Source organism: Misgurnus anguillicaudatus, chromosome 2 (assembly GCF_027580225.2).
Source record: "Misgurnus anguillicaudatus chromosome 2, ASM2758022v2, whole genome shotgun sequence".
NCBI classification, from domain to species: Eukaryota; Metazoa; Chordata; class Actinopteri; order Cypriniformes; family Cobitidae; genus Misgurnus; species Misgurnus anguillicaudatus.
In genome coordinates, this window is record NC_073338.2 from 9,705,092 (window position 1) to 9,766,039 (window position 60,948).

The 60,948-nt window shown below is 39.2% G+C and overlaps 1 protein-coding gene and 1 long non-coding RNA gene across 2 annotated transcripts; one reads left to right on the top strand and one right to left on the bottom strand.

The window, feature by feature from the left end:
- Positions 1-26,216: 26,216 nt before the first annotated feature.
- LOC129447526 (uncharacterized) lies at positions 26,217-30,899 on the bottom strand. The gene is made up of 6 exons (XR_012370973.1): positions 30,539-30,899; positions 30,327-30,401; positions 29,971-30,062; positions 29,788-29,851; positions 29,623-29,721; positions 26,217-26,369 (listed from the first exon to the last, which is right to left on the bottom strand). It is a non-coding gene; the product is annotated as an uncharacterized lncRNA (long non-coding RNA).
- Positions 30,900-48,123: 17,224 nt separating this feature from the next.
- Positions 48,124-60,731, top strand: LOC141351365 (vimentin A2-like). The gene is made up of 7 exons (XM_073857996.1): positions 48,124-48,150; positions 48,368-48,463; positions 58,546-58,707; positions 58,885-59,010; positions 60,080-60,300; positions 60,510-60,553; positions 60,633-60,731. The coding sequence occupies exons 1-7, from the start codon at positions 48,124-48,126 to the stop codon at positions 60,671-60,673; spliced, it is 717 nt and encodes a 238-aa protein (XP_073714097.1). The 3' UTR covers positions 60,674-60,731.
- The last annotated feature ends 217 nt before the right edge of the window (positions 60,732-60,948 follow it).

Here is a 60,948-nt window from a genome sequence, read left to right on the forward strand (position 1 = left end):
TTTAATGGGTACTGGACTGGTCCCTTATTATGAAATAATTATACTTTTAATGCTTAATTGTAATTTACTTCAATAATATATTTGTTTTAAATTGAAAACCGATAAAAGCAAATCATCTCAGTTCGGTAAATATCAGATTTCAGCATAAATATTCAACAGTTCATTCATCTGTAACATCACAAAACATGAAGGAGGTGCAATATGAGAAATCAAATTAAAAAACTGTAAAGGTTCAATATATCAAAATACTTTATTGTCAATTTATAACAATACAATGCTAAAATAATCATGAACATTTAAAAACTGCTAAGGCAGGTAATGACTAACAATTTAACATAACACTTAAAATAAGCATTGAAAGAAGTCAAACTCTTAAAATACTTCGAACTCAAAAACAACACAAACATTGCTCACTCTTCTGGAGATGGTCTTCTGATCTTCAATTAATCTTTGCTCAAACGTTTTATGAAGAACTTCCAAAGCATCCACAGCCAAACTCATTAAATGTCCTTGCACGTTTGCTTTGATTCATCCCTGTGCAGTCCATGAACTTGTACCGTAGTATTACATTTTCTAAAAACACAACTCAGGATAAATTACAAGTGTAACAGTTGTGAGAGACTCCTGCTGCTCCGATAGAAACCGTATCCTTGTGCCTGAGCGGAAATTCTTGTAGTTTAAATGTTTATCATCTTTATAGTTGTAATTTTAAAAGTCTGCCTATTTTAGCAAAGATTATTTAAAATATGATAATATATTATGTGATAAAAATCACAATTAAAAACATTTGAAGCAGGACTACTTTGTCAAGCGTAATGTGTCGTTGCAGTGAGCAGATCGTAATGAGGTCTCCTTATATGAAACACCTGACTCCACTAATCAGACTCCTTTCAGAATGTTTGAAACATTTCTTTAATTAACACACTTATCAAACTGATGAACTTTCTGACATTTCTTATTCACTCATGCATATTAAAATTAATAATTGGCAGGTAAACATTACAAATATCACAAATAAATGTTAACAATAATGCATTTTTATTTAAAATGTTTTATACTGATCATATCCTATCTGTGATATTATTTGCTCTTTGTATAAAAGTGACTATAAACCAAAAGTAATAATTTTAAGAGTTTAAATGTATATAAAATGTATTTTAAGGATAAAATGTTTTGCCCACATAGGTGCCATGAGGGCCCCACATTATTATCCCACATGGGCATACCTATATGGGGCCCACATAGTCAACCCACATGGGACCCATATATATTGCCCATGTTAAGCCCATGCCCACGTGAAACCCATGATGCCCAAATGGGCCCCATGTGGGGCCCCCATATCAATGTTAATTAAATGTAAAAAAAAATGCATTTTTATTTAAAATGTTTTATACTGATCAAATCATATCTGTGTTATTATTTGATATTTGTTTAAAAGTGACAATCAACCAAAAGTTATTATTTTAAGATTGTAAATGTATAAAGATATATTTCAAGCATACATTTCTTTTGCCCACATAGGTGCCATGAGGGCCCCACAATAATATCCCCCATGGGCAAACCTATATTGGGCCCACATAGGGAAACCCACATGGGACCCACATAGTCAACCCACATGGGACCCATATATATTGCCCATGATAAGCCCATGGCCACATGAAACCCATGTTGCCCATATGGGACCCATGTGGGGCCCACATATCAATGTTAATTAAATGTAAAAAATAATGCATTTTTATTTAAAATGTTTTATACTGATCAAATCATATCTGTTATATTCTTTTCTATTTGTTTAAAAGTGACAATCAACCAAAAGTTATTATTTTAAGATTGTAAATGTATAAAGATGTATTTCAAGCATAAAAATGTTTTGCCCACATTATTATCCCACATGGGCAAACCCATATGGGGCCCACATAGGAAACCCACATGGGACCCACATATATTGCCCATGTGAAGCCCATGCCCACATGTAACCCATGCTGCCCAGATGGGACCCACGTGGGGCCCACATGTCAATGTTGGCTGGGTAGTTTTTGGTTCTCAAAACGTTCCCCTAACGTTAGTTTTTGGTTCCCATAACGTTATTTTCCAAGGTTTGTTTTTGGTTAGCCAGGAAAGTTTTCTTTACAGAAATAGAACGTTATTTTTAGGTTATTTTAACGTTTTCCTAACGTTAGGAGAAACGTTCTCCTAACGTTAGGAAAACGTTAAAATAACCTAAAAATAACGTTCTATTTCTGTAAAGAAAACTTTCCTGGCTAACCAAAAACAAACCTTGGAAAATGCACAGCTGACATGGAGTGAAAAATGATCTCACCAGGGCGCGAGGGCGCGTTGCCGCGGCTCCGTGCACGCACTGACAGAGCGCGCAAGACTCCAGCCTCAGTGAAGAAGTGAAGGCTTACAAAAGTACGGCACGTCTATTAGTACATCCCATGCTGTGTTTTTATCTATCATATCTATCTAAAATAAATAAAACACATTTCCGTATAAGGAGGAATAAAATAATTTATTTAATATATAATGGTATAATATTTTAATAGACATTTTTTCCAGTAATAGCATAATTTAATTATTATAGATTTTGTAACACAGGTTATTTTATATAAAAATACCTCAACACATCACATATTATGTATTTAGATAACATTATATTTTATCAAATATATAATAGTGACTTCAACACAATAAAGAAGAGTTAAAACAGATATTTATTGAAAATATATAAACATGTAATTCACTTTAGTTTAACAGACCTTACAGCAGCCGCCTCTCCATTATTAAGTAACAACAATCAGCATCTCTCTCTCAGTTTTTACAATAATCAAAAGCTTCTAACTTCATATTCTCTTCATGGAAATAATTAAAATATATTTTCGTTTTCACATATTTAAGCTACTGATGAAGAAACAAAAAAGAAATCGCTAGAATGATATACTCTGAAGTTAAAACGTAATGAGAAATAAATCAGTCACTTAGGTTAAAAGATCTTACCACAGTTAGTCGGCTATCCGTTTTTACAACAATAAAAAGTTTCTAACATTATATTCTCCTCAAATTCTCCTCAAATCGATTGGAAATCACGCGTATATATATTTCTTCTCACATATTTAAGTTACTAAATCAAGAAAGAGACAAAAGAACCGCTAAAATAATGTTAGTCTCTGAGGTAAAAACGAATGGACCGTTATTTTTTAAATTAACGACTTTTCCTGAGCACAAGATAAAGCGGGTACTCGTGAAGAAGGCGGTAAGCTCGTGCAGACAAGCACGCGCATATTAGACGTGCACACTAAAGGAATAATGGGTTTAATTATGCATTCACTAGTTCATTTCCTAAAAAAAAAACATAACCAAAAAATAACCATTAGAGAACGTTATGTATAAGTTATTTTTAGGTTATTTTATGGTTCCAGAAAACCAAAAAATAACCAAAAAATAACGTTCTGTATAAGTTATTTTTAGGTTATTTAAAAATAACCACCCTGCAACGTTATGAGAACGTTATTTTATGGTTTCAAAAAAATAACCAAAAAAGAACCAAAAAATAACGTTCTGTTTAAGTTATTTTTAGGTTATTTTAAAAATAACCACCCTGCAACGTTATGGGAACGTTATTTTATGGTTCCAAAAAAATAACCAAAAAATAACGTTCTGTATAAGTTATTTTTAGGTTATTTTAAAAATAACCACCCTGCAACGTTATGGGAACGTTATTTTATGGTTCCAAAAAAATAACCAAAAAATAACCAAAAAATAACGTTCTGTATAAGTTATTTTTAGGTTATTTTAAAAATAACCACCCTGCAACGTTATGGGAACGTTATTTTATGGTTCCAAAAAAAGAACCAAAAAATAACGTTCTGTATAAGTTATTTTTAGGTTATTTTCAAAATAACCACCCTGCAACGTTATGGGAACGTTATTTTATGGTTCCAAAAAAAGAACCAAAAAAGAACCAAAAAATAACGTTCTGTATAAGTTATTTTTAGGTTATTTAAAAAAAACCACCCTACAACGTTATGGGAACGTTATTTTTAGGTTTTATTTTTTGCAACCATAAAATAACGTTCCCATAACGTTGTAGGGTTCCCAAAAAAATAACCAAAATATAATCAAAAACTAACGTTAGGGGAACGTTCTGTGTTTGCTGGGAAGCTCGTTTTGCTGGTGTAGCAAGCTGGTCTAGCTGTGTTTTGGTCACTTTTTAAGCTGGTCTAGCTGACCCACCAGCATGACCAGCTTTGCCAGACTGGGAGGACCAGCTTAAACCAGCTGGTTCCACCTTAAACCAGCTAAAACCAGCTGGTCTTAGCTGGATTTTTCAGTAGGGTACAAGTCAAGTGAACTGTAAATTGGTGAAACTGTAAAAATATTTACAATGTGTGAATTCAGTTTGGCCACAGTTTGATTTGTTTAAAGGGACAGTAAGTAAGATTTTAATTATTTATCAAAATCAATGTCTTTATTCTAGGGCCGGGACTCGATTAAAAAATTACTCTAATTAATTAGAGGCTTTTTAATTAATTAATCTAAATTAATCGCATTTTAATCACATATAAATATTTGACCTGAGAACATTAAGAAGTAATTTTTTTTACATGGATTTTTAGTATACACTCTTAGAAAGGATGTGTTAATTTTTTACACATCATTGTGCGGTAAGTTTTTAACACATTATGTGTAATTTTAACACATTATGTATCATTTTGTGTTGATTTAGTGTTCAAGTATAACACATGTTGTGTTAAAAGTAACACAAAATGTGTTGTTTCAATAATAACACAGAGATGGGTGAATTCCAGGACGACGTAGTTAGTGTGTCGTCTCAGAATCAACACTAATGTGTTGTTTTTAACACATTCGTTCTAAGAGTGTACCATGAATAATGACTGAATACATAAGCTTAAGCAACAAAATATTGTTTATTTTTGTTCAACCAAGTCGTTGTAGTCGGAGTCGGGCTAATGTCCACACTAGCTGCTATATGTTTTGCATTGAGATGATCTTTGAGGCTTGATGTGCTGCAGTGATATGTGAATTCCTTGTTGCATAGCTTACACACAACCATGCTCTTATCGATGCTTACATCCGTTCGTTTTTTATAAAAAAATTCCCATCCACGGGGCCAACCAAAGCGATCTCATCAGCCTCTTCGTTCGTGTTCACTCACTGAGGGTTGTTGTTGTCTGCAGTCATGAACGCTAGTTGGTGCTCCAGTATAATCGGTCCGCCGAAACTCATCCAATGAGAAATGTTCCGCGGTGCAAAAATAAGTGCGATTAAAATGCGTTAAAAATGTTTAACGCATTATTTTTTATAATTAATTAATCTTAAATAACGCGTTAAAGTCCCTGCCCTACTTTATTAATAAATACGACCTCTTGGTGTCAAATGACCTCTGCCAATGATCTGACCTTTCTTTGTAAGTTTAGAAATTCTTCTCTTCACTTACATTGAATGGGTAAATCCAAGGAGGCTTCATTGATGCATTGACGTCACTTTTCCACGTGACCACGCGGAGCTCACCCTGTTGAGTGGCAAACGTTTAACAAAATGGCTGGTTCCCTTTCAGTCGGTTACTATGACGTCACATCTACTTCGAGAAACTATTAAAACGCCAATGAACTTGGCATGCAGGTATTTGCATAATGCCGGAGCCGCCTCGCCAGGTGCGTATATAAGCCGCAGGTGCACAATACCAAATTAACTTTTATTGCTTTGAAGCCGGCAGATATCTGCTCACGAGAAGCTAAACTGATCTTCGTAGATCCTGTGATTTAAAGAGGAAAAAGATCTCAGCTTGCCGAAGTTGGTTAAACCAAGACACCTCAGCGGAGGCTCTCAGTGTTTTTTCTCCACCCTTTCTCTCTCTCTCTCTCTCTCTCTCTCTCTCTCTCTCTCTCTCTCTCTTATTTAGGATTTGAGTTCGAGTGAGTGCATTGCCTCTCCCTGTGGGTTTCACCAGCTTGCACAAAGAGTGATTTCCCCAAAAGAGCAGCACGTTTGAGCTTTGTGTCTTTTTAAAGACAGCCACTCATTCGTGTCACGGTCGGGTTCGTCTTTTTAAAGATGGAATTCCGTCCGTGCTCCGTTGCTGGATGTGGTGTGTTCATCGCCCCCCGGGATGGCCAAGAGTGTTGTCTTTCGTGTCTGGGGCTCCAGCACGCTGAGGCTGTGCTTCGTGATAGACATGCCCTCACAGACAGAGCATGAACTATGGCAGATTTGCGGAGACGGGTGTCGTAACTCCGGCAACGGCCCCCGGCCTTCCAAGCCTAGTGCTGCTAAGGCGCAGTTACTAGGCTTGCGAAGGATGATCTCTGTATAACGGTGCTGGGTCGGTCCGTTGGTTCATCCAGTGACTCCCAGCGCCCTGATCTGTTGCCAGCGGAGGTCCCGATGGAGACGAGCGGCCTGTGTTCTACGGTGTCTCCTGGCGCTCTGTCGAGCCTCCACCGGAGACGATGTCCACCGTAACGTGGGAGGAGGGGTTGTCAGCCTCGGACGTCGATCCAGACCAGCTCCCTCCTTCGGGTAGGGTTTCGGCACCCTGCGTTCGATCCCGAGAGAGCAGCCATCTTCGCTCGGGCGGCGGCGGCGGTCGGCTTGGAGTGGACTGAACCTCCCCCACCCGAACTGTCCCGCCTCAATGATTGGTACTTCGGCGTGCCAGGGCTTCTCAGTCCTCGGCCCTGTGCCCTTCTTCCCTGAGGTGCATGAAGAGCTGACGCGGTCGTGGAAAACCCAATTTTCCGCCCGGAACCGGCCGTATCAGCCTTCACCCCTCACCTCTCTTGATCCCGTCAGTGGAGCGGCCGTTCGCGATGCAGTTGTGTCCGGCCGGTGTCGCTTCCTCCAAGCGGGACCAGCCTACACTCTCCTCACGGGCCTGTAAGCAGTCTTCCGCGCTAACTGGTGCTGCTTACAAAGCCTGTGGGGAGGCAGCTTCAGCCCTGCATGCCATGGCATTGCTGCAGGTTCACCAGGCTAAGGCTCTGAGGGACCTGCACGCGGGAGGTCACAATTCGTCTGAGTTCTCCGAGCTCCGTGCGGCTACTGATCTGGTGCTTCGCGCGACCAAAGTCACCACATGTGCCGTCGGTCGTACAATGTCTACCTTGGTAGTCCAGGAACGCCATCTCTGGCTGTGCCTGGCGGACATGAGGATGCTGATAAGACCCGGCTCCTGAATGCTCCGGTTTCCCAGGCTGGCCTGTTCGGCGAGATGGTCGAGGAGTTTGCGCAGCAATTCTTCGCGGCCAAGAAGCAGACTGAGGCCATTGCTCAGATCATGCCACGTCGGAAGCGTCCTGCGCCTGCCCCGTCCACGTCGGCGCATCAGTCTGCCCCTCGCCAAGGGCGTCCTGCGGCGGCCACCCCCGTTCCTCCCCGGGGCTCTTCTAAGAAGCGAGAAACCGGTCGTCAGCAGTCCGCCCCGCCCGCTCAACCCACTTCAAAGAGTGGAAAAAGGAAGTCGAAGCGGCCCTGAGACAGGCGACCTAGAGATGGAGGGGATCGCTCTTTGGGAGATGGTGAAGGTACCACTCCCCCCACCGGAGGAGGGCCGGTTGGGGAATCCTTTGTTTCGTTTTTCTGTTCCGCCGACTTTTCAGTCGGCACCCACACAGTCACAGAAAGAGCGAATTCCACTTTCATCTCTAGGTCTTCAGATGAGTTCCGGAGGCACGAGCGGGCCCATAACCCCCCTCGTTCTCCGACTCGTCAGAGGAGAGTGACGCAGGGGCTTATAACCCCTTCCCGCTCTCCGACTTCTCAGTACGTAGGAGACACTTACGGGCTCATAACCCATCGTCTTCCTCCTCCTCCTTCCCCAGAGGGTGCATCGAGTGGCTTGAGGTGTCTTCAGCCGAGCCTCTCCTGCTCACCCACCCAGCAGTGGTCTCAGGTGAGTGTTACCACACACAACACTGCTGTCGGTGCGGCCGAAACGCACACACCGGCGATCACCTCCGCTGCGCACGCCGCGGGTACACCGATCGTGCCATTAGTCCACGTCGCACGGTGTCTTGGGGCTTGGGAACAGCTTCCCAGCCCATCGCATTGGCTTTTACACACGATTCATCTCGGCTATGTGATCCAATTTTCCCTGCGTCCCCACAAATTCTCCGTCGTTCGTTTCACTGCGGTGAGAGATGCCGATGCGCACGTCCTCCGTGCGGATATCGCATGTTCTATTGCCGAAGGACACGATCGAGCCGCTCCCTCCAGCCAAGATGAGATCGGGGTTTTACAGCCCTTACTTTATTGTACCTAAGAAGAGCGGCGGCTTGCGACCGATCCTGGACCTGCGTTCGCTGAAACGTGCACTTCACAGAATGCCGTTCAAGATGTTTACGCCCAAACGCATATTTCCATGCATTTGTCCAAACGATTGGTTCGCATCTATCGACCTGAAGGACGCATACTTCCACGTATCAATTCTCCCCCGGCACAGGCCGTTTCTTTGCTTTGCGTTCGAGGGGTGAGCATACCAGTACAAAGTCCTCCCATTCGGTCTCTCTCTGTCGCCCCATGTATTCACCAAAATAGTGGAGGGGGCTTTAAAACCCCTGAGAGAGAAAGGTGTGCGCATTCTTGCGTATCTAGATGATTGGCTCATAATAGCTCAAACACGTCAGACGCTGTGCGATCACAGAGATTTAACTCTAAAACACCTTGCTCGTTTGGGTCTTCGGGTCAACTGGGAAAAGAGCAAGCTTTGCCCCGTGCAGAGAATCTCTTTTCTCGGGATGGAACTAGACTCGGTCGATTTGACAGCTCGTGTAACAGAAGCACGTGTACAGTCGATACTGACTTGCCTGAATACATTCAAGAGCAAGAGCGCGGTCCCGCTGAAACAATTTCAGAAGCTCCTGGGGCATATGGCAGCAACTGCGGCTGTGACACCGCTCGTGCTGCTTCGTATGCGACCGCTTTAGCATTGGCTTCACGACCGTGTCCCGATGAGAGCGTGGCTGCGCAGCATTTGGCGAGTTATCATTACACCTACGTGTCGTCGCACTTTCGCCCCATGGTCGGACCGTGCGTTTCTCCGAGCCGGTGTGCCTCTGAGACAGGTCTCCAGGCATGCAATAGTGTGCACAAATGCCTCGGACACAGGGTGGGGGGCCACGTACGACGGGCTTGCTGCTTCGGGGGTCTGGACGGCACCCCAGCTGCATTGGCACATAACTGCCGAGAAATGTGGGCTGTATATCTTGCGCTCGTCCGTTTCAGCAACGAGTTACGGGGCAAAGACGTATTAGTTCGCACAGACAATACCGTTCCCCCCGGTCAGCCTCATTGCGTAAACCCTGTGCAAGATCTGGGAGGACGAGGAGAGCATGCTGTTAGTTGCACCATATTGGACAACCAGGAGTTGGTTTCCAGAACTCTCTCTCCTCGCGACAGCCCCTTCTTGGAAGATTCCCCTGAGGAAGGACCTTCTTTCTCAACAAGGGAGCACATTATGGCACCCGCGCCCTGACCTTTGGAACCTCCATGTGTGGTCTCTGGACGGGGCACGGAGGTTTTGAGTGATTTACCGCAAGAGCTATATAACACCATTGCTGCAGCATGAGCGCCGTCTACGAGACAATCTTACGCGTTTAAATGGAACCTGTTTGTCGTCTGGTGTTCTTCCCAACGTGAGAACCCCCGAGAATGCCCAGAATGTAAATGGCACGAAGTGTTGTGCTTTTGTATCTCCAGCATCGTTTGGAGAATAGGCTGTCACCATCCACTATTAAGGTTGATATCGCTGCGATATCAGCTCACCATTCACCCATAAACGGTAGGACAGTGGGTCAGCACGACCTGGTCATTAGATTTCTCAGAGGCGCTCGAAGGCTTAATCCTTCACGTCCTCCCTCTATTCCTCCTTGGGATGTGTCCTTGGTGCTGAAATCACTCCAGGAAGCCCCATTTGAGCCTCTGCATAGTGTGAGTGTTAAATTTTTTACTATGAAGACTTTAACTCTCCTTGCTTTGGCTTCTGTTAAGATGATAGGGGATATTCATGCATTTTCGGTCGATGATTCGTGCCTCCAGTTTGGGACAGCTGCATCCAGCGTAACACTGAGACCCCAGCCCGGCTTCATGCCCAAAGTTCCCACCACTCCTTTCAAGGATCAGGTGGTGAACCTGCAAGCGCTGCCTTTGAAGGAGGCAGACCCAGCCATGGCTTTGTTGTGCCCTGTTCGTGCACTACGTGTGTATATAGACAGAACGCAAAGCTTTAGGACCTCAGACCAGCTCTTTGTCTGTTACGGTGGTTAGCAGAAAGGGAAAGCTGTCACCAAGCAGAGGATGTCCCATTGGATTGTGGATACTATAGCCCTTGCATATCAAAAGCAAGACATGCCTTGTCCATTTAATTTATGTACTCACTCTACACGTAGTGTGGCATCATCTTGGGCACTGGCTCGCGGTTCCTCGCTAACGGACATTATAGAGCTGCAGGCTGGGTGGCACCTAATACGTTCACGAGATTCTATAGTGTTTGTGTCGAGCCGGTATCCACTCGGGTTCTTTCTTTTAACTAGTTAAGAACACAGAGGGTCGGCTCGTGTGTCGGCTTGGAGCCTCTATTTTTGTGCTGCTCATTTGCACGATTATGGAAGGTCATTGAGGCAAAAACGTCTCAAAAACTGTTTTTGCTCTCCTCCACTGCCCTGATAGCTGATGTTGCGGAGCATCCGCTGTCAGCCTATCACTGATGTATTCTCTGTAAACCTGTGTAGGCTAGGCGCCCACATTTGTCCCCTACGTATTTGTGTGTATAGTCCGTGGGTTCGCTGGTTCACTATCGTGGGTTATGGAACAGGTAGTGACCGGCCTTCTGCATTTCGCCTCAGGTTCCACCCTCTATGTGGAGGGCGAAGGGCTTTTGCAGGCACTGGAAGAGTTCAGCTGCAGTGGCGTTTTGGTAGGGATTAACAATTCGTCGGTCACGACGTGACGTCATAGTGACCGACTGAAAGGGAATGTCTCCGTTACGTATGTAACCCTCGTTCCCTGAAGGAAGGGAACGGAGATGTCCCATCGCCACAGTTTGCTGTTCCATTGCTGTTTTTCAGGCCGGGCACTGCTGCTCAGCTTTCTCAGCAATAATATAGCTAATTTGGTATTGTGCACCTGCGGCTTATATACACACCTGGCGAGGCGGCGCCGGCATTATGCAAATACCTGCATGCCAAGTTCATTGGCGTTTTTATAGTTTCTCGAAGTAGATAGGTCGCCGCGGAGCAGTTCCCAATTTGTCGGTCAAGACGTGATGTCTCCGTTCCCTTCCTTCAGGGAACGAGGGTTACATACGTAACCGAGACGTTTTCATAGCGACCTTGTGAAAATGCCAGTAAAACTGACTATTATCAGCTTAAATTTAATTTAGTTGGACTTGATAGCAGAGGTGGAATATACTTAGTTACATATGTAGTTGTGCTTTATTAGGGTGTTTGTATTGGGAAACATTTTACTTCACTACATTCTAAAGAATAGAATCATACGGTGTATTCTTTAAGCATATAATACCTAATTACATTAAAATTTTATTTGAGTAAAGTATTTTAATGTACTTAAATATTAAATGTAAAACAAAAACTTGTATTTATGAAATGTAATAGAGTAAAATAAAAAAAAATTGAAAATATTCTTTGGAATGTATGTTTTCCAAAGAAAAACACGAATAAAATACAAATTCTTCAAAAATACTTTTAAAGGGATAGTTCGGCCAAAAATGATATTAAACCCATGATAAACTGATAAACTGAAATATAAAATATCTGAAGTGTTCGTCTGAAAAACGATGGACATATGCAACTCGAACAGCTTGGGGGTGACTAAATCATGGGTTTAATATCATTGTTGGCCGAACTATCCCTTTAAGTAGAAAGTGAAACCTCTGCTTGATAGTGACCCTATCAACCCACCTGTGGTCTGTGGACATTGCAATGAACGATCTATTTACTTCTCCTTTCTGTGTTTTTATGGCAGTCTGTACAATTTCACCACTAGATGGGGGTAAATCCTACTTACTGTCCATTCAAGACTCTTTTGTATTGTTAAACTAATAGAAAAGTTTCAGCATTAATTAAAGTAATATAAGTCTTTCTTTCATTTACAGACTGGAAGCTCAAATTTTCCAATACGAGAAAGCTGAGAAGTACACAAGACAGGTGAAACATATAACTGTGACCAAACTTGATCCATTTCATTTAGATCACAGTCCGTGTAAAGTTATTTCAGATTGAAAATTGTTTCTAAACACATTATTAATGTTAGAAATGTATTGCTGAAGCATGTTAGAAAGACTATGTAGTACTGAATTGTATAATTACACCATTTGTGTTCAGAATTATTTAGGCGTGGCAAAAACGATGCACTTGAGCCACCAAGCATGGCTCCCCCCAAAACAATCACAAGTATTCATTCAATAAGTGTATTTGAAGTTGAAAGAGATTTTCATCGAGTGGGCGTGGTTTCAGCGCATACAGCAGACATATGCCCCCAGCGTTTGAGAGCAAAGAACACTGTAATTTTTTCAAGATTTTGATTAATTATTTAATAGTTTTTATTATTTAAATTTGTCTGGTTGGTTAATTACACATTTTTCTGTTTCTGTGACAAACTCGGAACACATATTTAATATCACATTACAGATTTTAAAATGATATTAAAGTGAATCAAACAATCAATTTTAACTTGATAATTTGTTATTTAAGAGGTCTTCAAACTTAAATGAACACCCTCTAAGTTTCAGAACTAAAAACGTCCTTGTTACTGAAATATAACATTTTTTGGCACCAAGACAAGAAAACCGTCGGTTCAGGAATGTGCCGAAATGTGACGTCAGATTAGAATTTAAACACCTCCTCCAAACCCAAAAGGCAATGACCACTTTTGTAGCCCTGCCCACAGCTTCGCGTGACACGTGTGGGCTAGGGGCAAAGCAAACCATGCAGTGTCTCAACATTCAGTAAACATGTCTTTAAAGATTGTTAATTGTAGCCAAAATGACTTTTAAATATATTTTTCCAGAGAGACTTTTATTTTGACGTGGTGATCTGTTATGAGTACCCATGGAAATGGACCGTGTGTCTCAATCAGCTCCCTTGTTCAGTAGTCAGGGCACTGTCGGCCATTTTAAGGGCTGTCTCAATCGCAAAATCCGTTCAGTGCACTGGAACGTTCGTTCCCTAAAAATTCCCACAATGCAACGCAAAAACCAGTGAGCATCGATGATCCCTATGTTCTCTAACCGGAAATCAAGTGACCTTTTCTTAAGCTCGCCAACCGAACATCACGTGATCCAACTCAATAAACTTTATGAAATGTTACAGAACTTTTATAAAGACAAACGTTTGTTTTAGTTGTAAATATAAACACACATTGCTACACAGTAAGGGAGCACAATCTACTCAATATTTAAAAGAATAATATTTATTTAAAATTGTAAATATATTTATTACATTTAAAATGTAATTATATGCCTCCAATTTTATGCACAGATATGTAAGAGAATAATGACAGCATTTTTCACAATGTACTGTTTTTAAAATTAAGTCAGAAAGATGTTGGTTTTGCCGGTTGTTGATGAGTAACAGCTGTGAGTGATTACAACGCGCTTAAGCAGCCGTGACAGAAAAATAAGTGAACATCGTCCCAATGTGAAGTGAGCTAGGGTCCTTACCAGTGCCCGAACCTGTGTACACGATATACTGATTCACGACCTTGGGAGCTAGGGAACGAATTGAGACACACAGGGAGTGTTAGGTTGTGGAAGAACACAGTAGCTGTATAACCTTACCTCGAAGGCTCAGAACATAACATTAGGAATATGTGGTTTAAGTTTGTTTATAAAGTTCCAGCTCACGTGGGGAGTGTTTTGTTTACTTTGTGTTCCGCGGATTAATTTAAAGAAGCCACAAGTCGATGCTGGATTTGCAGAGAGACTGTGATTAAAAACACCATTAATATTGGATCTGACAGGAATGGCACAGCTGTATTATGTGAGCTACTACGTTTCACTATTGCTTCTTTAGAGATTGCTTGATGTGTCCTGTTGTAACATTCGTTTTAATTTACTAAAAACATTAAATTATTAATAAAGGTGTAACACTTAACAATACAACTGTAATTTAACGATAGAAATATACAAAGTTAGTGATAAGGAAGGACTTACCATCCGCGATTTAGATTTTGATGTCTGCTTAATTTAGTTGCTTTTGAAAGGTCCAACATTCAACAAAGCTTATTTTTTATCATATAACTGTGGTATGTAACGTTACTTTTATGTAAGAGCAACCTCACAAGCACAATATAAATATACAAAGATAGTGAAAAGGAATTATCAGCCACGGTTTAGATTTTGATGCGCACTTACTGTGTTGTAATTTAGTCGCATAAAGTTTAAAGTTTTGTTTCTACTTTACTATATGTATTGTCATTTATGTGCATCATATTTAGCACCCAGAATCTTTTTGTGGCTCAAACATATATGTGTTTGGCTGCTTTTTTACACCTTAAGGTTTTTAAAACAATTCTCCACACGTAATGACGGGGAATGAAGCTATCCAATCGTAGCAGTGGGCGTTTACGTCCAGGTCTTCAATGCGACCCGCCCCTTCAAGTGAACCATTTCTCTTGACAGCATCAGAACCATGTTACAAAATAGACTATTACTTATTGCTTTTGATGTTTTTTAATGTAAAAACCACGCAAACATCATAAGTAGACCTCAGACAACAGTATAAAACAATAAAATCGACAGGTTCGTGGCCCCTTTAAATTACTTTAAGGGTCAAACTGACAATAATGGTCAGGAGAGACAGTTTTATAAACTCATACACACTGATTGTATACTGTTAGAAAAAATGCTCAAAATATGGTATAGGCCAACCCCAACTGTTATTGGGGCAGTACCCTTTAAAAAGGTCGATAAAGCAATAGGTAGCCCTACAGATATACACTCACCTAAAGGATTATTAGGAACACCATACTAATACTGTGTTTGACCCCTTTTCGCCTTCCGAACTGCCTTATTTCTATGTGGCATTGATTCAACAAGGTGCTGAAAGCATTCTTTAGAAATGTTGGCCTATATTGATAGGATAGCATCTTGCAGTTGATGGAGATTTGTGGTATTCACATCCAGGGCAGGAGCTCCCGTTCCACCACATCCCAAAGATGCTCTATTGGGTTGAGATCTGGTGCCCAAATAGCAATAAGGGGCCTAATGTGTGCCAAGAAAACATCCCCCACACCATTACACCACCACCAGCCTGAACAGTGTAACAAGGCATGATGGATCCATGTTCTCATTCTGTTTACGGCAAATTCTGACTCTACCATCTGAATGTCTCAACAGAAATCGAGACTCATCAGACCAGGCAACATTTTTACAGTCTCCAACTGTTCAATTTTGGTGAGCTCGGGCAAATTGTAGCCTCTTTTTCCTATTTGTAGTGGAGATGAGTAATACCCGGTGGGGTCTTCTGCTGTTGTAGCCCATCCCCCTCAAGGCTGTGCGTTGTGGCTTCACAAATGCTTTGCTGCATACCTCAGTCAAAGTTGCTCTTCTATCAGCTTGAATCAGTCGGGCCATTCTCCTCTGACCTATAGCATCAACAAGGCATTTTCGCCCACAGGACTGCCGCATACAGGATGTTTTTCCCTATTCACACCATTCATTGTAAACCTAAAAATGGTTGTGCGTGAAAATCCCAGTAACTGAGCAGATTGTGAAATACTCAGACCGGCCCGTCTGGCACCAACAACCATGCCACGCTCAAAATTGCTTAAATCACCTTTCTTTCCCATTCTGACATTCTGGGGGTTTTTACACCTGGTCACTTCATGCGCTTTCTCTGATCGGATAGCTATCTGATCGTAAAAATACCAGGTGTAAATGCCCTCTGAAACGTTTTCGAGACGGATTTAAATCCGATCGCTCAAACCACTTCAGGAGGTGGTCTGGGACCAGAGGTGGAAAGAGTAATAAAATATTGTACTCAAGTAAAAGTAAAGTTACTTTAATAATATTTTACTTAAGTAAAATTAAAGTTACTAGTCTAAAAATCTACTCAAGTAAAAAGTAAGTCATTTTAAGTTTACTCAGAGTAAAAGTTACTTTTTTTACACCGGGGAGAGGTGGAGGATTCTAGTATAGTTCAAAAACGACAAGGGAATATAAATCTTAAACTAATTGTTTTTAATTATAGGAACATCTTTACAATTAAAGTGCAATAACAAAAAGTTAATAAAATAAAAAGCCTTTTTAAACTAAGAAACATTTATGGAATTGTTTAATGATTTTTACATGTGAGTTATGCACTTTTGAAGGTGGTCAGCAGCTAGTAAATACAATCATTATAGTAAGGTTGTAATTGATTTATTCCTGGTAACATACATTATTTTATTAAACTATATATAGTGTAAAGTTTAGAAGGAACCCTCATGTTACATATAGTTTAAATGAGCATATAATGAGATGAGTGCCATGGCTATATACTTTTGACACGTTTATTGTCTTCTAGCTTCCCTGACCTGGGTACCTGATGTCAGACCTTTGTTATCTCTCTCTCTCTCTCTCTCTCTCTCTCTCTCTCTCTCTCTCTCTCTCTCTCTCTCTCTGCAATGTCTAATGACCGGCGCATTCTCGAGGATGTTCTGTAGTTGTGTTTGACTTGAGCTGCTAGACCTCGGAAGATAATGTACATGGTATTAAAAACGCGTTGTGCAATTGAGCGGTAAAAACCTGGTCGGCAATTTCATACTCAAGAAAGTATGAATCCTACCTTTCATAGGAATGAAACACTCGCTTCGCGTCAGTGGAAAGTGGTCGCTTAAATATGACCAGGGGTTTCTTTCATAAGATTTGAACTGAGGCGGGTCTGCATTAGCGCGCGCCTGTCTCGTCAATCTCCATAGTTCTTTTTGCGCGTTCCCCCGCCCATCAATCATCCGTTGCGTGTCTTCATCACCTTGCTTTTTTATTTTTATTTTACTCAGTAACGGATATGATTTAAAATGTAGCGAAGTACAATACTTTAAACAAAACATACTTAAGTAAAAGTAAAAGTACAGATTTATTACAGTAATGTGAATAAATGTAATTCGTTACTTTCCACCTCTGTCTGGGACGCATTTCAGACGAAACTAGAGAAGTGTAAATGCATCTGGTTGATGAAACGACATACGTCAGCGCTTTACTCCTCCCAAACATAAGCACGTCACTTGCAAGTAACTATATTTTATGGCGTAATAGCACTTTTGGGAGTACTTCGACTCGCCTGAAAAGTCCGCTCCCCTTCTCACTCTCATAATGGGAGAGGGACGGTGTTACTGCGCCAAGTAGAAGTACTCCCAAAAGTGCTATTACGCCATAAAATATAGTTACTCTTTTAAATCCGCTTAGAAAAGCGCTATGTTTTATTTTGTACCACCAAACTTGCTCGTATAACTACTCGTCTTAAATAGGAAAAACGTTGATGTGTTTGGTCACTTCTTACTTTATCTCTAAATGGCAGCATTGAATGAATGGGGCTAAGCTAAATGCTATCGTAGCGTCGCAGCGCGCTCCAGCGCTTACGTGCACACACACAGATGATAGAGGGATGATTCAACAGTTCTTAGTTAAGGTAATAACATATTTTAATATTGAAAATGAGTAGACTATTCCTTTAAGGCACCCAAAATGCCCAAAAGGGTTGAAAAAAATAAAAATAATAATAAATATAGCTGCAAGCAGCGATGGCGGGCCCTCGCACGTTTTTTACCCCTACACGGTGCCTCCGAGAAAACGATGCACGGTGGGCATGTGCATCAAGTGGGTAAATATCAGTGGACTATTTCATGTTGCCACTGACCCATTTAGGTACTGTATGTAAAAGAAACCCCACATTTTAGACAAACGGGGGCGCTAGTGAGCCACTAAATAGACACGCCTTTATCTGACATTTTTGTCAACACTTAACAACCAACAACTCTGATGTGTGTGCCAAATTTATAGTTAATCTACGCATGCCAAGAGCATTATGCCTGAAACAAAAGTAAAGTTTGACGCGTTGCCATGGGAACAGCATTCGAGATGTCAAAAATTCCTATACACGGAGTATTTAAAAGTTCACAGCATGTAACTGTCAGTTTTAAATATATGTAAACATGAAAGTAAAGTTTGACATGTTGCCATGGGAACAGCGTTCGAGATATCAAAAATCCCTTTGCAATTTAGCATCTACAATGTCTCGGCATTATGTTGACCACTTCTGGTGTCAATCACATTATTTCCCTAGAAGGAGTATGGAAAAGTCCACTGCATGCAACTGAAAGGCTTAAATATGCCTTTAAAATGAAAGTAAAGTTTGACGCGTTGCCATGGGAACAGCATTCAAGATATCAAAAATCCCTTCGCAATTTATCATCTACTATGTCTCGGCATCTTGTTGACCACTTTTGGTGTCAATTGCATGATTTTTCTAGAAGGAGTATTTAAAAGAACATCGCATGGAACTGTCAAAACAATCCACCTTTGTGACTGACACACTTCCTGGCGCCTGGTGGTGGCGCTATACCCGGGAGTTACAATAGGCACATCGATAGGAATCTTCAGACGAACAAACACCCCGCGTGTCATCACAATAAGACATTTTTTGCCTTAGATATTAGACACTTCCTGTTTCTCTGATTTCGCCATGAATTTGTCACCTCGCCATGACAGAACCGTTCGAGATATCAAAAATCCCTTCACAATTTAGCAAGTCCAATGTCTCGACATCATGATCACCACGTTTGGTGTCAATCCCATGAATCCCCTAGAAGGTATATTTAAAAGTTCAATGCATGCGTTGTTAAACAATCCAAAATAGACGACTTCCTGTTGGGCGGAGCTTAAATGTTAGAGGGCAAAAGTTGTTCGGGTCGATGAGATCTATATGCGTACCAACTTTCGTACATGTGCGTACATTTTTGCCCGATCTGTGCCCCAATGTTTGTTTTTGCATTACAGGGGGCGCTACAGAGCTCCCTTGCCACGCCCGTGGTCCAGCCTTTGCCCGGACCTGATGGCCGACAACTCTGACATATGTGCCAAATTTCAAGAGTTTTCGAGTATGTTAAGGCACCCAAAGTGGCCAAAAGTGTTAAAAATATATATATATATACTGTATATATATATATATATATATATATATATATATATATATATATATATATATATATATATATATATATATATATATATATAGCTGCAAGCAGCGATGGCGGGCCCTCGCACGTTTTTTTACCGCTACATGGTGCCTCCGAGAAAACGATGCACGGTGGGCAAGGGCATCAAGTGGGTAAATATCAGTGGGCTATTTAATGTTGTTACTGACCCATTTGGGAACTGTAGGTAAAAGTAACCCCACATTTTAGACAAACGGAGGCGCTAGTTAGCCACTAAATAGACACGCCTTTATCTGACGTTTTTGCCAAAACTTAACCGCCGACAACTCTGATGTGTGTGCCAAATTTAAAGTTAATCTAAGCACACCAAGAGCGTTAAATATGCCTGAAATAAAAATAAAGTTTGATGCATTGCCATGAGAACAGCGTTCGATATGTCAAAAATCCCTTCACAATTTATCACCTTTAATGTCTCGACATTGTGTTGAACTCATTGGGTGTCAATCGCATGAATTCTCTAGGAGGAGTATTTAAATGTTCACAGCATGTAACTGTCAGTCTTAAATATGCTGGAAAATGAAAGCAAAGTTTGACGTGTTACCATGGAAACAACGTTCGAGATATCAAAAATCTCTTCACAATTTATCATCTACTATGTCTCGGTATCAAGATCACCAGGTTTGGTGTCAATCGCATGAATATCCTAGAAGAAGTATTTAAAAGTTCACTGCTTGCAACTAAAAGGCTTTAATATGCCTTTAAAATGAAAGTAAAGTTTGACGCGTTGCCATGGGAACAGCGTTCAAGATATCAAAAATCCCTTCGCAATTTGTCATCTACAATGTCTCAGCATCATGTTGACCACTTTTGGTGTCAATCGCATGAAAATCCTAGAAGGAGTATTTAAAAGTTCACCACATGCAACTGTCAAGAAATCCACCTTTTGTGCCTGCCACACTTCCTGGTGCCTGTTGGTGGCGCTATACCCGAGACTCACAATAGGCACATTGATGCGACTGGAATCTTCAGACAAACAAACACCCTGCTTGGCATCACAATAAGACATTTTTTGCTTTAGATATTAGACACTTCCTGTTTCTCTGAATTCGCCATAAATGTGTTGCCTCACCATGGCAACACCGTTCGAGATATCAAAAATCCCTTCACAATTTAGCAAGTCCAATGTCTCGGCATCATGTCCATCACGTTTGGTGTCAATCGTATGAACTCCCTAGGGAAGTATTTAAAAGTTCATGACTGAAACACTTCCTGGCGCCTGGTGGTGGCGCTATACCCGGGAGTCACAATAGGCACATCGATTCGATCGGAATCTTCAGACGAACAAACAGCCCGCATGGCATCACAATAAGACATTTTTTGCTATAGATATTAGATACTTCCTGTTTCTCTGATTTCGCTATGAATTTGTCGCCTCGCCATGGCAACACCGTTCGAGATATCAAAAATCGCTTCGCAATTTAGCAAGTACATTGTCTCGACATCATGATTACCACGTTTGGTGTCATTTGCTCGAATCCCCTAGGAGGAGTATTTAAAAGTTCACCGCATGCATTTTTGAAACAATCTAAAATGGCCGACTTCCGGTTGGGCGGAGCTTAAATGTTAGAGGGAGAAAGTCAGAGTCCTGCACGGGTCCATTTTTGGAGACCCGTGTCCGTCCGTACCCGCAAAGTTCAGCACCAGATCCGACCCGTCACCCGTGATAATATCAAAATTAAATCCGCACCCGCCCGGACCCGTTAATATTTGGCCCGTTACCCGTACCCGCATAAATCACACACGCTAAAATCATTCCAATTAAAGTGCTTTATTTTTTATCTCGTAAGTTACCTCTCTCAACATCACAACAGCCTCATGAATAGGCTAATGAAACAGGCTAATGAAACAGGCTAAAGTGCGCTCTGTTTTGTGCCATTTAAGTAGCCTATCGGCACAAATGGAACCTGATAACTATACAGAAATAGACATATTAATAAAAAAGCAAGAAAAAGAACAACCTACCTACACAACCCCTGCTGTGCTCCTAAGTCTCGTCTCGAAATGCTTTCTAAGAGAAGACGTTCAGCTTCCGGCTATCAACAGCAAAACTTTATGCCAGAGTCCTGCAACGCTCGCTCCAACTAGGCTACGAGAAGAATCAACAAACTGGTCGCGCACTGTTGTAGTGGTGGTGACATGATGGGTCAAATGTCATATGTTCCGCGTGTAATGGTAATTAAGCCGGCGGTCAGTGTTTTTTCCGCGCTCGGCGCTGAGCAGGCACGTGCAGAGGGGGGGGGGCGGTGGGTGCCCAAGCACCTGCCCCTTGACCCCTGGATGATCAAAGTGCCCTTTTTGTCAAGGCATTTTTTTTGTAATTAAATGCCCTTTTGTGAAGGCCTGCCCAATCTAACTATTAGTAAAATTTATAAAAAAATAATTTAGATGCAAATAAAATTAGTCACATGATGACGTATTGACCTTTCATTGGACAATCTCTTTAGGGACGATCACTAGCTAGCTCACAGCGTTAACAGCGCCCACACGTGCACGACACGGTGCGCAGTAGAGGGAGGATCCCCCTCGAGCCGGCATTGACCCTGGTGAAAAAATAGTATGCTAAATATATTTAATTTTGATATACTTAAGTATACTTGCAGTCACACTAATGACCAGTATACTTAAAGTGTGCTATTGATTAGTTTATTTAAAGAGTGCTATTTTGGAACAATTAATTTTGTACTTAATATATTTTAGTTGTATATTAATTGTAACAAAGTACAACTTTAAGTGTATTTAGTGTACTTTTGTGTGCTAAAGTGGAACAACTTTAAGTGTATTTAGTACAATTTAAGTACATGACTGTTTTTGTGCTAAATTCTTGCTTGATAAGTGGATTTAGAGTGTGTTTTATTTATGTTAGGAGTACATTACAAATGTATTATGAGTGTCTTGCAAACATACAATCAGTATACCTTAAATAGACTGTTTGCATACATTCTATATATTTTTGGCCAATCCAAAATTCTAAAAACTGCCCTGGTGAAAAATGAATATGCCAAGTACATTACATTTTGTAAACTTTTACATACCTGCAGCTAGATTAGTAATGAGTATACTTCAAGTGCGTTAATAATTAGTTAACTTAAAGAGTGCTATTTTGGGAATAGATTACTTGCTGGTAACATAACCAAAATATTTTTTTCCAAATAAATAAAAGCTGATTAAAACAGTCAAAAACAATTCATTTTAAATATATTTAAAATATAGTTTTATTCACAGCATTCAAAGTGTACAGTATTTGCCTAAAAATTGAACAATTACTCATTGAAGAATGTCAAGATGATTAAGTTTACAACGTCTTTCTCTCCCAAATCAACTTTAGTCTGGCAGGTTTTGGTTCAACCTTAGGAAATCTGAAAAAGATAGACAATAAGCTCAATTAAAAAGTGTTTAATATTAAAACATTACATTTATTTAAGACTTACTGTATTAAATCTATAGTGTACTGGCAGAGATTGTATAGCAGATATATTTTTACCTAAACTAGAGCTTGACTAAAATGTCATCATATATATTAAGGGGCGGTTTCCCAGACAGGAATTAGACTAGTCCTAGACTAAAATAAATGTAAGAGCTGTCCAAACTGAAAACAACTTGCTCTGACATATCTTAAAATACATCAGTGCCCTTTGTTTTACATCGTAATGCACATAAGTAATGTTTTTAGTAAGGCATGTTTGTTAAAACTATCCTAATTAAACTAAGGTCTAGTGCCGGATAAAGCTAATCCCTGTCCGGGAAACCACTCCTAAGAGTTTTCATTATAATGACTTGCCTATATGGGCTGCAAAATCCTCCTTACATAAAATACTTTAGCACCTAAAGAAAGATTTTATTGTATTAAATTTAAATGTAAAACTTGTCAGAAAGAAAATGCAACAAGCAGACAATTGGGTGGTTTCCTGTAAAGGGATTAGCTTAAAACAGGACTAGGCCTTAGTTTAATTAAGAAATATAACTAGTTTCAAAAAACATGCCTTAATAAAAACATTACCTGTGTGCATTTTGAGGCAAAACAAAGGACACTGCTCTTACATTTATTTTAGTCTAGGACTAGTCTAATCCCTGTCCGGGAAACCGCCTCAATATGTATATAACGTTATCTAAACTGACGCTTGATTTACTAATACGAATGAATTATTATATCTTAAGAGTTTAAAATGACTTACCATTAGCTGAAAAGTCATCCCTACAAATGTCTTTGAAAAACTTTAGCTTCTGAGGAAAGAATGCAGCATCATTAATACTAAATACAGTTAAGTTAGGTAAAAGCCTTACAACCTCTAAACAGTCAATAAATGGTTAACTTTCACGCTACATTAAAAAAACAGATTTTCTGACGCTACCGTTTTTCATTAACATATACATACACACCAATACATATATTTATCAAAACAATCGGGTGTACTAATTCGATATAACAGGCTAACAGTGCTATCTTTCAAACCTTTAACATTAGCTATAAGCTAAGCTAAGCTACACAGCAGCTTATCACTAAGCGAGTTAGACACCGCGTTATTGACAACATTTCGCATTCGAAATATGATAGTCTACTGATAAACTTCAGAATGGTCAAACGATAATCAAATATATTAATTTTAAGATATTTTAACGTACCTTGGGACTGAATCCGTCTGTCTTCAACGACTGGTAAAAATCAAAATACGTGCGTCGTGACGTCATCCCACACGTCAGATGCATTATTCAAATCTCAGAATTCACTTTTCTCTGAAATGCATTTACGAAAACTGTTTAAGTTAATTAATGTGTACAGCTAAAAGCGGTATGCAATTGACTCAAAAACTACAAAAAAACAAATACTCATATTCATACTCATAGTATCCATGTTTTTTTTGTGTGTATTGATTATTATTAGCAAAACCATGGTTATTTTGTGGTAAAACACAGTTCATTGGTTTATCCAATGCTTGACTATAGTGAAGTTAAAGTGTACCTTATTATGTTAATAGTATATTACAAATGTATACATCTACAATATAAAATGTAACAGAACATACTGCTCTCTCGTAATTTTAAGCCCACGTTATTTCTCCATAAAATAATATACATTTGTACACCCCATATACTTTCAAAATGTGCTTAAAATATACTGTTTCTAAAGAATACTAAATAATGTATTTTAGAAATATACTGTCAGTGCATTATTATAATGATAACTTTAAGCATACCGATAAAGTATACCTAAAATACATTTTAAAATAAGTTTAAATTTAGTATACTTTAAAAATTGCACAAAACTTTAACTTTAAGTATATTTTTCTAAAGTATACTTTTAGAAAATATACTAAAGTATAATTATTTTGAAGTATGTTAAAAGTTTAATTGTAAAAAATACGCCCAAATATGTTGTAAGCATACTTTAAATATGTTTAAAGAAAGTACATTCCTTTGTAAGTATATTTGTAATGTACTATTGCAAAGTTAAATATACTTGAAATACAATAAAGTATATTTGTTTTTCACCAGGGGAACCGAAGCGATGCTTGTTATATTGTTATTATTTTACAAGAACAACGTGAGGAGAGCATGCACAGCTTTTGTTTATTGCTGTCTGTGTGTATTAACATCTCTAGAACTTTAGATGCAAACAGGGCTCTCAAGTCTCACGCATTCGGCGGGAGACACATGCATTTCAGCCAGTTTACTCGCCACACCTTGCATTTCTCACGCTGAAAATAAAACATTCTTCCCATAAAAAAACAATGGATGAAGCAAAGGCAGGGACGTTCTCTGCCAGGAGTTCATACAGGTAGCTGTCTCGAGTTTTTAGGTGTGCTCAACTTCACGCAGCAATGCAAGAACCGAAACGCACATGACATCAAAGTACCGCGAGAAATATTCGGGAGATCATACGGAGGAGTTTGATTTCAAATTGCTCTCGAGCTGTCATCCACCTGTCACGCGGAGGTTGTTGGAAGAGCATGATCCGATGAATACGGTAAAAAACTCGTTTAATTTTTGTATCATATTGAATTTACGATTCCTGGACTCGCCTTTGATAAAAGACAATGTGAGGTAATGTTGGGTAATATAGCCATACTCGTGCTAAATTATTAACTCAGTCAAAAACTCTCCAGCTTTGCAACCAGTTTTAGTTTACCTGAAAATAAATAAAGTAGTAGAGGCTTCATGAAATGAATGAAAGGAGAGATGAATGTCATTATTTTATTGCCCTGTCATCAAGGCATCAAAGTGTGCAAAAACACAAACACGATTCAAAACTAAAATATGTAGACTACTCTCTTTGTATACAAATTTCGAACAGGATTAGAATAGAATTATATTTTAAATATGACAACAAAAACACAAGCCTGTAAACGTGATAATATCTTAATGTCACAATGCAATAATCATATAATTTTAAAACTGCATACTGTTGACACACACAAACACAAAATGAAATGCACTGTAAGTCGTTTTGGATAAAAGTGGCTGCCAACCCAGTCGGCATTTCAACGTTGATTCAACGTTGAATCAACGTCAGGTACCAACGTTGAATCAACGTTGGATTACCTTTTGGTTTTGCAAAGTGAATCAACGTTGATTCCACAACGTTGTTTTATCATCACACTTTCAACATGGGTGAATTAAGGTTGATATCGCAACCCAGTTTCAACTTTCTATTTTTAACACTAAATATAGATTTTTACTTTACACTGCAATTCTCACCAAATGATTTACTGTAAACATGTTATTTTTAAAGCAATTATCATATGAATACAACTTGCTGCGCATAACTTACAGTACAACCCCATTCATAAAACTAAACACCTAAAGAAGGTAAAGTTTAAATGTGGACAAATAAGATGGCAGGTGCCTACCCTTTACAAATATGAAAAGCAGCTGTTTAAAATATTTTTAAGGACAAAAATACATTCTTTCAAACAGTTAGGTTTCCAGTTAGTAGTGCAGAAGTGTAATATTCTAAATATAGAATAAAATCATAAAATATGAAAACAAAATCATGTTTAAAAGTCATTTTATTCATCTGAATAGAAAAACTTTATTCAAGAAAAACTGCAAATATGAATTTTGTTGATTTAGTTGACAGTCTTCTTATGGCCACCACCACCCATCTATTCTGGCTCATGCTGTACTTAATACGATGACAGCATCTAAAGAGAGAAAAAACACAATATATTTAATTTTCAAAAAATGCTGCATTTTAGCCCATGTACAAAAAAAATCTTGTTATTGCACATCAGGACAAGATGCGTTTTCTTTGATAGTCTGACTTGAAACATTGCATAGCCATCTGATGAAGGAAGAAAGCTGTTGTGTTTACGAAGATAACAATGGGGTTTAATTAAGATCATCTACAGTGCATTCAGAAATTATCATACACCTTTCACTTTCAAATGTTATGTTGTTGCATGATACTGTAATTGTTTAGATATTTTCTTCAAAGTAAAAACAGAATTTTAGAAACTTTTGCAAATGTATGAAAAAAGAAAACATATATTTTCATTATACATATTCAGACCCTTTGCAACAACATCTGCAATTTAGCTCAGTTGCCTCCAATTTCTCTTGAGGTTGCTGAGATGTTTCTACACCTTAAAGGAGCATTTCACCCGTAGAAACATTAATCTTTATTGAAAGTTGTATCATATTTGTAGTCGGAATGTAACATACATTTAGAATTTGGTGCCTATTTGACCGAGAAAAGGGGTGTCTGTAGTCTCACCCCCTCAACAAAGATATTGGACTTCCTTCTTTCAATGATGCAAAATGATGATTTTTACATCATTGAAAGAAGGAAGTGCAACACTGAAATCTGTATTTCTCCTGTCTCAGCGGCAACTGAGGAAATGATGCACGACCATTCAAAACAGGGTTTATACAGAAATCCTTGAGTTAAATTTACTACTTTTTACTACCTTTTTTACTACCTTCAGAAAATTTTTTAAAACCATCACGACACTGAATTGCAAGTGTTAATCAGCGACCTTTCTATTATTTACACAGATTTTGACATATATAACATACAAAAAAGAATTAAAGTGAAAAAAATTCTTTTATGTAGGCGACCCCCCCAAATTTCTTTATGTAGGCGAGACCAATAGCATTTTAAGGGGAGATTTTTTTGCCATAAATTCCATATTGGAGTCTCATGTGGCATATAGCTAGCTGTAGTTTGCAGGGCATTTCAGATTAAGGCGAAACAGCTAAATAACTCACTATACTGTATAAAAAGAAAACATGAATATCACCACCTTTAATGAATCTTTTATTAATTATTTATTAATTGTAAATGTATTTATTTTAGCATTTACTAATAATTTTTTAATCAAAGTTGAAACTGTTAACATTAGTGAATGCACCATGAACCACCGTCAATTACTGTAATGACATAAACAAGAATTAATTGATGATTATATACTCTATATTTTTCATTGTTTGTTTATGTTATATAATGCATTTACTAATGTGAACAAATACAACTTTTTCATATCATATTATTCAGTACACATAAACAAATAATCCAGGGTCTGTTCTGTTCACACAACAGCTTACAGTCACAGCTCTAATACAGTAACGTTATGTGTATGAATATAAACCCTGAACGAGTAACTTGAGTCAATGGTTATGTCTGTAACCATAGTGACAGTCGTAAATTGAATGACTGTACTTTATCAACAAATTATTATGTTACAATAGAGGCAGCGCTGATGTGCTAGTTTGTGCGCAATGTTTCTGCTGTTTACTTTCTCTTAAGACCTAAATGGTCGTGATTATATGAGGATATTTGCAAAGACGGGATTTTTGAGGCATATGTGTTATTTAAGGCCAATAAAGCGGCAAAAATACGTACAACACAAGCTCAATGAGAAACGAATGCGCGGCTAGCGTGCTCCTCTGACACAGAAACAGCGGACGCACTGTTGTTTGTGTTTGAATGGCTTAAAATCACCTGTTTTTAAACTGCTGTGCTTAAATATATGTACAAATGTTACGTTTTTGTGACCACACGCAAATGCAACTGCAAGAACCGACAGGTGGATGACATCAAAGTCGCGCGAGAGCATTTCGGAAGCAGTCTCCTCTTATGATTCCTCGTCAATCGCTCTCAAGGGATTTGGATGTCATCTGCCTTTTGGTTGTTGTGGCGCCACATGAAGTTTACCCACGAGTTAAACAAACCCGTTGTACCAGCCACTGGCTAGATCAGCATAGCATTAAAAAGCGTGCCGCGGATGATCAGTAACGTGAGAAAAAATTTACCCCCAAAATACAGGACCCCTTACGTTAGTCATACTGTGCAAAGACACGCAATTACCTGTTTGGTTTTCTTAGCCCACGAACTGAAAGGCTTGCCAATCTTCATCATTTCGCTAAGCCTTTTACACCTTTATCGATCTTCAAAACATCGGAGCCTTCCTGCATTATAAGTTTGACCATGCTAGCTGAAATAAACTTTTACCTCAGCATAACGTGATACAGTCAGAAAACCCGGAGTGGATCCGGTCCGTAGTGATTACAGAACGCTTACTGCGGAGAGAGGAACGTGATTTGGCTCCACTCCAGGCTTTGATCACATCCCAGAGACGAAAGATCTTTGATTATTTGCCCAGATATGCGGGTGATTTGAACTAATTTCCAGGCATCATAACATTACCAAAGGCAATCGAAAATTTACTACCTCGTCAGATGACGTTTACTACTTTTTACTACTTTTTACTGGCCTTAATTTGGCATAATTTAATTTACTACCTTTTACTACCTTTTACTACCGCGCGGACACCCTGCAAAAACATGACTGGGGTTCTAACTATATAAAGCTTAATGCAAATGGGTGAAGTGTCCCTTTAAAGCATCCTGATGAACCTGAAGATTTTTAAAGGAATGTCTGCAACCAAACTGACCAGAAGCACCATTGACTAACATAGTAGCATAAAAGAATACTATGGTAGTGAATGGTGCTTCTGATCGATTTGGTTACAAATAAATCCTATACTGAATGCTTAAGTGATATCAACTTTATATTTTCAACACCCCCCAAATTATATGATTAAAGGGACACGCCCAGATTTTGGGAATTTAGCTTATTCACCGTATCCCCCAGAGTTAGATAAGTCCATACATACCTTTCTCATCTCCGTGTGTGCTGTAACTCTGTCTGACGCAGTCCCCGCTAGCTTAGCTGAAGCTATTTACTTCCAGTCTTTGTGCTAAGCTAAGCTAGCGGGGACTGCGTCAGACAGAGTTACAGCATGCTCGGAGATGAGAAAGGTATGTATGGACTTATCTAACTCTGGGGGATACAGTGAATAAGCTAAATTCCCAAAATCTGGGCGTGTTCCTTTAACAAAGCTTTTTTAGGTTGCTTTACGTGTGGGTCAAACAGCCTTTTGTGTAGTCCCTTACCAATGAAATCGAAGATGGACTTCAGAACCTCTGGACTGTCTGTGTAAGACTTTAAACTCGCCCAGACCAGCAAGGCATCATGTTAGCAGACATCCCGACCTGATCAAAAACTCTTGATTAGGAGATGTTCTAATCCTATTTTTAATATACGTATTACAAACTTACCACAGGTGATCTGGCAAAGCGACTTATGAAACAGCATCTTCCCAAATCTCCACTTCAGGCTCATCTTAGCGATCATTGCATTTGATTAAGTTTGGAAAAAGAAAAACATATTTCATTAGTATAGAAACATAAATGTAATGTTTTAGTTTGAAATACATTTTTTGTCATAACACTATTCATTACCTTTTAACGGGGATGATTTGGGCATCTGGAAAGACACACGACTTCACCTCTCTGTATTTTATCACACGTCTTCAAATTGCATGTTGATCTGCCTACAATTTAAAACACATAATAAAATAAAAAACAAGTCATAGCCCCTTTTAAAAAGAAAACAAAACACTGCATCTTAATTAATAGGATTAGTAGAATTTGATTTGATTACAAAACAAATATTAAATGCATTGTAAGGTTTTACGGGAGACGCTTCACAAAAAAAGCATCCTAAATTAGCTTCTTATATTTTCCTAATGACAATGATAAACCAGTCTTGAGAAACAAGTAGCAGGTGTTTTTAAAAAGCCACTCTCACTTCTCACCTGTGAAGTTTCTTGTGTTTGTGTGTCGTTCTGTTTCTGACCTGACAACCCTTGCTGTCTGTTTCTAGTTCAATCCTGACAAAATATAAAAAAGTAAAATTAGTGCAATATTGGAAGAGAATTCTATAATGACCTTTATCAGAATGTATGCATACACTTGCATACTGTATTTAAGTAAATATTGTAGAATAGCAGGGTTAACACTACATTACCTGATCCAGACAGATGTAATGGCTGTTGATGCATGAAAATCTCAGCATTGACAAGATCATCATCACTTTTCTAATTTGAAGGGCTCCGATAAAGAAGACATTACAAAAGAGTTATAAAAATATACTGAAAATAAGAGCACATTTGTCTAGATAACCAATATTTTCTATTTCCATGAAAACTTGCTAACTACTCAACAAGAGAACTAAGCAAAATTACACCATTACAATTTATTTAAATTCGAATAGAACATGCCAACTTACACGACATGACATTTTCGTACAAAGGAGTTAACTTAAGTGTTTCATGCCGCTTAAAAACCATGGATACTGCGCGAATGACCGCAGCATAAACGTAACATGTGATTGACTGATTGACATGGACACATGAAGGTCACGTCGACTATCTTGTCCCTTTTAATTTTATAACTGCATTTATACACAGTACCCCGTCGTGAAAACCTCAGCATGATTCGACGCCCATGTTATAACGTCATCAATAAGTTTAGATTAATGTCAATTACACGAACTGCTAAACGTATCCGTTATTGCGAATTCGTGAGCCATAAAACACCAACATCTCATCTAAGTTTTAAGACTTAATCAGTAATATGAATTTGAGAAATAGAGCAGCTTAACTGACCGCACCTCACTCGAGCTGCTGCTGCTCCTTATCAAAGGCTGATAGGTGTCTGTGGCGCCTGAAAGACCTCTCGGATATACACTGACTGAACTACGATATCAACACTTTTTCACCAAAGTTGTCCAAAAAAGCCCTTACATTTATAACTAGTTGCTTTTCTGAAGCAAAAACAACCAAGTGGTTAAGTTGATAACAACACATATCATATTAATTTATTAATATTCATAATAACGAAGTCCAATTTCGGCGGGAACATCCCGTGAACTAGCAAATTAACTAACTATGACGGATACATTCGCAACTAACAGAAAAAAAACGAATTGGCATCGTGCTTTTTTGTCATACCACTTTAAATATGTGAATAAAATGACGTTATGCGTTAAAAACATTTACTTATTGACTTTATATTTCCTTACCTCTTCTTTCTCCGAAGCATTTTCTCGTGTGATACGCAAGATCTCGCAGACAGCCGTTGTCCAGTCTCGTGTTATCTCGCGAGATTACATAGCTACCTGTATATTCAATTTTTTGTTACATCTTTAAATATTTCCATCAATTTCATAAAATGAGTTTTTACTTTTTTCCCTGAATGATTCACAAATGATAAAACATTATTTTATTGTCTCTTTGCAACCGTTTACTTCACTGTTGTTTCAACGTTGTTTCAACGTTGAATCAACGTTGAACAAACAACTGACGTTATTTCAACCAAATTTCAACGTTGATTTTTAAGCATTTTTTTAACCTTTTTCAACCGTTTACAATTCACCGTTGTTTCAACGTTGTTTCAACGTTGAACAAACAACTGACCTTATTTCAACCAAATTTCAACGTTGAAGGTCGGTCATATGCCCGCTGGGAAATGCATAAATATATAGATTTAAAACTCAGTCTATATATTTTTCTGTCTCACTCTATTTGCAAGGAAAATAAAGAAAAACGTTAGACTTAAAATCATCTTTCTATTCTGTATTACTTTATTATTTGTTTCAGTTGTGTGCTTGCGTATCAGCGAGCAAAGTGCCCTTTTTATTCTTTGAGCACCTGCCCCTCCAATTGTCTCTGCACGGCCCTGGCGCTGAGCGTCGAGAGTTGAAAGAGATTAAAGTTTGGGTGAAATGCTCCGCTCGTCAATGTCAGTTGTCAGTTGTCACACGGCCGTCCAATCACAGTGGAGGAAGGGCGGGACAAGTATCACAACAACCAACCAGCTCACAGCTTAAGTATCACAGCTAAAAAGCGCTTGGCTGAAAAAACAGCCGTGTTTCAAAGTTTGGTGTGCACATCCTTAGACATACAAATTTTGCACATATTTTCATTTGCACTACTACCCGCCCGCGCGGAGTTAATTATCCGCCCGCCGCCCCGCCCGTGAATTTTAGGAATGTCACAATCCACCCGTTGGAGACACTTTTATGTGGGTCCCCCCGTCAGTGGTGTAGTCTACGTGATACGCAGGACTACGCCGTATACCCACTAGAAATTGTCAAGGATTTGCGTATACCCACTAAAAATAGCGTGAGGATGCGTAACAGCATGGTTTTGTCACCAATAGGTCTGCTTAGCGCCAAATGAAGTCGAACCTGCAGTGTAGCTGCTCACGTGACACTGTAAACACAGTCCGTGGAGAAGTAAACGAGAGTTATCCGGAGAGTTAACAACGCACATGTGAGTAAACAACATTTAAATCTTCAGTCCAGTTTAATACTTTATCTCTAGGTAAGGTTTCAAGTGCAATAAAATAAGCCCGTTTATGTCCTGATGGTTTTTAGCCTCTTTCAGCATGTTTGCTTGTGCTTCACAGTGTTAAACTTCCCTTCTCTGTGTTCATATATATCTACGTTCAAGATATGATCTTATATATCTTAAACTTCTGTGAGGAAATTCATGTCTGCGTTGATGTTCAGTTCAGACTTGCAAATTAAAGAGATAATTTTCTTCACTTGGTTTTGGTGTCTAGGCTACATGATGGTCTTGTAATAATAATTAAGTAAAAGCCTATTTTCATTTTTAGACAATGCTTGTATTATATACAAAAAATAAGTTTTTTATATCAATGACTATGCAAATTTAATTATTAGAATTTGCTGTATTAGAGTTAATTCATGGTCATCTTAAATGTGTATTAATTAAAAACATTTACACCATTAAATTACACATGGTAATGTTATCAATAGTTATGCATGTGTTAGCCACTGATTGAAGATTGTAAACAGTTTATTTAATTTTAATTAACAGTTGAGAAACTTTTGTCCCTGACATAGATGTTGATTAACACTAAACCAGTCTAAAAATCAGTCCAGTTTCCCCAGCTGTAATCTCATTGGCTGTTAAAGTATTTTATTTTTCTTATAATAAACTGACATGTTGATAACACATTCAGTTTATGTGTTTATGAGTACACTTTCAGAATGCTCTCAGTTACATGAAGATCCATACTGTATGCATCTGTGAGTGTGGTGGTGCGTTGCGCTGGGACAAGTGAGCATAAGGGTGAGAGGGGAAAATCTGAGTATACTCACTACAAAAATCTAGACTACACCACTGACCCGCGGGTACCCGACCCATTGCAGGACTCTGGAGAAAGTTGTTCGGGTTGATGAGATCTATATGCATACCAACTTTCATACATGTGTGTACATGTTTGTCTGATCTGTGCACCAATGTTTTTTTATGCATCACAGGGGGCGCTACAGAGCTTCCGTGCCACGCCCGTGTTCCAGCCTTTGCCAGTTCTCAATGGTGGACGACCCTGACGTCTGTGCCAAATTTCAAGAGTTTTCAAGTATGCTAAGGGACTCAAAATGCCCAAGTAAAAAAAAATATATATAGCTGCAAGCCGCGATAGCGGGCCCTCGCACGTTTTTTTACCGCTACACGGTGCCTCCGAGAAAACGATGCACGGTGGGCATGTGCATCAAGTGGGTAAATATCAGTGGACTATTTCATGTTGCTACTGACCCATTTAGGTACAGTAGGTAAAAGAAACCCCATATTTTAGAAAAAGGGGGGCGCTAGTTAGCCACTAAATAGACACGCCTTTATCTGACATTTTTGTCAACACTTAACAGCCGAAAACTCTGATGTGTGTGCCAAATTTAAAGTTCAACTAAGCACGCCAAGAGCCTTAAACATGCCTGAAATTAAAGTAAAGTTTGACGCGTTGCCATGGGAACAGCGTTCGAGATGTCAAAAATTCCTTAGCAATTTATCATCTACAATGTCTCGGCATCATGTTGACCACTTTTGGTGTCAATCGCATGAAAATCCTAGAAGGAGTATTTAAAAGAACATCGCATGGAACTTAAAAAAAATCCAGCTTTGTGACTGACACACTTCCTGGCGCCTAGGTGGTGGCGCTATACCCGAGACTTACAATAGGCACATTGATGCGATCGGAATATTCAGACGAACAAACACCCTGCGTGTCATCACTATAAGACATTTTTTGCCTTAGATATTAGACACTTCCTGTTTCTCTGAATTTGCCATGACTTTGCCGCTACGCCATGGCAACACCGTTCGAGATATCAAAGATCCCTTTGCAATTTAGCAAGTCCAATGTCTCGACATCATGATCACCACGTTTGGTGTCATTTGCATGAATCCCCTAGGAGGAGTATTTAAAAGTTCACCGCATGCATTTTTTAAACAATCCAAAATGGCCGACTTCCTGTTGGGCGGAGCTAAAATTGTTCGGGTCGATGAGATCTATATGTGTACCAACTTTCGTACATGTGCGTACAAGTTTGCCCGATCTGCGTACTCCTGTTTGTTTTTGCATTACAGGGGGCGCTACAGAGCCCCCGTGCCACGCCCGTGTTCCAGCCTTTGGCCTTCTGTGAAGAGGGACAACTCTGACGTCTGTGCCAAATTTCAAGAGTTTTCGAGTATGTTAAGGCACCCAAAATGTCCAAAAGTTTTGAAAAAAATTATAATAATAAATATAGCTGCAAGCAGCAATGGCGGGCCCTCGCACGTTTTTTTACCACTACACGGTGCCTCTGAGAAAACGATGCACGGTGGGCAAGTGCATCAAGTGGGTAAGTATCGGTGGACTATTTATGTTGTTACTGACCCATTTGGGGACTGTAGGTAAAAGAAACCCCACATTTTAGACAAACGGGGGCACTAGTGAGCCACTAAATAGACACGCCTTTATCTGACCTTTTTGTCAACACTTAACAGCCGACAACTCTGATGTGTGTGCCAAATTTAAAGTTAATCTAAGCACGCCATGAGCCTTAAATATGCCTGAAATTAAAGTAAAGTTTGAAGCGTTGCCATGGCAACAGCGTTCGAGATGTCAAAAATTCCTTCACAATTTAGCATCTACAATGTCTCAGCATCATGTTGACCACTTTTAGTGTCAATCGCATAAACATTCTAGGAGGAGTATTTAAAAGAACATCACATGGAACTGTCAAAAAAATCAACCTTTGTGACTGCAACACTTCTTGGCGCCTGGTGGTGGCGCTATACCCAAGACTCACAATAGGCACATCGATGCGATCAGAATCTTCAGACGAACAAACACCCCGCGTGTCATCACTATAAGACATTTTTTACCTTAGATATTAGACACTTCTTGTTTCTCTGATTTCGCCATGAATTTGTCGCCTCGCCATGACAGAACCGTTCGAGATATCAAAAATCCCTTCGCAAATTAGCAAGAACAATGTCTCGGCATCATGTTCACCACGTTTGGTGTCAATCTCATGAATCCCCTAGAAGGAGTATTCAAAAGTTCACCGTATGCATTTTTGAAACCATCCAAAATGGCCGACTTCCTGTTGGGCGGAGCTAATAGGTTTGATTGTGAAAGCTGTTCGGGTCGATGGGATCTATATACGTACCAACTCTCGTACATGTGCGTACTTGTTTGCCCGATTTGTGCACCAATAATTTTTTTGCATTATAGGGGGCGCTACAGAGCCCTACTGCCACGCCCGTGTTCCAGCGTTTGCCCGGTCCTAATGGCCAATGACTTTGAGGTCTGTGCCAAATTCCCGGTGTTTTCGAGCATGTTAAGGCACCCAAAGTGCATGCCAAGTGCTTAAATATGCCTGAAAATGAAAGTAAAATTTTACGTGTTGCCATGGGAGCAGCATTCGAGATATCAAAAATCCCTTCGCAATTTATCATCTACAATGCCTCAGCATCATGTTGACCACTTTTGGTGTCAATCGCATGAAAATCCTAGGAGTATTTAAAAGTTAACTGTATAAAACTGAAAGGCTTAAATATGCCTGAAAATGAAAGTAAAATTTTACGTGTTGCCATGGGAGCAGCATTCGAGATATCAAAAATCCCTTCGCAATTTATCATCTACAATGCCTCAGCATCATGTTGACCACTTTTGGTGTCAATCGCATGAAAATCCTAGGAGGAGTATTTAAAAGTTCACCGCATGCAACTGTCAAAAAATCCACCTTTTGTGACTGCCACACTTCCTGGTGCCTGTTGGTGGCGCTATACCCGAAACTCACAATAGGCACATCGATGCGATCGGAATCCTTGGCCGAACATACACACTGCGTTTCATCCAAATAAGACATTTTTTGCTTTAGATATTAGACACTTCCTGTTTCTCTGAATTCGCCATAAATTTGTCGCCTCGCCATGGCAACACCGTTCGAGATATCAAAAATCCCTTCACAATTTAGCAAGTCCAATGTCTCAGCATCATGTTCACCACGTTTGGTGTCAATCGTATGAATTCCCTAGGAGAAGTATTTAAAAGTTCATGACTGACACACTTCCTGGTGCCTGGTGGTGGCGCTATACCCGGGAGTCACAATAGGCACATCGATGCGATCGGAATCTTCAGAAAAACAAACACACCGCATGGCATCACAATAAGACTTTTTTTGCCTTAGATATTAGACACTTCCTGTTTTTCTGAATTCGCCATGACTTTGTCGCCTCGCCATGGCAGAACCGTTCGAGGTATCAAAAATCCCTTCGCAATTTAGCAAGTCCAATGTCTTGACATCATGATCACCACGTTTGGTGTCAATCCCATGAATCCCCTAGAAGGAGTATTTAAAAGTTCACTGCATGCATTTTTTAAACAATCCAAAATGGCTGACTTCCTGTTGGGCGGAGCTAAAATGTTAGAGGGCGAAAGTTGTTCGGATCGATGAGATCTATATGCGTACCAACTCTCGTACATGTGCGTACATGTTTGCACGATCTGTGCACCAATGTTTTTTCTTGCATTACAGGGGGCGCTACAGAGCCCCTGTGCCACGCCCGTGTATCAAAAATCCCTTCGCAATTTATTATCTACAATGTCTCAGTATCATGTTGACCACTTTTGGTGTCAATTGCATGAAAATCCTAGGAGGAGTATTTAAAAGTTCACCACATGCAACTGTCAAAAAATCCACCTTTTGTGACTGCAACACTTCCTGGTGCCTGTTGGTGGCGCTATACCCGAGACTTACAATAGGCACATTGATGCGATCGGAATCCTTGGCCGAACATACACACTGCGTTTCATCCCAATAAGACATTTTTTGCTCTAGATATTAGACACTTCCTGTTTCTCTGAATTTGCCATAAATTTGACGGCTCGCCATGGCAACACCGTTTGAGATATCAAAAATCCCTTCGCAATTTAGCAAGTCCAATGTCTCAGCATCATGTTCACCATGTTTGGTGTCAATCGTATGAATTTTCTAGGAGAAGTATTTAAAAGTTCATGACTGACACACTTCCTGGCGCCTGGTGGTGGCGCTATAGCCGAGCCTCACAATAGGCACATTGATGCGATCGGAATCTTCAGACGAACAAACAGCCCACATGGCATCACAATAAGACATTTTTTGCCTTAGATATTAGACACTTCCCGTTTCTCTGATTTCGCCACAACTTTGTCGGCTCGCCATGGCAGAACCGTTCGAGATATCAAAAATCCCTTCGCAATTTAGCAAGTCCAATGTCTCGTCATCATGTTCACCACTTTTGGTGTCAATTGCATGCATCCTCTAGGAGGAGTATTTAAAAGTTCAACGCATGCATTTTTTAAACAATCCAAAATGGCCGACTTCCTGTTGGGCGAAGCTTAAATGTTAGAGGGCGAAAGTTGTTCGGGTCGATGAGATCTATATGTGTACCAACTCTCGTACATGTGCGTACATGTTTGCACGATCTGTGCGTCAATGTTTTTTTTGCATTACAGGGGGCGCTACAGAGCCCCCATGCCACGCCCGTGTTCCAGCCTTTGCCCGTTCGCAATGATGGACGACTCTGACGTCTGTGCCAAATTTCAAGAGTTTTCGAGTATGTTAAGGCACCCAAAATGCCCAAAAGTGTAAAAAAAATAAATAATAAATATAGCTGCAAGCAGCAATGGCGGGCCCTCGCACGTTTTTTTACCGCTACACGGTGCGTCCGAGAAAACGATGCACGGTGGGCAAGGGCATCAAGTGGGTAAAATATCAGTGGGCTATTTAATGTTGTTTCTGAGCCATTTGGGGACTGTAGGTAAAAGAAACCCCACATTTTAGACAAACAGGTGCACTAGTGAGCCACTTAAGAGACACGCCTATGTCTGACCTTTTTGTCAACACTTAACAGCCGAAAACTCTGATGTGTGCAGAGATGTATAGTAACGAAGTAGAACTACTTCACTACTGTACTTAAGTACTAAAAGGCAGAATCTGTACTCTACTGAAGTATTATTTTTTTCTCCTACTTCCACTTTTACTTCAGTACATATTTTCGATGAGTTTAATACTTTTACTCCAATACATTTTTTATGTGCTGCATAGTTACTCGTTACACTCAAATGTTACGAATCATTCCAAACCTACATTATCACTGCCGGAGCGGTGATACACATTAGAAACACACACAGATTGTGGTCTAAACTAATAGGAGATAGTGAAGAGCGGACCCCTCCCTCCCTCTCACTCACAAATATGAACCGCGGTTGTGGACAAATGTGAAGTGAAGAGAGAACCAAAGTGCACGAGAGAGACAGATAGAGAGAGAGAATTCGCGAGAAAGGGCGAGTGTGCGCGAAAGAAGGAAACCTAAATACATTGAAACATCTTGTACCTTTACCTATTACCATTACATCGACTAATATTTTATTAATTCTGAATTCTCTATTGCCATATTAGTTAAATTAATCTGAACATTCCTGTCCTTGTACTCCTGCTACAGCCAAAGCAATTGTGAGTGTCCTTTAGCTTAAACATTTAAAATAATATAAACAATATTATATTCAAACTTTTGACTGTTTTCTTTAATAACTACATTACACAATACTTGTACTTTTACTTTCAGTACTTGAGTAGTATATTTTAAAATAAACTACTTGCAATACTTAAGTACAAAACATGTTTAATACTTCAGTACTTCCACTTAAGTGGTGTGCTCACTTTTTTGATAGAGCACTTGTACTTTTACTCAAGTCTGGGTCCCTAGTACTTTATACATCTCTGGATGTGTGTGCCAAATTTAAAGTTCAACTAAGCACGCCAAGAGCCTTAAACATGCCTGAAATTAAAGTAAAGTTTGACGCGTTGCCATGGGAACAGCGTTCGAGATGTCTAAAATTCCTTCGCAATTTATCATCTACAATGTCTCGGCATCATGTTGACCACTTCTCGTATCAATCGCATGAAAATCCTAGAAGGAGTATTTAAAAGTTAACTGTATGCAACTGAAAGGCTTAAATATGCCTCTAAAATGAAAGTAAAGTTTGACAGGTTGCCATGGGAACAGCGTTTGAGATATCAAAAATCCCTTCGCAATTTATCATCTACAGTGTCTCGGCATCATGTTGACCACTTCTCGTGTCAATCGCATGAAAATCCTAGAAGGAGTATTTAAAAGAACATTGCATGGAACTTTCAAAAAAATCCAGCTTTGTGACTGACACACTTCCTGGCGCCTGCTGGTGGCGCTATACCCGGGAGTCACAATAGGCACATCGATGCGATCGGAATCTTCAGATGAACAAACACCCCGCGTGTCATTACAATAAGACATTTTTTGCCTTAGATATTAGACACTTCCTGTTTCTCTGATTTCGCCACAACTTTGTCGGCTCGCCACGGCAGAACCGTTCGAGATATCAAAAATCCCTTCGCAATTTAGCAAGTCCAATGTCTCGTCATCATGTTCACCACTTTTGGTGTCAATTGCATGCATCCTCTAGGAGGAGTATTTAAAAGTTCAACGCATGCATTTTTTAAACAATCCAAAATGGCCGACTTCCTGTTGGGCGAAGCTTAAATGTTAGAGGGCGAAAGTTGTTCGGGTCGATGAGATCTATATGTGTACCAACTCTCGTACATGTGCGTACATGTTTGCACGATCTGTGCGTCAATGTTTTTTTTGCATTACAGGGGGCGCTACAGAGCCCCCATGCCACGCCCGTGTTCCAGCCTTTGCCCGTTCGCAATGATGGACGACTCTGACGTCTGTGCCAAATTTCAAGAGTTTTCGAGTATGTTAAGGCACCCAAAATGCCCAAAAGTGTAAAAAAAATAAATAATAAATATAGCTGCAAGCAGCAATGGCGGGCCCTCGCACGTTTTTTTACCGCTACACGGTGCGTCCGAGAAAACGATGCACGGTGGGCAAGGGCATCAAGTGGGTAAAATATCAGTGGGCTATTTAATGTTGTTTCTGAGCCATTTGGGGACTGTAGGTAAAAGAAACCCCACATTTTAGACAAACAGGTGCACTAGTGAGCCACTTAAGAGACACGCCTATGTCTGACCTTTTTGTCAACACTTAACAGCCGAAAACTCTGATGTGTGCAGAGATGTATAGTAACGAAGTAGAACTACTTCACTACTGTACTTAAGTACTAAAAGGCAGAATCTGTACTCTACTGAAGTATTATTTTTTTCTCCTACTTCCACTTTTACTTCAGTACATATTTTCGATGAGTTTAATACTTTTACTCCAATACATTTTTTATGTGCTGCATAGTTACTCGTTACACTCAAATGTTACGAATCATTCCAAACCTACATTATCACTGCCGGAGCGGTGATACACATTAGAAACACACACAGATTGTGGTCTAAACTAATAGGAGATAGTGAAGAGCGGACCCCTCCCTCCCTCTCACTCACAAATATGAACCGCGGTTGTGGACAAATGTGAAGTGAAGAGAGAACCAAAGTGCACGAGAGAGACAGATAGAGAGAGAGAATTCGCGAGAAAGGGCGAGTGTGCGCGAAAGAAGGAAACCTAAATACATTGAAACATCTTGTACCTTTACCTATTACCATTACATCGACTAATATTTTATTAATTCTGAATTCTCTATTGCCATATTAGTTAAATTAATCTGAACATTCCTGTCCTTGTACTCCTGCTACAGCCAAAGCAATTGTGAGTGTCCTTTAGCTTAAACATTTAAAATAATATAAACAATATTATATTCAAACTTTTGACTGTTTTCTTTAATAACTACATTACACAATACTTGTACTTTTACTTTCAGTACTTGAGTAGTATATTTTAAAATAAACTACTTGCAATACTTAAGTACAAAACATGTTTAATACTTCAGTACTTCCACTTAAGTGGTGTGCTCACTTTTTTGATAGAGCACTTGTACTTTTACTCAAGTCTGGGTCCCTAGTACTTTATACATCTCTGGATGTGTGTGCCAAATTTAAAGTTCAACTAAGCACGCCAAGAGCCTTAAACATGCCTGAAATTAAAGTAAAGTTTGACGCGTTGCCATGGGAACAGCGTTCGAGATGTCTAAAATTCCTTCGCAATTTATCATCTACAATGTCTCGGCATCATGTTGACCACTTCTCGTATCAATCGCATGAAAATCCTAGAAGGAGTATTTAAAAGTTAACTGTATGCAACTGAAAGGCTTAAATATGCCTCTAAAATGAAAGTAAAGTTTGACAGGTTGCCATGGGAACAGCGTTTGAGATATCAAAAATCCCTTCGCAATTTATCATCTACAGTGTCTCGGCATCATGTTGACCACTTCTCGTGTCAATCGCATGAAAATCCTAGAAGGAGTATTTAAAAGAACATTGCATGGAACTTTCAAAAAAATCCAGCTTTGTGACTGACACACTTCCTGGCGCCTGCTGGTGGCGCTATACCCGGGAGTCACAATAGGCACATCGATGCGATCGGAATCTTCAGATGAACAAACACCCCGCGTGTCATTACAATAAGACATTTTTTGCCTTAGATATTAGACACTTCCTGTTTCTCTGATTTCGCCACAACTTTGTCGGCTCGCCACGGCAGAACCGTTCGAGATATCAAAAATCCCTTCGCAATTTAGCAAGTCCAATGTCTGGACATCATGTTCACCACTTTTGGTGTCAATCGCATGATTCCTCTAGGAGGAGTATTCAAAAGTTCAACGCATGCATTTTTTAAACAATCCAAAATAGCTGACTTCCTGTTGGGCGGAGCTTAAATGTTAGAGGGCGAAAGTTGTTCGAGTCGATGAGATCTATATGTGTACCAACTCTCGTACATGTGCGTAAATTTTTGCCCGATCTGTGCCCCAATGTTTGTTTTTGAATTACAGGGGGCGCTACAGAGCCCCCGTGCCACGCCCGTGTTCCAGCCTTTGGATTTCTGCAATGACGGACGACTCTGACGTCTGTGCCAAATTTCAAGAGTTTTCGAGTATGTTAAGGCACCCAAAATGCCCAAAAGTGTTAAAAAAAAAAAAATAAAAAAAAAATAAATAAATAAATATAGCTGCAAGCAGCGATGGCGGGCCCTCGCACGTATTTTTACCGCTACACAGTGCCTCCGAGAAAACGATGCACGGTGGGCAAGTGCATCAAGTGGGTAAATATTGGTGGACTATTTATGTTGTTACTGACCCAATTGGGGACTGTAGGTAAAAGAAACCCCACATTTTGGACAAACGGGGGCGCTAGTGAGCGACTTAAGAGGCACACCTATGTCTGACCTGTTTGTCAACACTTAACATTTGACAACTCTGATGTGTGTGCCAAATTTGTAGTTCATCTAAGCATGCCAAGAGGCTTAAATATTTCTGAAATAATAGTAAACTTTGATGCGTTGCCATGGCAACAGCGTTCAAGATGTCAAAAATCCTTTCGCATTTTATCATCTCCAATGTCTCAGCATCATGTTGACCACGTTTGGTGTCAATCGCATGAATATCCTAGAAGGAGTATTTAAAAGTTCACTGCATGGAACTGAAGGGCTTAAATATGCCTTTAAAATGAAAGTAAAGTTTGACGCGTTGTCATGAGAACAACGTTCGAGATATCAAAAATCCATTCGCAATTTATCATCTACTATGTCTTGGCATCATGTTGACCACTTTTGGTGTCAATCGCATAAACATTCTAGGAGGAGTATTTAAAAGAACATCACATGGAACTGTCAAAAAAATCAACCTTTGTGACTGCAACACTTCCTGGCGCCTGGTGGTGGCGCTATACCCGAGACTCACAATAGGCACATCGATGCGATCGGAATCTTCAGACGAACAAACACCCCGCGTGTCATCACTATAAGACATTTTTTGCCTTAGATATTAGACACTTTCTGTTTCTCTGATTTCGCCATTACTTTGCCGCTTCGCCATTGCAACACCGTTCGAGATATCAAAAATCCCTTCGCAATTTAGCAAGTCCAATGTCTTGACATCATGATCACCACGTTTGGTGTCATTTGCTTGAATCCCCTAGGAGGAGTATTCAAAAGTTCACCGCATGCATTTTTTAAACAATCCAAAATGGCGGACTTCCTGTTGGGCGGAGCTAAAATGTTAGAGGGCGAAAGTTGTTCGGGTCGATGAGATCTATACGTGTACCAACTTTCGTAAATGTGCGTACATGTTTGCCCGATCTGCGCACTACTGTTTGCTACAGAGCTCCCCTGCAACGCCCGTGTTTCAGCCTTTGCCCGGTCCTAATGGCCGACGACTCTGATATCTGTGCCAAATTTCAAGAGTTTTCGAGTATGTTAAGGCACCCAAATTGCTCCAAAATGTAAAAAAAAAAATAAAAATAATAATAATAATAATAATAATAATAATAATAATAATAATAATAATAATAATAATAAAAATAATAATCCGAGCAAAAACAATAGGGCTTCGCACCTTTTGGTGCAGGCCATTCTAATAATAATAAAATATAGCTGCAAGCAGCAATGCGGGCCCTTGCACGTTTTTTTACCGCTACATGGTGCCTCCGAGAAAACGATGCACGGTGGGAAAGTGCATCAGGTGGGTAAATATCAGTGGACTATTTAATGTTGTACTGATCATTTTGGGGACTGTAGGTAAAAGAAACCCCACATTTTAGACAAACGGGGGCACTAGTGGCTGACTTAAGAGGCACACCTATGTCTGACCTGTTTGTCCACACTTAACAGTCAAAAACTCTGATGTGTGACAAATTTGAAGATAATCTAAGCACGCCAAGAGCTTTAAATAATGTAAGTGTCAGCCTTAAATATGCCGGAAAATGAAAGCAAAGTTTGACACGTTGCCATGGGAACAGCGTTTGAGAAATCAAAAATCCCTTCGCAATTTAGCATCTACAATGTCTCGGCATCAAAGTTGCATTAGTTGCATAGTTGCATTTTTCTACCGAATCTGTAGTTACTGTAGTTAATGTAGTGATTACTTTTATTTCTGGCGCTATATTATGTTATTATATCTCTAATAAGATCGTTCACAAACATGATTCCTGCACGATCTAATGTGTTGCATGTTATGAACTTACTGTCATGCAGTGTTGTTTTCGTCAACGATGACGATAACGAAATGATTTCGTTGACGCACATGTTTTTTTATGACGCTAACGCGACGATGACTAGCTAAAAATGTCTCTAAGGTGACGAAAACATGACGAGACGCTTTCGAGTTTTCGTTGACGAAACGAGACGGAACGAAAATGATTATAAGTCTGACGTTCATAATGCATGTCATTTCTGCCTATTTTGCGTGAAATCAGTCTGTTTTTAGCTCAAAAGTATCAGCAATGCTGCCGCTTTCTATCCTTGTTTCGGGTCAACACAGTCTCACTCACGCTCACGCCCACCACCCGGCTGCCGCCATGCCGCGCACGTGCACAAGATTTCAAACAACAACAACAACAACACACCTGCGGCTGTGGCGAGTTCGAAGGACCGTAGCGGTGACGCCAATAACGACGAGATGATTTATGGACATACTTTCAGTATAATCCATCAGACAGAAAAACGGAATGCATATTGGGAGACGACGGTAAATGTGGCCACAAACTAGGTGGGAAGAATACCACCAATCTCAAGCGGCACCTGAAGGCTCATCACACTAATATTTTTTAAAGGTAACTAACAAGTCACGCTGTTAACATATCATATACATTCAATTTTACTCGACAATCGGCTTGTGACACATTTCATGGTAAGCTTAAGGTTTTACATGTATCTGCTTGTCAAACCTAAGTCCATTTCCAATACTTTTTGTGGTGTATTTAAATAAGGCAAGGCACACGTTTCTCAACTTTATAAGCGAGGTCTCAGCGTAACACACAAACTCAACATGATGGTATATTAGGCTAAACTTTTTTCTTCATAACTTTTTCTTATGACATGCGCAGAAGGCACACCGACTAAAACAACGGCAAGCCCTCAGGGACAACCTTAATGCACATTTTAATTGTATTAAATACACCACACTTTTTAACCTAAATTCATTGGTGAAAAAATACTTACTAAAATTGACTTAAACTTGACTAAAACCTTTTTGCGTTTTCGTTGACTAAAACTTGACTAAAACTATAAATTTAACAAGTGACTAAAATGTGACTAAAACTAAAAGCATTTTCGTCCAAAAGACTAAGACTAAAACGAAAACTAAAAGGGCTGCCAAAAACAACACTGCTGTCATGCATTGTGTGCAACATTTTTTGTCTCTTTTTGCATTAAGATTCTTTATGAATACGGGCCCATTTCTCAATGTCAAGGGTACTTCATACTCCAACAGGCAAGGTCAAACGACAGCAAACACAGCAATGTAGGGCAGGCAAATCTCGTAGTCATGAAAGAGGCAAAAGGGTCAGGGCTAGTGATGTTAGGGTCATGAACGAATCGTTCTTTTGAGTCGGTTCTCAGGAAGTAACCGGTCGAGCCGGTTCACAAATCGAACTGAATAGAACTTTAGTTTCGGGCATAGGTTCCGGGTTGATGAGGCAGAACGCAGAGCCGAAATAGCACGTCAAACTCAAAAAGAACCAAATGAAGTTTGTCGATGATTGCCGAAGCGATGATTGCAGACGATTCTGACAGATGAGTAGCTGACACTGTGTGTGAATCACTGAGGATTTGAACGAACCTGATGCCCGAACTTTCTTGTTTTATTAGTTTCTTGATATGCTTGTTTTATTAAAAAGCTTTAGTTTTGGTATGATTCATTGTGCATGCAAATCATATTAGTTGTTTAAGGATGACCAATGAGTTTAAAAGACAAGTTTATTTATTTTTATACTTACACATCCGCAATTGTGCATCAATGTCTTTTAGGAATCTTATTCAAGTTGTATGCTAGTCAAAACTGGTCAGTTGTATCTAGCATTTACAATCCGCGATTGAAACTTTGACCACAAAAATTACTAACTTGTGAATGAAAGGCAATAAATCAGCTATTCCTTCACAAAAACAACTTTTTTATTCGAATGTTTTAATGTGTTGACACAAACTACTTTATTTGAATGTTTCATTGATAAAACTAGTTAGAAAATAAGATGTCATTTCTTGATGATGTCAGGAACCGGTGAATCTGCTTTTTGAACCGGTTCAATGAGCCGAACTGTCCAAAAAGAGCCGGTTCGTGGAAATGAATCGGACTTTGCATCACTAGTCAGGGCAGGCAACAAATATACTCATAAACCAGGTAAAACAGATAAAGATCAAAAAATACAGATAGATATGCAGGCAGGCAAACCGCTCAGCAATGACAGCCGGTACAAATCAAGACTTTGCACTGACTGAATGTTTCCAGAGAGTTTATATAGGCTGTCCAATGAGTTTCAGGTGGCAGAGTAATCAGTCCAAGTATGCGGGATTATATATATATATATATATATATATATATATATATATATATATATATATATATATATATCCTCAAATCAGAAAAAGTGCACCAAATGTTTTCTGTGGGTGACAGATCTGGTTTATGAGATTTGTAAATTATTCCATTCCTTTTTTACTCACAATTTTTGTCCCACTGTAGAAGTATATATATATAAAATACTTGTCAGTAAACAAGTATAGGCCAAATATACTTCGACATTTCGGTCAGTATAGGTCAAGTATACTTTAGTACAATTTAAGAACATTTCTGAGAAGTACCTAAAGTACATTTTAGAGAAGTACATAAAAAGTAAACTGAAAGTATACTTTCTTATTTTTAAAGTTTAAAAGAAGTGTACTTATAGCACACTTGAATAAACTTCTTTTTCGTAAAGGAAGTCACTTCCTTCAGAGGCAAGGCGAGGCTCCTTTTAAGCATTCAGAGAACACGTTAAATGGAACAGGCTAGAAAGTGCACGTCATTGCGTCATTGAAAGGTGTGCTTTCGGTGCTTCGCGCATAGGATTGTGGGTGATTTCAGCTTGTGAAGAGCGCAAAGGATACACATATGCATCCTTTCCTGTATATGGGATATTTCTCTAACGAAGGACTCATTCCTTGAGTTGGAACAGTCCGATGACGTAGCATCCTCGAAATTCTGGCTTCCGAGGATCCTTCCTTGACATTGAGAAACAGCTCTTGTCTTGGCCAGGACCACACCCCTAAATGCATTGAAGCAACTGACATGTGATTGGTTGATTAGATAACTGCATTAATAAGAAATTGAACAGGTGTTCCTAATAATCCTTAAAGTGAGTGTATATAGCATAGATTTGGTACCTTTGAGATATCAGTATGTTCTGAGGTAGTTACTAATATGAACTGGGGTACAGCCCCAGTGACAGTAGGACGATTTTGAGAGTGTTTTGTAATGCACTGGTTAGTCAGGTTTTTATGCTGGATGTGATAATCCTATTAGCAGAAAGGTAAATGTTGCCACATAGACCACAGGGCATCATGCTTGGTCCAGATCCTTATTAAAACACAAAGAGCTCTTCACTGTGAGATTGCGGTTTACACAGTACTGCTTTGTCACATTATGCTGTTCATGTTTCATGCAGGAGTTGAAGAATGCGGCTTTTGGTCGCATAGTTCTGGAAAGAAAGGTGATATCAAAAGAAGAGGAGATCGTCTTCCTGAAAGAACTTCATGCAAAGGTGAGGAACCTTTCCTTTCAATTGTAAAGGAAAGGTTCAATCCATAATAAAAAATCTCTTATCATTTACTAATTTATTAATTTCTTATATCTTATTAATTATCTGTAATAATTATGATTTGATATTAAAAATATTCATTTTCTGTATTTTAAAAGAAAAGAAATGCACATTCGATATATATAGTCAACATTCGAAGTGGATCAAAACTTGTAAAAAAAGTTTACATAAAACCATTCTAATACCCATTCTTGTCCCAGGACAACTTTGATAAACTTTTTTGATTCACTTTAAATGTTGACTAGTATACACACACACACACATTCTGGTTTTCATGTTTTGTGGGGACATTCCATGGACGTAATGCATTTTATACCGTACAAACTGTATATTCTATTCCCCTAACCTACCCCATTCCCTAACCCCAACCATCACAGAAACCCTTCTACTACTTCACATTTTCAAGATACATCATTTTGCTTCATTTATAAGCTTGTTTCCTCATAGGGACATCAAAATGTCCCCACAAGGTCACAAAAATACTGGTATTCCTATCTTTGTGGGGACAATTGGTCCCCACAACGTGATGATTACCAGGAACACACACACGCGCACACATACGCATGCACGCACACACACACGCACACACACACACACACACACACACACACACACACACACACACACACACACACACACACACACACACACACACACACACACACACACACACACGTCAACATTTAAAGATGGTTCAGGACAGCTTTTATTAACTTTTTTTGACCAAATTCAAATGTTGTATATATGCTTTAGCCTACTGTAAAATTTTACTTAAGGGGATTTTTTGTCTTGCCTTGTTGGCTTACTGGGAGAGTGCTAGCATTAGCTAAGCTTAGCATTTTGTACATTCTGTAAATATAGCGTTATTTGTAATGGTCTGGCTACAATCTTAAAGACACCACTGCTGTTTCAATTTTGTTTGTGTGGTGCTGGGGTGCAGGCACGTGCACAGATAGGGCTCAACCTGTGCAGAACACATGCCCTTTTTTCCTTACCCTCCGAAGTGCCCTTTTTTGAAGGGGTTTAATAATAAAAAAATATTTAATTTTGTTTAATAAATCAATGCTATTGGTAAACATTTACGTCTGTCTGTCTGTCAAATATATTTATCAAATAAAAGGTATTAAAAAAACAAAATATTTTTGGATCCGCTCAAACTGTCAGTCAGACCTCTTAACTATGCCACCTGAGTGCCTCGAGCTAAAGTTCCACAGCAGAGCAGCTAAACGTCTTGCAACGGTAAATAAATATCTTGATGTTTGAGTACAGCGTTGTCTCTTTACAAAAGAAACGCTAGTATGTCTATAACGGCGCATGTTTTATACATTTGAGTCGAGCTGGATTATCCATAGACGGGATTGGGCGAGTGGGCAATCAGGGGGCATCAAATGGAGTTTTTGACACTGCGCGATCAGTTTTTTTAACAAGTGTTCACCAGAGATGTTCACAAGTCTCTGAGCTCGAGTCCGAGTCAAGTCTGAAGTCTTTGAGCTCGAGTCCGAGTCAAGTCTGAAGTCTTTGAGCTTGAGTCCAAGTCAAGTCTGAAGTCTCTGGGCTCAAATCCAAGTCAAGTCTCAAGTCTCGTTGTAACAAATAAAACTCTAATAACAAATAAAGAAATGACAAACATTTATAAAAAAAGAACAAAGTTGCACATTAAGTAAGGTCTAAAATTAGCATTAGGTACAGAAATTAAATTAAATGGATAATAACACTGTCTTGTAAAAATTAAATATTATTATTATTATTATTATTATTTTTTGAGCAATAGACGTGATTTTCTGTTTGTCTTGGGTTGTTTGATTAACATAAATGACACAGACTTAAGTAGGTTAATTGAAGTTATTGTCTCTTTATTAAGAACAAATAAGCCCAGATTGGTTTCTGACTGGTTTCTTAAGACAAAAACAAAAATGTTTTTATTAGAAAAAGAATACTGTGAGATCATTTTGTGTGTATGTGCCGGGCCCTGTCAAGAAAAGAAAGATTTTATGTTGGCTTTACTTTTGAAACACTTCTCTCTGTATGTGCACTACTGAGGGGAATTAAACGCGTGTTCAAACACAGGCGGAGCGCTTCAAGAAGAAGATGCAGCAGTCGCTTCACATAAAAACGTTACATTGTTTTTCATTGCTCTATCCAGCAAATGTATGTTAATGGACTACAGTATGACACAAAGTAGCGCAACTCTGGACCTGACTGGAGCTGGACCGGACACACTTAACCGCATGTGCGTACAGAAATCTGCTCAATTGAGCGCCTTTTTGCGGTTAAATTGTTTAACCATTTAAACAATTGCAAGCCTTAGAAACAAGTTAATGATAAACTTACTCTATTTAAATTGCATATTAATCCGCGAATCGCATGCGAGCCGAACCGCGGATCCGTCACAGCAATACCCAAAGCTTCAGATGAGTGGGACAGCATCAGCCGGTGTATTCGATATGTATGTTCGCGGCCGCGCGCGCGGAGCAGATACGTCACGTGTCACATCGTGGGCAGGTTGTAGGTAACGGAGGGAGGGGTATGACAGCGAGTTCATCAGACGTTTCCTAAAAATAAACATTGTTCACGAGTCGCGCGGCTCGAGTCCGAGTCGAGTCTGAAGTCTTTGAGGGTCGAGTCTCAAGTCGAGTCTAAAGTCACTGTGTGTGCGACTTAAGTCGCACTCGAGTCCGAGTCTCAAACTCGAGTCCCCATCTCTGGTGTTCACGCATGTGAAGGGCACCTGTGACAACAATACGGAATGCAGGGTCAGGTTTTACCGCTTATTTGCATGACGCGTCTCAATCGTTTAACTACACAGGTAAAGTCAACACATCACACTCAGAACCGCGAGAAGACTCGCCAGTGCGGGTTTAAATTAGGCATTGCAGAGATGAGAGATAGAGAGAACTTCTAGCCTACATTAACACCATTAGAAAGGTCTTAGACATCTGATGCCCAGTTAAGGAAAACTGGATAGAAGACAAGAAACATGTAAAGCAGGGGTCTCCAACCTTTTTTCATTGGAGAGCTACTTTCTAAAAAATAAAAGTGGTCGAGAGCTACTTGTGTCACGTAATACCAAAATAAGTAAGTTAATAGACAACAATCTATTAACTCACTGTGATTTGAACTCTTTCCCCTACAGCTTTTTTTTTATATTTTTACAAAATTTTAATACCTTCCAGAAAATGCTTTTCTTTAAACATAAAAATGTGATACATCAAATGAAAGAACAGATACTTTTAAACAACAACAACAAAAAAACTTTCATGTTGTCTTTATTTATACTTTTTATCACCTCTTAGATATGGTCGGATTCTTCAAAAAAAACACATTTTAAATAAAAAAATAATTTATTAAAGATCAGATTTAGAAAGATGATCCAAACATACATAGAGTATTTACTGCATTTGGATTCATAATAGAGATGTGCATGTATGTAATTTTTCATTTTGATTAATCCATAGGTCTGAAAAACGAGTACTGATTAACTGAGGCAATGAAAAGGGCGTCATTGTGTTTTAAAAACACTCAAATAAAACTTAATTTTGAAAAAACTATGACAGAAAAATGAACACATACTATATTTTTTTTACTATATTATTAATGAAATCATCAACGAACACCACAAACCACTCGGTGAGTAGTACAGTTTTGAAAATGAACGTTAAGTGTTGTTTTAATGACATTTTGTGCATGGTCATTGACTTCCATTCTGAAGCAGTCAAGAGACGCTTCTAAATGAGTCGAAAAGTCAAGACACGACCCATTGTCAAAATTTCTGTGTCCATCACTGTAGTTCATCCAAAACAAACCAGAAATGAGACTCAAAGTGTTAAATACCGGAATTATCCTTTAATAAACACAAACTGATGCGCTTTATATACTGTATGACGCACTCTGCATAATATTAAGCCTTGATACAACATAAATGTATTAAACAACGTGCATCTGCACAAGAGAAATTGTAACTCCTGTTGTGGATGCGCATCATCAGCATGCTTTTAAACACGCCCAGTCAAAGCACAAGCTTTATAATATTAAGCAGCTTTAAGTCTTTTGCTATCCTTTTATGATTAACGTTAGCTGTGTCATGTCGTCCTCTCACCTGTCTCACAGTCAAGATGTAATGCTCGTATGGCTCTCTGGTATTTCTTGACATTTGATGTTTAAATATGAGATGATAACCCATTTAACTTGTGACGACTTTATTTTCGTTTTACCAAAAGTGAATCCGAAAATCACGGCATCCTTTTTAACCATAGTGCCTCGACTCGAGATGTGTTTGGCTTCGAAGCATCGCGCGGATCGGCCGGTTGCAGTGGCGCGGGCTTCACAGCGTTGCGCGGATCGGCCGGTTGCCGCGGCGCGGACCCCGCGTACTTATCTGTTTGTTTTTGGATCATAATGTGAAATTACTGATGTCATATGATACGCCGGTCTACAACGCGACGCCAAACACGCACCCAGTTTTCAGTACCACAGGCGCTTGTAACACTAACCAGACATCCAAATGCGCCATAACCACAGAAAATAAATAAATAAATAAACCCACAACCGAGCTACCTGCAATTAAGACACGCGCTACCAGTAGCTCGCGAGCGACGTGTTGGAGACCCCTGGGGCCCGTACCATGAAAATGGTTAAACAAACTCAGGGTTACAGGATTAGTTTCAGGTTGACAAAACCAAGCCAATGTTCAGGCCTTGTTGGTACAAGCTATTTTCATGGTACCCAAAACCCAGGATTTGCACAAACTAATCCTAAACAAAGCTGGCTAAACAACTAAACCGGCTTCATGGTATAGGCCCCAGATCTAGAATGTCTCAGCATTATGTTCACCACGTTTGGTGTCAATCGTATGAATTCCCTAGGAGAAGTATTTAAAAGTTCATGACTGACACACTTCCTGTGGCCTGGTGGTGGCACTATAACCGGGAGTCACAATAGGCACATCGATGCGATCGGAATCTTCAGACAAACAAACACCCCGCATGGCATCACAATAAGACATTTTTTGCCTTAGATATTAGACACTTCCTGTTTCTTTGATTTTGCCATGACTTTGTCGCCTCGCCATGGCAGAACCGTTAGAGATATAAAAAATCCCTTCGCAATTTAGCAAGTCCAATGTCTCGCCATCATGTTCACCACGTTTGGTGTCATTCGCATGAATCCCCTAGGAGGAGTATTTAAAGTTCATCGCACACATTTTTTAAACCATCCAAAATGCCCGACTTCCTGTTAGGCGGAGCTAATAGGTTTGAGTGTGAAAGTTGTTCAGGTCGATGAGATCTATATGCGTACCAACTTTCGTACATGTGTGTACATGTTTGTCCGATCTGTGCACCAATGTTTTTTTTTCATTACAGGGGGGCTACCGAGCCCTTCCAGAAAATGTTCTTCTTCAGATATATAAACATACAATATACCAAATGAAAGAACTGACCCTCTGCTTTCAAACAAAAAAAACCGTTTCATCCTACCTTGAGTAGTTCTTTTGTAATCAGCTTTTGAATATGGGTAGGCTTCTGCAAAAACACCACATTTTGAGCAAAAAGCAGAGATAATTCCATGTTTGTGACGGACTTTTCATAGAGATCCCATTCAGAGCGATCTTTAAAACAGACACGGACATGCAGCAGCTTGCCATAGGGCAATACTTCCGGGTTTTGCCCTGGTGGATAATGGCGGTATTGCGGAAAGACGGAAAATCTCGTCATTGGCGGGAAAGCTTTTTGTCTTAATTGACGAGATATCTCGTCAATGGCGGGGAAAGAGTTAAGATATGTCAGGGCAAGGTGTTTTTAAATTAAGGCAGCTCAAACATGCATTTTATTCTGGGAGTAGAATGAGACCTGTTCAGGAAACCGCCTCATAATGTAAAGTACCTAGGCCTACATTATGCTTTAATTGCCTATAATTACCAGAATGCTAAATGGAAACATAATAAATAATTACATAATAAAACTGCTTAAAAATAAAAAGTAGATTGGATGTAGGAAGCTACTATTGATGTAGCTTAGCTTGCCACATTTCCCACATTTTCCAAGTAGCTTGCCCAACACTGGTTATGGGTCACATGATAACGTCAACATGGTGGATGCTGTCCATACTAACGCAAATGTAAGTACTGTCTTAGCGCTCGTTAAGTAGGTACTCAGGGAAAGAGAAGCAGCATTAGACAGGAAGTGATGTTGTTGCAGCACTTGTGGTTCTAATACTCAGACGGGTTTATCATGTGAGCACATGGAAAAGGCAAATACAAGTACCTCAAGATTAAGTGTTTCCCCAAGCAACTTATTCAACACTCGATGGTTGTAAAATCTTCAATATCTTAAAGAGCAAGCTAAGAGGCTTTAGTACTGTTTGACTGTTACTTTGAATTTCTGAACTCTGAATATTCAAGGGACTGATTTCATTGGACTATCTATGAACTGAGTTTATGCTGAAACTTTCTGGACTGTATAATTATTTATGTTTTTGCTCATGCCTGTTCCTAGTTGGATGTATATGTCGATTTATTGAGGAATTTAATACACATGACTCACATGAAAGTAATTGTCTCTGGCTGTTGATTCCAGTGTTGGCAATGTTACTTTAAAAAAGTAATTAGTTATAATTACTAGTTACTTCTCAAAAATTGTAACTGAGTTAGTAATTGCGTTACATCATTAAAAAAAGTAACTAATTACCAGGGAAAGTAACTATTGCATTACTTCAAAAAGTTGAAACAACTTGGATGCCCCCAATATAAAATTTGATACATTTGGACATTAAAGAGAAAACACTAATTGTCTTGCAGCATGTGATGATGTGAGGTGCTTTATCAGAATTACAGACGTGGAGAGACTCTTTCTTACTCGTCATAAGTTGCACGTTACATAAACATTCTTGCCTTTCTTACATAACATTCTTGTATAAAAGTAGTGCTCATCATCAGTAGTCATCATCAGTTATGTGTCTCCCACCCCTCAACACACGCTCACACACACAAACACACACTAGAGAAAAACATTGCCTGTCTGGATGAGAGCCTACTCGCTTCAGTGAGATTAATTTTAGTAATCCGCAACATTTTAATGTCAGTAACGGTAACGTCGTGTTAACAGGGAAAACAGTAATTTATTTGATTTCTCGTTACTGAAAAAAATAACGCTGTTAGTAACACCGTTTATTTATAATGCCGTTACTACCATCACTGGTTGATTCGATATAATTGTTGAGCGCTCATGCTTACGTTATTTATGTGAATTATTTATTGCGCTTTTCCATTGCATAGAACCACACGGTTTGGATTAGTTTGGGTCGGTTCAGCTTACGTTTGGGAGCTTTTCCACTGGGTGCAGTATGTAGTACATAATACTTTTTTAATTCCACCTCAGTTGGGTTTCCAAGTGATCCGACATGATACCAAACGTGACGCGAAAACACTGTAGATCACTGATTGGTCTGAGAGAATCGTCACTCCCAGTGTCATCGCTATAATGGAAAAGATTAGCTTTACCTTAGTGATAGCTTGCGCTGTTTCAAGTAAACCTGTTGTCATCTGTCCTCTGCAATAAGTTCCCAAACTCCCTTTTAGCAATGAAAAACATCCACAGGTTGAGAATCAGGAACACTGTACCAGTTTTTTCCAGACTTGCAGTTAGTGGCGGAACATTCGCATTGCACACGTTAGCACACAGGTATATGCTTAAATGCAACTTCAGTGAGGCTGACGCCATGGGTGTTTGTACAGAAACTGTCATGTGAGACAGAGGAAGTGATAAACGTGATGTGCAAACATCTGTTTGTGGTGGCCAATTTTAATTTTGTGGCGGACTGAGAAATAAATAAAACGTATGGGAATGTACAACAACGCTTTCACTTGTATGATGTCACAGCATTAGGCAGTCCAAATATAACGACACACATATAATCCCTCCCACTGCAAAGTGTTACTAAACTCGATGGAAAAGCTAACCACGCCAAACTGAGGTGAGCTGACCCGACCTGACCCAAACCAAACCGGGGGTACTATGCAATGGAAAAGTGCCACTATACATGCTACAATAGTTACACTAATTACAGTAAGTTTTTACAATCTTCGCGCTATCCATCATCGTTCGCCAGACATTCTACAACATCTGCTTCTGTTTGTGTTTATTAACCCTTTAGTTTCACTTCATCACGCAGATCTTCCCATCAGAGGTATCTGTTAAAAACATTTAATTCATTAATAATCTAGTATGTGTTCATTTTCTGTCATAGTTTCTTCAAAATTAAGTTTTATTTGAGTGTTTTTAATACAAATGTTTTCATTTTCATCATGAGGTGTACGCCAATTTGATTGCCATGCCCCCCGGCCCTATCACCTTAATTAACACATTTTCTGCAGTGAAACTCTGGAAAACCATAACTCGCATTTTCATCAGAAGTCTTGATCTGGTTTGCTCACACTACAAAACAAAATAGGTTCAACAGATGTACTGAATCAGGGCCAGGTCTATGGGGGGGGGGGCATTGCCCCCCCTAGATTTTCCTTTAACCCCCCCAAAAATGTCCAGCCAGTGTCTTTAAAAAAAAATGTCTTCATTAGCCAAGCGCTAGCGTTTACAGCTCCCGCCCACGCTCATCTGATTAGCTTGCTTAAGCTATAGAGGTCTTTTCAGTAGTATTTAAGTCACAGGAAAAGCACTACTGTTCTTTATGACAGTAACTTATAAAAAAACACATCTTTAAAATATATATCAGAAACAATGCAATTTAGTATTACATAAACGTAATAACCCAACACATATTAATTTAAAACTTTTTTTTATAGTAAAACATGCCCAAATATAGGTTCTTGGACTCACCTCATTATTTATTCATTCAAATACAACAGCCAATGGCAAGTCTCCAGCAGCATTTAATGTGTCTGTTTTAGACGTAGTTTGGTTTATTAAAATTAGAATATGCAGTTTGGTTGTGGCATACTATACAGTAGATATAAATGATATAAGATGGTTATACAGTAAATATACAGTATTGTAACAGCTGAGCATCGCATGCAGTTTTAAAATAAAATTTTAGCGGTTTTGTCATCGTCATTCATCATCAGCTCATTCAGCTCGCGTTTGAGGAAAACTTCACACGCAAAAATCTACAGACTTTTAGGTTCAGGAGGAACTGTCACTCCGCAAGGTCATCGTAAGGTAAAACGTTGTATTTTATAATGTTGCGTTGTATTATAATATCTAATTTGCTGTGTTATGAACAAAGCAGTGTTATCTTTGGTCTCGTCGCAAATCACACTTACAGTATTTTAGGGCTTGTGCTTTTGTCTGGTGCTGCTATAGGCAAACAGGATAACCTTTGACGAATTTGTCATGCACGTCAATTTGCTTTCATGATGTTTCAAAAAAGATTATTTAAAGCATTGTGCTTTGTTGTGATATTAGAGGTTGCTGCAGCAGCATGTATGATAGGGTCAGGAATTTATGACAATACAGCTTATTATCACATATATCACATTGAAAATACATTATTTTAAATGAAGAAAATGTTTGAAAAGTGGAAATAAAGTTCCTAACAAGTGTTTATTTAGAATAAAGGTATATGTTGGGTAGGGTAGGTATAATAATGGCTTTAATTTATCTATAAGTGAAATAATAGATTAAATGCAGTGTAAACATTAATAAAATATAGCTATATGTACAGCTTTATATTTATATCACCTGCTTGCCTGATTTCATTAACTGTGACTAAATGTGTCAAACTAGTGTAATCATTATAACATTATAAATCATTAATCTAATTGCATCTACTTTTAAAATTTGAATGTGCAAAATGACATATAAATGGCCTTTTATTATAAGACATATGCAAAATAATATTGGATTGAAACATCCATAATTTTAGTGTATGAATCATTTTAGTCGAGAAATGGCTGCCCACCCAAAAATCCTGGCTGCCCACCCAAAAATCCTGACTGCCCCCCCAGTCCAGCAAGCCTAGTACCGGGCCTGTACTGAATGTACTGCATACAAATCTCTCGTTCGTTCTTTCTGTAGGAGCTGACTGAGCTGCAGGAACAGATCCAGGACCAGCAGATGTATGTGGAAATGGATACAGCTAAACATGACATAACAGCTGCTCTCAGGGATGTTAGATCTCAATACGAGAACCTGGCCACCGACAACATCCAATGGTCGGAAAAGTGGTACAAATCAAAGGTGCATTTCCTAATTTTTATTTGTTTTGGATGAAAAACTATCTTTGCTAAAACCAGTAGTGTTACATCTACAATTCAGTTGCTTTGACTTTTTTGTTTTTTTCCCCTTTGTCTACATTATGTGTCAGTTAATATACACCAATGAAAAAACACTAAAAAAAACTCTTTTTATGGACAGTTTGCTGACCTGACAGAGGAGGCCAACCAGAACACTGAAGCTTTGAAACAGGCCAAGCAGGAGGCCAGTGAATATCACCGACAAGTGCAGACGCTCACCATTGAGTTAAATTCTTTTAAGAGTGCTGTAAGTATATTTATGACAGTATTCACAGACCTGAAACATACTGTGGTGTGTGTACACAAACAGACAGAATAGGTACATTTACATGCAACCAAATAATGCGTTTGTAATCAAATAAAGGCTCAATCGGATTGAAAAGCCTTCATGTAAACACCTTAATCAATATGTTTAATGTCGATCGGATGCAAATTTCAATCGTATTGAAAGGGGTGGTGTATGAAGGTAAATCCGTTGCAAAACTTGAGAGCTTTTACGTTTTTATTTGAGAACTTGCAAAATAATTATATGTACTTGTACGTTAACATTTACACTTGCAGTCCCATGCAGCGCTCTCTGCTAGTGCTCTCTTCTGCAATCATCAACATTATCACTCCTTACATTTTATTATCAAAAAAGACTTTGGTGGGACAAAAATGTGTTCTAGTGGCCGCTATAAAAAGTAAATGCAGGAAATACCCAGCAAAACGTTTTTTTTTTTTTTTTAGCGCAGATTTGGGCTACTTTTAAACAGTTTCAGTGAGGATTTTTTTTTCATTTGTTATTGCTATATAGGCTGTGAATAGTTATTGGGATGCTTTTGGGCTAGTTTTGAATGTACATTGGGCTGGTTTTGATACACAAACCTGGCAACCCTGGCTTTGCGCTTGCACAGACATTTGGTTATGATTATATAGACTGTACATGCAAATGAACATTTTAATCAGATTGCAATGTTTAGGGTGTGGGTATGATATAGTTACCTTCCAAATCTTTCAATAAAACCAATCTGTTATTATTCAAGCTAGCTTGATACATGTTAACAGATGTCTTTAACTTGTTGTCCTTCTATGACAGGGGTGGGGAATCCTGGTCCTAATTCCAACCCTAATTAAACACACCTGAAAAATCAAATTAAAGTCTTCAGGATTACTTGGAAATTAAATTCAGGTGTATTTGATTAGGGTTGGAACTAAACTCTGCAGGACAGAGGCCCTCCAGGACCCAGGGTTTCCCACTCCTGTTCTATGACAATATGACCATGCACTCTTAAATCCACTGACTTTGTCTGTAATGTTCATTCCTGCCCCTGTAGAATGAATCTCTGGAGCGTCAGATGAGGGAGAGAGAGAAAGACTTTGAAAAGGAGTCGTCTCGTTCACAGAATAATATTGCTCATCTGAAAAAGAAGCTAGATAGCATGAATGATGAGATGGCGAGGCACCTTCATGAGTATCAGGATCTGCTCAACGTCAAGGTGACCCTGGACAGAGAGATCGCCACCTACAGGAAACTTCTGGAGAGAGGGGAGAGCAGGTGCACACTTTCAATCAACACATTATTTTTTTTAATATATTTTTTTTTATTTTGTAGTCGTGGTTTAATTTGACCTATTATTGACCTCAATCGATTTGGATGTATTTTTTTGGTCAGTCTGGGCACACTATAGACTACATGTGTACACAACCGATATGTGGGGGGTTTTTTTACTGATGTTTGTGTTCATTTTATTTTCTTGCCTGTAGAATTGCAACGGATCTTCCAACGCCCCTCTCCTTAAATCAGAGCAGTAAGTGACAAGTTAATTAAAACAAGTCATAAAATTGGGTTTGTCTAATTCATTTCAAGATATTCTTGCTTTTTCACAGAAGAAAAGGATTTTGAGCCCGGAGCTAAGCCGGTATGCTGACCTACATATACTGCATTCAAGTAAAAAGTAAAAAAAAATGTGTTGTTGTAATAAACCTGGAGTTATTATATAATTTCAAGTTATTTCATTTTTGTCTCATGAAGGTGATCGATAAATCCCCCGAGACCGAAGAAGTTAAACCAGAAGAAAAAGACTTGGGTCTCGAAGATTTGTTTCCTTAATAATATTGAACCTAATAGATGAAATGTGATAGCACACAAGCATGACCTGTAGAATACACTGTAAATCTTTTACTCTCAGAAAGAAAGGTAAAT

Excerpts from the sequence above, each read along its gene's own strand:
- LOC141351365 (XM_073857996.1), top strand. The coding sequence starts at position 48,124 with ATGAACTGGGGTACAGCCCCAGTGACA. Across the intron at positions 60,301-60,509 it reads CTGGAGAGAGGGGAGAGCAG|AATTGCAACGGATCTTCCAA; the intron begins GTGCACACTTTC and ends TCTTGCCTGTAG. Across the intron at positions 60,554-60,632 it reads CCTCTCCTTAAATCAGAGCA|AAGAAAAGGATTTTGAGCCC; the intron begins GTAAGTGACAAG and ends GCTTTTTCACAG.